Here is a 67,771-nt window from a genome sequence, read left to right as displayed (position 1 = left end):
GCGTGCTAAATATTGGTATATTTATATATTCCATATCTATATTTTTTCTTTTGTGCCGGGCTAGCGCAACGTTGCGCCAGCCCGGCTCATCAAAATTTGGATTTAACCGTTAAACCAATATCATGCAAATTCTAATTTTAGTCGTGCAAATTCATGCTAATTGCATGCTAAATATTGGTGATAAAATTTTCCAAAATTTTGAAATGGGCCGGGCCGGCGCAACACACGTATAGTTGTAGCCATTTTATCGCTCTGCTTAATTTTAATTTCGACAAATGCGTGGTATATACATGATTTATTTTATTTTTATTTATTCTCCGAGAAGATAATGGGCATTTCAATAAGCTTTTTAAAATAAACATGATTTTTGCCTAACTATATTCAGGAGATTGGCGACGAGAGAGAGAAGGGGGTAAAGCTTCCTAATATAATATTGTATATGTATCCCGATTTCTTATAGTCAAATTTAATATATACGTATGTTTATTTATATATATAAATAACAAATATGACGTATACTCTTCGGAAAACAAATATCCATCTAATATTTTCACTTTGTAATTGCTTATATAATAAAATGAACATGAAAATCGCGTCATTCAAATATGCTCCAATAACCTCATGTGATGTGGAAAAGAGTTTTAGTCAGTATAAATCTATTCTACGTTCAAATCGCCGGTCGTTCGTATTTGAAAATTTGAAACAACATATCATAGTAGCGTGTAATAATATAAACTAATATTTAATGTAATTATATAAACTTATATTTAATGTTATAATAGTAAATTATGAATTTAGATAAAAATATATATCTAGAAATAATAAAAATTTGTTTTTGCATATTTTTGCATATTTTGGTAAATAAAATGCATATTTTACAATTTGTTATTGCATATAAATCCTAGCCCTAGTAATAAGTATTACGAATTAAACACCGAATCTTCGTCGATATTAATTTAGATATTGTGCCGACTTCTTTCAAGTACAGTACAAAGTAGTAATTTTTGTCACAAGAATGCCATTTATAGTAATTAAATAATTACTATTTTACATACTTAATTTAAAAACAGTTAAAATTAATTTCGATTCGATAAAAAAAAATAGAACTATAAAATTAATTATGAAAGGTAAGTCAGCGATGAGGATGACGATTTTACCGCGAATGGAAATTGAATGTAAGCAATGAATGTGCTTACGAAAATTACTATGACGGTAATTTTAATTTCACATTGTAAATAACATGATATAATTGTTTGCCGTTTCGCAATTATAAGTTCTCTCCTGATGGCACACACCTTGTCGGTGTGAACGAGAGAGTAGACTTATAGCTATCTGATATCTTAGACCAGTGGAGTTTAAACTTTTTTTTTTGTGTACCACTTGTGTATATTATTAATTTGTCGAGTACCACTTATGTCTATTTCCATGTGACCATATTCAAACATAATTAAAAATATTCATTTATTTACTCTCCGTTCAATCATTCTGTGGCCTTTCTCGTACCGACATGTAGTCTTCCACGTACCACTAGTGGTACGCGTACCATAATTTGAGAACCTCTGTCTTATACCATTGCCTGACTCACATTGTTTCTGCGAGGGATGACGGAGACTAATTTATATATTATCTATGGATTTGACGTACAAAAACTCAAGCTACAATTCGTATTACAGGATAATTATTATACTATACATTTCTGTATATGATTAAATTTGACTCCCGCCTTGGACTCACCGAATACCGGTTACTCGGGTTTCCTATTATATTTGTGAACTATAATTTAATTGTTTTAAACGCTCGCTCTATTAAAAATAACTTAATGGTGTTTTAATCTCTAAAAAATAAAAATAAATTATTTTAGTGAACATAATTATTTTGGCAACTAAAAAAATATATTGTATTTAAAGAAATGAATGTTGCTTATGTAATAGGTAGCACTATATTGACGAGTGTTGAAATAATAATAAATAATTGTTAATATTTTATTGGTGTTGTGAGTGAAATGACTAGAAAGAGTTCTGTATATAATATATTATAATCGAACGTATCCTGACTGACTCACTGACTGACTGATGAACATAGAGCCTAAACTATGATAACTAGAGACTTTAACATTTTCATGGTAACTTCATACCACCAAGTAGGAGTGCACTAAGATAGGATTTTGCGAATTTTAAAGAGGTGCTAAAAATAAGATTTTGAGGTTAATGGTGGAAATAGAATTGGTTTTATTTATAAATGGTTGCCATTGGTAACTATGGTAGACCAGGTAAAATCATGCATCGTGTTTTTAATTTATCGCTTAATAAATAATAAATTATGTATAACTTAAAACAAATATAATATGAGAGTTAATTTATAAAATTCTTTATCTGTTTATTTGTTGCCTGTGTACTCAAAAACTGCATTCGACCAATTTTCACGAAAATTTCAGAAATTGTTTTTTGATCTATCTGCAGGAAAATTGTAATAGTTTGCTTGAAACAAGTTAAAAAATTCCAGGTTCCATGAACAATTGATGAATAAAATAGTTTTCAAATAAGTATATATATTAATAAATAGTAAATATATTTTAGTTAACTAGATAGTTAGCTAATGGTTCCTCAAATATGATTTAGTGGCCCAAGATTGGTACATTACATTTTATTGGAGTTTCAAATTAATACATTTTTCTTGCAACCCGGTATAAGAGGTATAACAAAATCTAGATATAATAATATCTAAGCAAGGGTACACTTTAAGTTTAATTTGTGTGTAATATTTATTAGACTATTTTCGACAGTTAAAATCCAAAAATTTAAGTCATCTGCAGCCGTATTAAATAGGTGTAAATACATAATCATACGATTAATAAAAGGTTGAACATTAATAATAAATAAATAAAATAATTACTGCTCACGAGTAATACTAAATAGTAATAAATAATAATAACAAACTAAAAGCATAAAGTATATACATTATTTGAAGGTGTGTAATGTGAACATAATTATTGTCATAAATGATGTTTATATACAGTTACGCATTTAAAAATCGTTTTATTGATCAAGTTCATCACGCGTGGTGGTGAATACAAATGGCTTGTTTATGTATGTCGTTCAGCGTTCTTAATGCTCAACATAATAATATTATTATATGATCTCCATAAAAATTTGTGGCATGTATATATACCTATTAAGTAGGTACACATAATGTATAATAAAACAATTAAATTCACATTAAAATTTAGTGTGCACGCGTAATACGTACGTCACGCGCGTGTGCAGGTTATTTCAAAAGAGAATTCAATCGGTATTAAGTCGACCCACGCGCATACCTATATAATTATTATTATTGTTATGTCATTACGATATTTAATGTTTTTCGTATAGCCGGTGGCAAGGTATATGTATGTATATCATTTTAATTATACAATATATATTATAACAATTAATATACTTTATCGTCGGTACAATTATGGCCGCGTGCAGCCAAAGTCGTATCGAATATTATAATGTATATTTACGGCCGTATAAAAAAGAAACCGATGACAAACGACAAAATGATAAGACTTTAACGCAAATAATGTGTTAAAATTACTCACCTGTATTAGTATACGATACGAGCTATTAAATCGTGCAGAGACGAAATCGGGTGCACGTCGGCTGGGCGAGTGTAGTATTCCTCCGGAAAACGTGCTGCTGGAAAAGCCGGCGGAAAATCGAAATCGTCGCGGACGCGTCAAATTTTTCCGCTAACCGAGCTGTACCGTAAAAGAACAAATGACGTACAATAATATATTACGACTGTCTAAGCGAAGCGTGCCTGCACATACAGCAGCGGAAACAGTATATCCACGCAGGGACGGTCTCCGCTATAAATCTGAGAAATTTCCCGCGGGGCGACGCTCTCTCATGTTGCGGGCGTATCCCATCGAGTGACCCCTCGCCCCCGCCATCGTATACCCACGGACAAACGATCCAATAACCGCGCGACTTGGTTTTATGGCCGCGCGCGCGGGAGGTCTCGTCCTCTGTGCGTCTATACTTATAATGTATATATATACATATTTTTTATTCGTGTATGGTGTATCTATCCATATCATTATGCTGGTGCAGGGTAGGCGGGCTGAAACGGTGAGTTTTCGGAGAGGCGATCCGAGAAAGGAGAAAATATATTATATTATTACTGTCGGATAATTTTTTTTTTTCCTAAAAAAAACTTGTAAGCTATAATTTATCGTGAAAACGTCCGAGACGTATATAAAAATATAAAATCCTCGGCACGCCGCCTCAGAATCCAAAAAAAAAAACGACATAAAATACGTAAACCGTGGCAGCTAAAGTATATATAGGTGCCTACAGTGTGTTTGTGTGCGGGCAATACCTATACCTCGTATAATACAATATGGTATAGATTATATGGGCGATAAAAACGTATTTAATGCACTTATTATTTGTATAGGAGATTTTTTATTATAATCATTATTATTATGTGGACACTTTTGAGGAGGACTTATACGCATTTACCTGTTTTGTAATCATCGGTAAAGATGATCTCTGAGTTTTATTTTTCAGCATTTGTGAATATGCCTATTCCCTTATTTTTTAAATCTTGATATTATCGACCAGCAGTTAAACATAATACTATAAAAATATATTTAATAAATATGTAGTTATGTATATTGTACATATTATACTTACATAATTATTCCAATAGAAATATGAAAGTTAGTGAAGTATGAAAGTATTATTTTGAGGCAATCATTAGTTATCAATGAATTTTAAAAAATATATTGAATAATGAGGATACTACAGACGTTTTTTGGTCTACTATTATTACTATTTTCCATGTCTATTGAGTTTGAAAGCTTGAATTATGCATTTAAAAACGATATAGAATACAGATAAGTGATGCCTCATCTGAGCTCGGCTTATCTTCAAAACCTGTTCAGAAAATGGTATTAAAAAATGATTACTTATTATAAAATATAAGGTATAGAAGCTTTCTTCTTGTATACATTTTGTTAAAGTTCGATTAGTTTAATTTTTTGTTACAATTTTGAATTACCTCAAAAATATTGAGTATTAAATTTGCAAAATAATCGCCATTATTTAATTCAAATATAACTTACATGATGTACATTTACCGTGCGTCTGTATGGAACTCATTGAACTTATTGAACATCGACAAGTTATTATACTACAAACGTTGTTAAAAATACACTATATAATATCATTATTAATATAATATTAATTATTATTATACATAAGTAATTATCTATTCAGGGACCGAAACCATATACGTTCGAATTTAATCAGAGAGATGAATGTACTGGTTTTATAATGTGTTTTTTTTTTGTCTGTCGTCATAATTTGGAGCACTTAAGACTTTAAAGCGAATTCCTAGTAGAACATTTGATCTAGTTGTTACTTTGGTCAACAGTAGAAAATTTTCAGTACTTTTCTTAATACCTAATTGGAAAAATTAAAAAAGAACAAAATGTATTAATAATACACTGCCAGTTTTCAGCAAAATCTACCTTTTGTTTTATGTTCTCGTTGAAAAAGGAATATAATCATTGAAATTTGAAATTTTCACCAATAATTCATGACTCATGCTAGTATTTCTATACACATAATATAATCGATATTTTTGTACCCAGTGGTGTTAATTTTTTTCTGTTTTATTGCATTATCTACATATCTTACTAAACTAATATATATTTATATTATTGTTATATTTTTAAAAAGTATCATAACATGTCATTTATCCCAATTATTGTCTCATTTGTTTTCTTACCAACTTGTATTGACATCGTATATAGTATTATCTAGCCATAATATTTCTTTATTGTTTAGTACAGTAATACATCCACTTAGTTAAATGTTGATTGTTAAATGGAAAATGTTATGGAAATATTGCTTACATATCGTACATTACATAAATTACATAATAATTATTTATCTTATATATATCTTCTCTATATCGTAATCGGGAATTATATATTGATTGATCACTAATCGGATATGAAATAAGACTAACTATCCAAAGATGATTTTATGAAAATACCAAACAACACTAAATTAACAACATTTTACAATATTTTATTGAAATATTTCAATTTTCAAGAATGATAAAAGTTTCAAATTGAAAATGTCGAATGTGAAATATTTCATACTCATAAGCACAACCCTAGTTGTTGTTGATCGATTCTTTGAGTTGGCCAAAACTGTTCGAATGTCAACGATGGCGGATGGATGCAGAACGCACACCGTTGATATTATGAATCTATTAAAAATGTGGATTCAGATAAGGATGCATGACTTTTTTTACATACCTACTCAGTCAATAAACAATATTATAATAACTACCTTTAAATATATTTTACTGCCGTATAATTATACCACAAGTGTACCTACCAAATTAATTCTTCATCACACAATATGACGTGTATAATGGATAATAATATTATGTACATTGCAATAGAACGAGGCTAAAATAGTGAAGTATAACTATATTATTTATAGTATTTTGTTTTATATTATTATATTAATGTATATTAATTTGTCTTCACCTATTTGTATTTATTCGCGATTAAATTCTAGAAAAAATAAATGTCCTTTAATTCAACTTAAAATAATATTGTCATCAGTGAAAGGCTTCTCCGAATTATGTTTTTAATGTTAAACCGTTCTGTAAATATCAATTACCTATGCTTATTTTTCCTCATTATAAATAGTGTAAATCAATTAAAAAATGATAAAAAAAAAAATAATATGATACAAATACTGTCACAGTATAGTCAGTATACACGTTTTGAAACTGTTTAAGAAATGTATAGTAAAAAATAAATAAATACTTACACGTGAATTTTTTTTTATCATATAGATATTTTTACGATATACGCCATAATACAGGTAGGTATGTATAAATACATTAAACTACAATATTTAAAGCATTATTTGACCAGAAATAACATTCTACGTTGTAAATCCATAAAATAAGTCTGTATTGAAGTATAATAAAATTTTAGTCTACCTTTCGCATACCTAAGACCTCAATGTACATTTCCTTATTGTCAGTCAACCCTTCCTTATTAGGTGTTTAAACATCGCTTTAAACGGTCACAGCAGGTAACCCAAAACACTTTCACTATTAAATATAGATTCTGTGATTTAACCGACATTTTTTTCTGCTTCAAACCAAAACATAACTTTTTTCCCTTTATAAATCGAAGTTTTTTTTTGTTTGAATATGTTTGTAAAGCCAGAACCGAATCCGTATCAAATTCGATTTTATAATCTGAACGAATTCTATTTTACATTAAATTTGTGCAGTGTACGGTGTCTGAAAAAATAACATAACATTATATTGAACCATCTAACATGAATGAATTTAAATATTCTAATATGAATAAAGAAAATGCATTTATGATTACATATAATAGAGCTCTCATTCAGTCAATTTTGGTTTTTAAAGCAATAGCTGTTCTTTTCTAGTCAAAATAACTGTTAATAATAGGCTTGCCCAAGGCCCAACCACTCAAGTATGATGGTATCAATTAAAAGTATTACCTTGCTATTAACATGTAAGGTGCATGCACGTATGGTTAGGTTTTAAAATTTGGAATGTTAATAGGTATATAAATATGCATTGAAATACTCTTTTTCTTTTCGAAAAAGTCCTGAATTAATCCAATACGTAATCTGGTTAAAAAATGTAATATGTTCCCTAAATTGGCTAACTGAATTTATACACAAATATTATATAGGAATACCCGAAAATATTGCACTTTACAGTCGACACCCACTTTAGTATAGATATGTTGTATACGAATATAAGCAGTTATATATATTTATGATTCATTTACATTATGAATATCTGTATAAACAAGACGACTATAATAATATTTAGAGTTACCTTTTTGTAATATTTATTATATTTTACTGAACATACATGGTCTCTAAAATATGACCACATTATATAATAATATAAGTAGATACCATGGAAATATTTTATAGTTCACAAAAAATCACCATACGAATATGTACACAAATTATACCAAGGATAACCCCAAGAGGGGAGTGAAGGAAGAATTGGTTCTCAACATCCTTCAGTGATCATTTTAATCCTAAATACATATTATATTATATAGGGAGTCTGGAGTGTATAATACCTGCGATTTTATTACGTACAGAGAAAATGTACTATCAATAATTCATCTCAAACTGCGCATATTGTTATACTCAAATCTGCTGTGAAAATGTAATTTTCTATGAAGTTGTTTGCCCACTCGATCGTTTAAACTTAATTTCGGTGTTTCTGAAACTATATTTATAATGTACAATAAATACCTATGTAATATCAAGTTTTACCTCTACCTAGCTAGATCCTGGGTTGTATAGTTACTGTAAGGTATGCCTATGCCATATATTATAATGCAGCTGTTTGTAAAGTTTGTACATATATATATATATTTTTTTGTATATAGAGGTACTACAGTATACCACGAATTCTTAGGTCTTTTCAATATTATACTATATATGGTGCACCACATTGTACGCATTTTGATACACCCAACGACAAACGTAATATATTATGTAGTAATAATAGGTTTATTTAAAACTGTATTATCATAATAATAATATATTATCGTTTATTCGTTTCCACCAACACACTGCAATTGCATGGCCGAATAATAAAAGTCCGTTTTGATTTATATGCAATCTGGACGCGTTCGGAGAGGGCCGCTCTCGCTTTGCCGCCACCATAAGAGTTATAACTTATAAGTTATAACCGTTTTCCCAAAGACTTCGCATTGGGCTCTTCGTCCTTACACTGCACAAATGCGCGCGCACCCCGAGTAATTTTTAACAGCCTCCGCATGCCTCCCCGATCTCCATTTTTTCTTGCCGTCGCATAAATCATCGAAACGACCGTTTGCTTGGTCTTTAATAATAAAGAACTCTGTCCGGGGGACAAAAATAATAATGAAAAAAAAAAACATAAAATAACTACGAAGAAGACTACTCGAGAGATATCCAGCCAGAGAAAAATGTCCGCCAAACGCAATGGGTGCGATATACCAGTATTTAGGTGAATATCTATGGGCTGCACCGAAAGAACGTAATATGCGACGTCATTGCAATCATTTTAACTCGATGTGCTTGTAGAGTTATAGTAATTATTAATTTATAATATATATCAAGCGGTTCTATACACAATATAATATTGGAATTTTAACTTTAACAAACAAATATATTACGGGTTTGTCATGATAAAAATTAAAAGGTACAAATGACAATTGTAAATGATGAGTCATAACTAATAAAGTAATACGTAATGGATACTGAAGCTAATATATTATATTGTTATTTTTCCTAAATTGTACTGATAAGACAAATCAAAACTAAATTTTAGACACACAGTTGCAGGCATAGAGATATTTGAGTAGACATTTTGAATTAAAGTTGATAATGTAAAGTTAAATGACATTTCAGGTTGAACCATTGGCGTTCGGTTTTTAAAATATTTTTGATTATTCTAAGATCTATTAGGTACGTATAATATTTCCATAAATATTTACGAATAAAATATTTGGTTTGAACTAATAACTTTTTTAATACCTTCATAAAATAATCAAAATTCTTAGTTCAATTTTATAAATTAATTTCCAATAATAACCTTTACGTAGGTAGTCTGTGCAGTTTCATAGTGAGATGTTAATACAGTAGTCGCCGCTTAATGTAATCACTTTGGTACGGGACATAACTGATAACATAATTCGATTGATAACACTAAGCGAAAGTTAAAAAAGTTATAAAAAATAATAAAACCTACGTTATATTTTATTATGTTGGTATAGATTTAAAAAAAATAAGTAAAATGTAAATAAATATATGTATAATATGTACCGATGCATACAAACTCGACACTGGTCGACGGGCAGCGACGGTACTATCTCAATGCTGTACGAACGAAAGGTAGATATAAATGTGATATCAATGTGTATACTGTATGGACATTTATATTTTCATTACAAATTTTATCTTTATTATGAGACATTTGACGACAAAATTGATTGTATGTTACAAAATTATGATTTTATGACATTAAACTGATAATATTGTGCGACGTATTGATTATTACGATAGCCGTCATAATTACACGTATAACTTATAAGTATATATCCGGCCCGTACTTCTTTTCTATAACAATAAACGTTTGATAACATTAAACGTGATTATAATAAGCGGCGACCACTGTATTTTTATGTTATTTTAATGTTCGCAATTTTTATAAAAAAAAATCTATAACATGTAAAAACTGTAAACGAAATGGACTAAAATAAATATTTTATACTTACACAATTATTTGGTTTTTTATTTAATTCTTAGTATTAAACGAAGAGATGATAATCAGCCATATTACATATTTACATTGGTACCTATTATACAGTTATACAATGTAGTATATTATGTTTAGGTAGTTCAATAAAAAGGTATTAATAGTTCTGAGTATAAACTGGAGACGGTTTAGTCTGTTAGCCTATATGGTATTATATATTTTATATATGTAATTTGATGTTAGTAAATTCCAAACCCTTATATATTTTCTTGTAATCTTTTATAATCATCAAGGGGATTAAAAATTAATAGGCTGAAAAATAATTTGAATGTCACATTTTTTATTATACTTAGTGGTCTGCGACTATTCGATGAACGTGAACCTTCAAAAACAACAGTCTGTCATCGCTTATCAACAGAGCTATTAGGAATTCAGGAGGCTACTATGGATTTCTTTCGTATCTTTCGTATATATAATATATTTATATTCCTACATCTGATTAATACATTGTAATATATAATATATACTTATTATCCACTTGTAATGAGTTGTTAAATAGTTGAGTATATTGGCAGATGGAAATATGTATTATGACTTCAAATTGTTTATTTTCACCCCCCATAGTTCCGTGTAAAAAAACTAGCTGGAAAATATAGTTTCGTCTCGTCAAAGATCCTCCTGTAGACTTTGTACCTTTATATTACTATTAATATTCCTATATAATAATATATTGTACCGACATGGAAGCGGCTCAACTCAGATTTAATTTTATCATAATAAATATTTTTTTTTCGAATTCAATAACAGAAAACGTTTGGAATTTTATGTGGCCAACACATGTGTGCGACGTGGCGTGATGTTATAAATCCGAAGACATTTTCAAATTTTTACGACCTTCCAAAGGATTAGGTTTTCCCGAACCGTCTTGTGCTACAATACTCATTGTTTTGAAATGCTGAACCGTTTTTACGACCATCCATGGCTGTAGTTTTTATACGCATCGCGTGCGTATATATATACTATATGTATACACTCTACGAGGGGAGCTTCTTAATACATCATATACAAATACACACATCCGAGGATATAATATATGAAATATAGTAAATATCATTCGTTTCTTTTTTTATTTCCAGCAAACGAAATCGTATATAAAAATATTTATAAAATATGGCTTAGAGAATTATGGAAAATATTTTCCCACCGTGACCGGTATTCTATGGGTTTGTTTTTCTTAACTACCGTGACTGCTAGAGGAAGACATGAGTCTACCTGTCCTGCATGCGTATGATGTATGATATATTGATATCACTTTATCCCAACAGCACAATCGATTTGAATCGCCTTACTGCACTGCCATATATTTTTATTTCATAGAACTTTCTTCGTCTTACAATGACCGACCTATATAAAGCTGAAAATCCATATTAAGTTTATTATTATAAATTATAAAAGAAACATTGCAACAGTTGTGTGCTTGTCGTGCGTTATTTTTAACCAGTTAATTAATAATTTATTTGTGAGAATATAATATATTATATTTTTTATAATACCGTCCGATATTCGAATGAGCGTATAGCTAGGGTACGTGGTATCTACTATCTATATTATAAATATTGATATTACATCATGTGTGTATTCTTAGACAAACCCCTTTAGGTATTTCGATCATTTAAATTACTATAAATTATAAACATTTAATATTTCTGAATGTATAATCGGTGATTGTGATAACAGCAAGACATCATATTTTTATTAAAAATATTTACAGTGATACGTCGAATCACCTTAGTTATTTATGCAATTTATGGTTGTGTTATAAAACTATGGCCGTGTAACTCAAAAACGAAGAACTGTAGATAGTCTGAATTTTCACTAAATATAAATGTAAGCATTTTCTGTACACACTACTAGACAATTAAAAATTTCAACAAATTGTCAAACTTTGTGAGGAATTTATTGGCATCTGACATTTTTTTTTAGGTTTTTTCTTTAAATATCGATGAAAAAGATACTTTATACACCAGTCACAAAAACAAACTGAAAGTATAGCTTTGCAATATGGTCAAGATGTTCACCAGCTGCATAAAATAATTTTTCACTATCGCGTTGATGCTTTTATCAATAACAATCCATAACATAATAATATAAAATAACAACCAATTAAATAGGTATGGAAACATACCAAAACGTTTATTTGTGTAAATCATAATATAGGATTATTGTAGTGTAACAATCTCATAATCTAGGCATAACTATTTTCAATCGATTTGGAGCATGATGGTGAGCGAATATCGACTGCGGAAGATGTATTCTGTATAATATACTGCTGCAAGTACAGCAATATTCGACATAATCAAATAGATATTATACACTAAGTTTATTAATATATAATTATAAATAAGGAAAGAACGTTATAACTTTTAGAATTTAATGAATTATTCGTATAGTGTTGGTTGTAACAATAATACAGTTATAATAGTATACTTTGACACTGCATGAAACAAAAATTATTTATAATATATTATGTTGCAAACACTAAATATATAGGTGCCTGTTATAGCAACAAGATTTTAAAAATCTTTATCTCGGGATCAATATTAATATATTATATAGTTTACTAGCTGTGGCTTGTGAGTGGATAAAATATCTAATATGGAAAATTTAGGACAATGTCAATACAATTATAAAATTGTTAGTATATTTTGTTCTCATAGTAGATTATGCAGCAGTTTTATCCAGTTATTTTAAAATAAGAAAATTCTGGAAAATTTGTTTGATCCAAATAATCTAATATATCTTTTATCTATACAAATAAATAACATAAAATATAAAAAAATATTTTCTATAAATAAAAAATAATTTAAGATGTGTAAATAATGTTAAAATTATTAACTATCATGTATTTATTGTATGTATATATATATTATATATATATATAGCTATTAATTATTAATTTATCATGGATATTGATTCATTTAAAAACATTTGAAATATATCAAAAAAGGTATTCACTTTGAATGTGAATTGTATATTGACAACAATAGATGCCTTGTTCTTTTAGCTAATTGTACGACATTTCGAAATAATTTTAATCACTTAACATAGTGTAACAATATATTATACTAAATACTATTTATAAATAACTACTCCAGAATGAAATTTTGCAAATTGTTGTACACGATAATAACCCTGATCAGTAATTAAGACTTTGTCACTTTGATTAAAGGATGTACAATTAATTGCATTATTATTATTACCTATTATAATGATTAATGCAGTATATTTTTCTTGAGGTATAGAAATATGAACACTATAATATTATATACTATATAGCATATAATATATACAAAGTCATAATCGGTGTGTGCATGTTCATCTTATTTATCTTATTTCATCAATCCTACACTACTTTGGTGACAGGTCGGAATTCCGAGTCCAGTTGTAAACTGTAACGTTGGTGTATATATAACTACACAATAATAATATTATGTATTCGACCCTCTGGGCAAGAGGGTTCGTAAATCGTTCGATTTTTATATGGAAGAAGAGAAGTAATCATACATAATTCACGAGATGCTATCACAGAGCCATTCGACTCTTATTAAATAAGGGGGAATTTTCGAAGGAAAAAAACGTCGTTTTTATTACCTACGTCGGACCGTTGTTGTCACTGCGGACCCATAAAACGTAACCACTGCCTTAATTCTAGAACGCGCCATCTTGTAATTAAACTCTTAACGACACATTAAATCAAAATAAGTTGATAATATAAAGCCGAGGCGCATATATTTATATATGTAATATATACCTACCTACACGGCTACACTAGAGGGATCTCCGGATCGTAACTGCACTTTTCATTATGTGTACACAAACTGAGAACTGAGGGTGTCGTACACATACGTATACATATTACATTATATTATAGTGTCGTATTTTATTCGTATATACATTATAATATTATATTATATTATATTCTAACTCCTTAGATGTATATATCTAAATAAAAATATGTACACATTCGACGTATACGAAACACTAAGTTACCGGTAAGTTACCGGTATTCAGTAAAGAGTATTAAATACTATTTTATTTGTATGTTTATAATATTAACGAGCATATTATAATAGATGTTGGTACTGCTCGATGAATATCCTAGTCATTCTTGAAATCAAGAAGCGGCGGTGGCCCGATGGCCGATATTTTTTTTTTTTTTGAGAATCCCGAGGTGAATCCGTGATGTGAGGGTCTGCGATGTGATTGCACGAGGGCCAGCGCTGTTACGTGATGACGTGACGTGAAGCGACGTGGCAAACCGTGCATGGCCTGGGGCCGCAATGCCCATGATCATTTTATTGAATATTATGCATGTGTATTTGCCTGGACGGGCCCTTGACAATCTGGCCCAAACCTTCTCTGAAGTTAAAAAAAAACTCGAATTAGTAATTACATTATTAATTATATAATTTTTTTTGTTGACAAAATTGATTTTGTCATTCGGCTGTAGTTATACGATTAATATTTAGTTCTTTTTTTTCTTTTTCGGTGGGCTCTGGGGTAATATCCAAATAAGTTCGCTTTTTAGTGGTTTTTTTTAATTATTCCATTAGAAAACATTACGAATCGACCTGTAAAAAACCTGTTCCTGCAGTCCTGTTGTATTGTTCTATTAGAAATATATAGTATAATAATATTGTTGTAGAAATATTTAAAAAAAATGTTGGTCAACCACGTCAGTGTTGACGTAAAAACATATCTGTAATCTGTGTAAACATAGTAATATTTAGCGTAGACATTTGATACATTCCTATTTATTTTCATTGGGTGCAACAATCAAAAATGCCAATTATAACTAGGTACCTATATAACCTACCCAGCCCGGTAGGAAGGTACCTAACGGCTAACTGGTTATTGTCTCTGAAATGTCTATTAGTTTCGGTTCGGTATTTTATCCAGTGAAATAATCAGATATTCAGATATAAAAAGATAAGTTTATCTAGGTACTTACAATAGTGTGAAATAACTTTTTAATATTGACATTTAAAATACAATTGATGGGCCCTCACATAGAAATTTTGCAGTTTTATTAATTACTTATGTTTTCATGCATGTCGATTTTCGCTTTCTATTGCTGCTTTTACTTGACATTATCATATTGTTCATACTTTGATATTAATGTACCTGAACTCTTCTTGGGGTTAAAACAACACCCGATTTTGTTTTAAAATAATATAATTGTAATTTAACATACCTACATGCTTCTATTTGGTCAATTACCAGTATGGCCGTACCTGTTATTTTTTTGTTTGAATTGGCTATAGGTAGTTACCCGAAAATTCAATAGGTACGTATTGAAGCTAATACACCGTAAGTAAACAAAATAAAATTATTATACTGGATACTGAATAGATGCCGATGTCGATGTCAACATTTGAAATCCGACCGTCCTATACGATAACTACGTATAATTAGCTATAACAGAATAAGATATTATTGGCCACTAGTCACTAGTTGATTCAATTGGTTGCAATAATCAATTATGTCAAAATCATAATTGGATGTAACTTTTTGATGTTTACTGTTGTAATTTGTTAGTACAAATGTACAATATTAATTCTGTAATGTGTACAGTGCACCTACTAATGCATCATACTGTAATATCCGCTTAAGTGTGCTCGTTTCCTTAACGTATACATCGCGGTTCCATGGTGTAATGGTTAGCACTCTGGACTTTGAATCCAGCGATCCGAGTTCAAATCTCGGTGGAACCTTACAATTTTTTTTCATTTTTTTTCTTTACGATTCTTAATGCTTGTTTTAATTTTAATTTATTTTAACGTTCTCTTCAATATCTGAATTAATATACCCATCATATTTACTATATAATATAAACTGAACAAATTAAATTATTATTTTTAAATACATAAAAAGAAACACACGTTGTCTATATTCTATATTTCTATAACAACAACTGTCAACAACATTTTATCTATTCATATACAATTAATCTTGGCCATAATAATAGCTCAGAGGTTATAACTTAATAAGTGTTAGTCGTTAGATAAACAACTATCTATATATTTAATTCTCGATCACGATGTAGATTGTAGAGATTATGATGTATATAAGATAGATAATTGCTATGTAATTAAATATATAAAATTACAAAGGCAATAATTTCATAACACTTTAAACTTAACATTTAACTTTTGGTAATTAATCATAAATTGTAATAATGATAAATAAGTATAAGATTTTTGACCAAGATATTATTATACTCGTTCGCACACGGCCGTCGCCCACACTCCCGCAGGGAGTTAACCATTTCCGCCAAAAAACGTTTCTGTCAAAATAATTTTGGAAACCAATGGTTTTAATTTTTAAGCAATATGTGTTATGGTGCCAATATATAAAATATAATAATGTAACATATAATAGCAATACAATTTGTAAATAATTGCAGAGAAAATAGGTATAACAATATTTACAGTTATAATTTCGTTAGTTGTTGATAATCATTGATAACGTAAGCATAAACTGTATCATAGTTTTTTATTATAATACAATTAGCACACAATAATTATCTGATAAATGTTAAATCCTTATATATTTCGATTCAGTGTCTGTTTTGTTTGTCAAACAGTACCGTTCTTACCGATACTTGTATTATAATATTTATACTTTTTGGGACATTTTTAAACATTTAAAAATAACAAATAGGTGTTTTTTTAAAACTCTAATTTAATTGGGCTAGAAAATTATATTCTATTTATTATTAACTAGACAATTCTAGTTAATAATAAATTATTCATAAAAAATAAAACACGCAATTTATAATTCACCGTATACACACTTGTGAAAATCAATATAATATATTATGTTATATAAATGCAATAATAAATTCGATTATTTGACTATTTGAACTGAACGATAATGATAATAATATAATAATTAGCTTTTATACTAACTATTATAACTTTAAGGTTATCTACTCGATCACCATACATTTATTATAATTAAACACTAAACATAAATAGGTAAATAATATTTTATTGGATATTATTTATATTATATTATTATATTATCACTATATGCACAAGCAGTGGCGTATTTTCAAATGTATTGTTGGGGGGGGGGGGTCTAAATATTAAGTACCCATAAGTTTATAATATAAAAAAAACACATACGAGTTATGATGTAATAATTATATTATGTTTATTTCACTACTATTATAATTAATGATTATCTACTATATAATCATATATTATGTTACGTCGTTATCGTCGTACTTGTCGTCGTCGGACCGCGACGACGCTACAAAAATAACCAAAAGTAAACCCAAGTTATTTATAGTTTATACAAATATTGTATATTTTTTTTTTATAATAGAAACATTAAAAATCCATAATATAAAATTAATATTCTCTTTCTTGGTACCTACGTACCAAGTTATTTATGACTTTTAAAATTTTTTTCTGGGGGNCCCCCCCCCTTAAATACGGCACTATGCACAAGCATGATATTATATTATTATAATATTATTTTTTTTTATTAGCATAGGCCATTGGGTGTGGGGAGTTTTTTGTATAGGTTTAGTAGGTTTGTATGTTGGTAGAATTGTAACACGTGTTTGTGTACGTGTGGCAAGGGATATGCATGTGTTGCTAAAACCCGAGTGGTCACCCACCCTGGAGCTAGCAACGTCGGTCGGTACGTACGGTGTACACTTAGAGCGTTTTCATAGATTGAGCGCACGATTGCGCCTCACCATTCACCAAGCCACAATATATTGCAGTTTTTATTTATTTGTTTATTATATAAAGAATTATAACGGGTAGAGTTACATTTACAACGGGAAGTTGGGAACATTTAATATCTACATGGCGACATTATACAGACGGAAAATTTACAAAAATATGAAAATGAATTATAAAATAGTTACACTCGCTTATAAACAGTATTCGCGGTGAATTGCTCATAATTTGGACATTTGATGTATAAGTAAGTACACCATAGTACCGCTTGGCGACAAATATTCAGGTCTAATTTGCGCTCAATAAAGAGGAGATAATAATATTATAAAGGCTGCTGAGGCCCTGAGGACAATAGTATAATACAAGATACTCATTACTCACCGATGATAGTTATTATAGTTCTAGTCTACATACAAATTAATAAAATAGAATAATCGGTCGTATTTTTAATTTATAGGTACCTACTATTGATTACAGATACAATCATAATACTATCTAATATTGATTAATAACTATAGTTACAATGAACATAGTACATTAAAATCATTATGTACCTACATTCAAATATATAGTATGGCAAGTTTAATCTATGCCTTGCAGTGTAATGAATACCTTTTGACTGGTGATACGATGAAAATTATAATTTATTAAAAATATTTTTAGAATTTACTATGGTTTTAATGATATTAAAATTGCACAAAAAATGATTTAAAACGTTTAACAAATAGATTAGTCCCAAAGGTCCTTCGTATGCTGTTTTAACTAGTGGGGAAAAGTTCTACAAAGTGTGTGCGTATGGCTAAACATAATCTACGATTATATACGTAAATAAGAAAATCTAAAAATAATCATGTGCTCTTATTTTATTTTTAATTTTCATTGAGTTCACAAAACTATATGAATACATTTTTAAAGTTAACAAAAATCATAGGTCCCACCGAGATTTGAACTCGGATCGCTGGATTCAAAGTCCAGAGTGCTAACCGTTACACCATGGGACCTCGGTGATTGATGATTACAAAACGTTATTATTTATTATACTTGTCATACGAAAAGGTAGGTTTAACTTAAAATGTTAACTCGACGTTTCACAGCTACGGCGTGTGTCGTGTCGTGTCGATAGAACCGTATTGTAATTCGACATTACTTTATTAGTACATTATATTTAGCAACCGAGCTGCAACCGAGTATATATCAAGAATTGACTACAGCTAAACGTTTAAACCAATATGGTTACCACTTACTAGTTGCAACCACCGTTACCACATCCTCGCACCATGATACGAGACGCACACGATTTAGCTGTGATTCCGGCGGCTTTATAATAGTTATAGGTACTGGTTAGGTAGTACCATTGTTTGTATGCACAGTGCATACAAGACACAAGTACACTTATTTAGGCCTAAAAAAAAATGTAAAATGTTGAGGGGGGACTAAATTTGTCGAACATTTTTATGTGTTTTCAAATCCCAATAATGAAAATTGTTAGCAAAATCAAAAATATTAACTCATGTCTATAAATAGCTAAGAACAAAATCTTATCATGTATGGTTAATCATCATATTTGGTGAAAGTTAAAAATATCTACGGTTATTAGTTTTTAAGTTACACCAAATAAACCAAATCGATTTTTCGGTAAACTGGTTATGTTTAAAAATCTCCGTTTTTCTATGTACGTTTCTCCAGCCCCCCTCCCACCAATTTCGAATTTTAACAATTTTTTTGGCTATATATTTAGTGTGCAGTTAGCGTGATTTGGCGTGACTAGTTTTGAAATTTGCTTGGTACCAACTACCAGGCCAAGTATAAAAATTAAAACCAGAGGGGGGGGGGCTGTATAGAAACGTTTCTACAGCTCCCCTCATCGGAATTTTGAACTTTAAGTTCTTTTTTTTAACGCCAATATTAAGCGTGCAATTGGCGTGAATTTGTGTGACCTATTTTGAAAGCGTAAACCGAAAACCCCAAGTACTAGGGGCGTTACCATTTTTCGCCATTTCTCCAGCCTTCCTCCTCAAACATACGAACTAATTTACGAAAAATATAAACTATATACATTTATAATTTATATGTACAGTAAAAATAACACCGGTTTTAGTGACATATTGGGTGTAAATGGTGTGATGACTAATGAATTTAGATTTAAGTTCCCTCCTATGATATTGTATGTACTATAATTTGTATTGATTATTATGACGTTTCTATGATGACTACAATACGGATATGATGACCGTTTCATTTGGTCATATTGGAAAAATCTTTTATTTGTACCTACCTTATGACTGTGGGAAACTTTTCTCGAAGGTAAATTTATAGCAACTGATGATACGATATGACAGATTTTTAAAACAATGTAAACTTAATTTTAAAATTATGAAACAACCTTTTTTTATTTGATTTTTTTTTTTAGAATTATAGAATTATTTTTTTTTGATTTAGTTATAAAATTATTTTAATAAGACGCATTGATTGTAATTTGAAATACAATATTATGTTAGGTAATAAATAAGATATACAATATAATTCATTCGGTTTCTACAGTATTAGTTGTTTATTTATTGTTTATATACTATGTATTTATTATTATATAATAATAATTCCGTTAAGAAAACAAAATCATTATAAATTTGAATTATCCATAAATGTAGGTATGTATTAACAATAATAATATACCTATAATAAATTAGTATTTTAAATATATTTTATTTATTTAGTATATATTATAGATAGATACATATGTGTGTGTGTGTATATATAGCTATGCAATTAAGACATAGATAAATATAATTATATATCATTCCATAAGTTTTATATTATTATACAATTGAATGTTACTTATTAAATGTAGTGTATATTAATTATTATAAAATCCAGTATAATATCTTAGTATTTAGCATTAATGGTCAGTTTGATATATTGCTTTTTATTTATTATTATTACGTATATTTGAGTAAATTAATTTCAATTATACTGCATAATTGTGTTTACGTTCAACAATATACGTTAGTATAACTTATTAATTGTAGATTATAATATACAGTTTATGTAAAAAAAAATTGCTATGTACCTATACTTATACCATCAATTTAATTTAATTCTTATAATGTTACACAACTTGTGTGATCAGTTAAATATTGAATGATCAATATAAGCTACTTGTAGTACTATAGAAGCTAACATACCTATCAATAGTAATCAGACTAATGTCTGATACACACGTTATCGATGAACAGTTATGTAGGTACCTATATTATAGTATATTACATTACATATTATTATAGCATATAAGCTACTCGTGGTGTAACTGAGTAGCTTTTTAATTACCTCTTCTGATATTAATTATAAAAATTATTGTAATATAGGTACTATCTGTAGGAGCATCACCATTATGCAATAAGAGCTTTTTCACACGAGACACTTTGTGGCCGACCACAAGAATCGTGCTACTGTTTACAAAAGTGTCTCATTGATTCACACGAGACACTTGCCGTACACTAGTGTCTGTTAATTATGTATTGTACGTGCATATTAATCGTACTCCCGACTAGTCGTAATCATGAAGGTGGAGGAGGCAATACTGTTGTATTCTCTTATTAAAAAAAAAAATAAACCAGCTAAAAGGACTGAAAGGATTTATTGGGTACATCCTATTGTTCAATCCAGAAATGAAAAAGGACATTTTACATGCTTGTTTACTGATTTACTTAAAAGTGAACAAAAATTTTTCAATTATTTTCGCATGTCCTCCAAGTCCTTTTTTGAATTGCATGATTTAATTAAAAGGAGTGTTAAAAAGGAAACAACAAATATGAGAAGGCCAATTTCTACGAAAGAAAGATTAGCTGTCACATTGAGGTAAGGACATTTTCAACAATTTTATTTTTATCAAATACTTTATTAATTTTAGTTTTTATCTAATTAATACATGAGCTCATGAAAATAAATAAAACTAATTATAATTTTAAACAACATGAGATTATAAAATAAAAAATAGTATTTTAACCGTTCTTATAAAAAAATGTGTGTATACTTTTACATCACTTACTAAGTAATAATATTTAAAATAAAACGTAGATTTAAAACAACTCGTTTAAACTGATCAAAAATACTTATTACGCACTTGTTAGTTGTCTGAGGATGTATAATCATTTATGTAACTAACCAAGTTTGAATTAATTGGTGGACTACTTTCTACGTCTAACGAGGAATTATTACTGTTGGTAGATGTAGATGAAGTATCCATTGCGTAGTTAATATTTTGATTATTGTATTGAACATCAGACATACGTTTAGTATAGTGATTCGGAAAGGCTTGTGTAAATGTTGAAAGTGGTTGTTGAGATGTAGCAGCTTGTTGGAGTCCAAATGGGTGTTGAGTAAAAGGTAATGTTTGATAACTATTTGGAGGATTTAACTGACAACGTGGATCAAAATCAATTCTTTGTGGTTGGAGTGCGAGGCTATGACTGATAACATTTATTATATTTGATTTCACTTGCATTTTCAAATGAGGGGGGACTTTTTTTAAATCACCCACTAAAGATAACAAAAATAGTCGATCTTGATCCTCCATTGCTTCTTTTTCCATTTGGTTTCTAAATTCTAAACTTCTGGCTATAGTTCCAAACAAATTTTCTTCAGATTCATTATGGTTTGATTTTGATTTTTTTTTTTGTCTCTGATTTCTGCGAGTTTGAGATTCTTCTGTCGACTCAAAAAAATGTTCACTATCTTGAGTATTTTGTTCTGTGCCCAATTCATCATTATCATCATCATCATCATCATCATCATGTGTAGGAGTGACATTAGATGTAGTTGGTCTATTTGTTGCACTTGATCCAAGAAATGATAACTGATTATAAAATACGTACGTTTTCCAAGATGATTGACCTGAGCCAGACTTAATATTTTTTCTTCGAGATTGCTCGCGTGCAAAACAATTCCTAAGACTTTTCCATTTTCTTTGTACTTCCTTTACTGTAATTAACAAAATAATAATAAATCTAATATTTATGGTTAATAGTAAAATTTTAGATTTTACAATGACGAGTGTTTTTTATGTTGGTTAAATTTTTTTTTCTAAGAGCTTAAGTTAAAATTTTAACGAAATATTTCAAAATCGTTAATTCACAAACAATTTTATAATTGATAATTCATTAAATTTTTGGTTTTTGTACATAAGGTAAAAAACTTCAACACAAAGTTATTCATAAGTTGTTTTTCAATTAACTATAAAAAAAACTTGAGCTTCAATTTAGAAAAAAAATGTATGAACATTTGAATTTTAAATTTGCATGATATTCCGTTAAATAACGATTTACTATCAAACGAATTTTGATTTTTGTTATTATTAAAAAAGTAACAGTTGAAGAAGCTTTACATTTTTACCATTTGTTTAAATTTACACTATGATTTAAATACTATATATAAGTTCTCAAGTAGCTATTAAATATAATTATTATTTTTTTAATGATTATTGTATAATTTCATACTATATTTTTTCTTATTAGATATCTTGCCACCGGATGTACACTTACTGAATTACACTACAATTATAGAATTGGAATTTCAACTTTAAGTGGAATAATTCAGGAAGCGTGTGAAGCAATTTGGAATAATCTCAAAGACATATATATGGCTGAACCAACCAATGACAAATGGTTAGACATTTCTGAACACTTTATGAATGTGACTAATTTTCCGAATTGTCTTGGCGCAATTGACGGGAAACACATCCGAATTGTTAAACCAGCTCATAGTGGATCCCAATACTACAACTATAAGCATTTTTTTTCAATGGTATTATTAGCTGTCTGTGATTCCAATTATTGCTTTACAGCAGTTGATATCGGTGATTATGGAAAAAACAGTGATTCTTCCATATTTAAAAATTCCAATTTTTTTAAAAAGCTGATAAAAAATGAATTGAATATACCAGATAATTCTATACTACCAGGTACTAGTGGACCAAAGCTGCCATATGTCATTGTTGGGGATGAGGCTTTTGGATTATCTCAACATATTATGCGCCCATATGCAGGGAAAAATTTAACAATAAAGAAAAGGGTATTTAATTACCGCTTGTCTCGGGCACGTCGCTTAATTGAATGTTCGTTTGGAATTCTCTCCAACAAATGGAGAATATTTCACAGGCCTTTAAACGTATCAGAAGACTTTGCTGAAGACATAATTAAAGCTTGCGTGATACTTCATAATTTTGTTCGTATACGAGATGAAAATACATTAACATTCGAAGATACATTATCATACCAAGGATTCACAAGTATGAATGAAATATTAGATAACACAGCTGGAAAAACACCAACTAGTATTCGTGACCATTTTGCTGATTATTTTATGGATGTAGGACAAGTACCATGGCAATTAGATAGTATTTAAAAATAATTCATATATATAGTTTCAATTGAAATTAACTATGACGTACTTTAATTTTATGTATGTAGTTTCTGTAATACTTAAATACTAATAATAATAAATAATACCTAATAATATACTATGATGAAAAAAAAAAAATATTTATATATAAAAATATACCTAAATACCTTTTTTTTCATATAAATGTATATTATTATAGGTATATAATATTTTTGTAATATTATAATGTTTAATAATATACTAATACTTCTTAATACATAAATTTGTTGTTTTATATTATGTAATAAGTAACTTACTCATTTCATTTTGTTCAATTGTTGGCATTTCGTCATATTTCTCGCAAAATATTCGGCACACGTCTATCCATGAATTTCGTTTTATGATCTTATTAGCATAATTAGTGCTTGCAATATCCCACAACTCTTTCCGTTTTTCATTCTCAACTATGAATTTGTCCGTATCAAGGATCATAATTATTGATCAATTTCAAAATATGTAATAAAATAATTACTGCCTCAATAAATTATTTATTAATTATTGTTTAAAATCGGTATAAATTGGCGGTCTCGTGTGTCTCGTCTGAACATATTCATAACAATGTGTAGATTATCGGTGGCTCAGACACAAACACAGTGTCCGGCTACTAGAAGGGAAGAGACACTTCGAAACGCCTGCGGGACACTGATTCCTTATCTGTGTCTCGTGTGAACGCTTCTATAAATATCAATATATTTTAAATCGCCCGATTCTTTTCAGACACTAGTCGCTGGCCACAAAGTGTCTCGTGTGAAACAGCTCTAAATAGTATTTTTGTCGTTGGGGGAGGGGGGGGGGCTGGAGAAATCACAAAAAAATGGTAACGCCCCTAGTACTTGGGGTTTTCGGTTTACGGATGAAAAAATTTTTAAAAAAAACATTGGTAAGTTAATGAATAAGCTTTTGGTACATTCACATGAAATCATGAAAATGTGTAAAAGCATCATGCGTTAACACATTTTGTTGATGAAAGAATTAATTGAAGCTTAAATTGAAAAGGTTTTATGAAAAGAGATTCATTCACAAAAAATCGAACTCGCTTGTCAATTATGTAAGAATGATTGTCTAAAAAATATCAACAATTATTCAAATTAAAATAAAAGTAAGATCAATAATATACTAAAAAAATAATATATATGAAAAAATTGACAAAATAAATTACAATTATAAATTATATTTTTGACTGTGAATATACACCAGTACTTAGGTTTACTTTGGTTTATGTATAACTGTACATTCAGTAAATTTGGAATTAAACTTATGAATATCAGTCTCTAATCAAAACCGTATATGGAATCTATAAAACCAGAAGTTCAAGCTCAAGTTCCCATTAATATGAGAATAACAGAAAATTGTATATTAAATATTTTTAAAATTTTATCTATCTATTTTTATATATTTTAATTTATTCGATAAAACATTTCAAAAAACAATAAGGTTCAAGTTCAAAATCAATTGAGTTTTTAACTATAAATTAATCAAAGTCTTTTACACTTCAAATATTTTGTCAGCCATTAAATTAAACTTTGATAAAAAATGAATGGATGGTCGCGTTTAAAATAATGTTAAAAACCACTAATATAAGGTTCTAGCGTACTGTTAAAAAAGGTACCACTGTTGTAACCAATAGTTCTAAAAGATTTAATTTCGTTGAAGCAAGTAGGTATAATATAATAAGTAAGTTAACAACAACAATATTGCCACGTACCTATTTATAAGACACTAATTGTTAATAAACTACATATTTATTTGTATATAATTAATTAATTTGTTTTAATTTGCTTTTTGTTTTAATTTTTGTTTTTTTTTTCTTAGTATATAAATTCATTTAACGCTAATGGCCTTAGTAATTTGTAAATTTCATGACCAATAAAAAATATATATATATATAATAAGTACAGCTGTACAGGTTAACTGTAACCAAACTTTTTAAATTGGACCTATCTTTTTATATTGAAACAAATAATTATGTTTTCCAAAAAACATTCATCGCGGCCCCATGGTGTAATGGTCAGCACTCTGGACTTTGAATCCAGCGATCCGAGTTCAAATCTCGGTGGGACCTATGATTTTTGTACACTAATATTGCATGAATATTTTATAATAATATACATTTTATAATTGTTAGACTTTATTCGTATTATCTTTGATATGTTAACATAAATAGGTAATGACGAGTTGCATGCATATTTAGTTAATTAAGGTTCTTCTTTCAGTTAAAAATTATTAATTAATAACTATGTAATAATATTTAATGATAGTTCAATAAAAAAATTAAATTAACTTTTACTGCATTACTGATTGATATTCCATTAATATTTTTTTAATTCGTCATATACTAAATAATGTTCATTGGGTGGTATAATCTTTTAAACTTCGGTTCTATTTTTCAAATTTCTAACAGTTTGACACAACTCAGGTATGTTTAAATTCTTAAATTTTTGTATACAACACGTACACAGTTGTACTCTATTGAATGTACCTTAAAGGCTTAAACTGCAAGGCTGGGCATTAACTTGTTGATAAGTTTAACTTAATAAGTTAATTTATTATGATTTTTATTAACTAAAGGAGTACAAAAAATAACTCTTAATCAACAGAGTAAATTTTACATTTAAACGAGTTAAGTTGATTTCAATTTCAATTATTATAATTTCATATTTTCGTACAACATATTTTAAAACCTATGATAATTACTTGTATTATGACCGTAGTACGCTTGTCGTCATACAAACTGATACACTACCTACTTCACTAGATATTTTCTTAATTTTACTTATTTTTAAAATTTTTTTTAATCAACTTAACTTGAATTAAAAAGTTGACATTAATGTTTGGTTAACATTTAACTAAATTTAATTAATAGAAAATTTTGTATTTACTTTTAATTATTAACTTTCTTTAGATTTTAATTTAACTTAACTTAACTGAGTTAGAAAATATCGTTAACTTGAACAGGCTTGGCTTAAAGTCGTATACTCCACAATCGGAAAATGAGTATCACGAAGCTGTTTGTGTCCGACCGATTCGAACGTATAATAAATGATTTTCATTTGACAGTACACATCAAAACACAGTGTAACGAGAATGATATCTAACATAACGAATAATATTGAAAACATGACTGGGAATAATACCTCGACGAATTAAAACATAAAATAGTGTGCGTTGTATGTTTTGTCACTTCGTCAGATACAATGAAATAGAGATGATTCAGGACGTTGGGCCGGTAATACCCAATTGTACCAAAGTAGTTTTTGACAGGTTTATAATCTCTGAATGCCAAGATAACGCTAACGTAAATGGTCGTCTCCACGAAAACTATCATTAGATATATACTATGTAGTCGTAAGCCACACTAAACGTTCTCGCCAACGACCCAGTATAATATGTGTGTACCGGTTGCTGAAAGATGTAAAATCGTGCGGCGTGATCGACAAACATTTCCATACATCATCGTCTAAGTGGCGGATGACTATCCAAACCTTGTAGATTAAGTAAAACGTGTTTTCTGATTTCCAAATATAATCTGTGCTAAAAAGTAAAAGGTATGTTGATCGACCAACAGACGTACGTTTTGCTAGCCCCCCCCCCCCCCCCTCCCCCGAAAATCTATTAACAAACTATGCAAATATTTAGCACGTAATTCGCACGAATTCGCAAGCTCATTTTGAGAATTCGCATGACCTTCAAAAAACTTTGTTTTACAAAATTAACATCTAAAATTGAAAATTTTCAACTTTTATAGCTAAGGGTTAAACATTTAAACAATGTTCCACGTAAGTAGGTTATTCTGTAATCAAAAAAATCTAAAAAAATATACGCACAATTTTTTTTTAGTTATTTTGTGTTCACGTTTCACGTACATGTCCCCAGCCCCACACAATAAACATTTTAAAATTTTTTCAACTTAACATTTAGCAGTCAATTAACAAAAATTTGCAAGGTAGTTTTCGAAATTTGCAAACCAATATTTCGTCTGTTATACGCATTTCCGAAATTTGCACATGACGCCAGCCCCACCCCACTTTGAGAATTACTTGGAAATTCTAAATCGTTTCTACGCCAATTTTTAGCATGTAATTACCTTGTGTTTTCTCGGCTATCGATTTGTATATTATAACTTATTTTCTAAAACTATATATTTTATAATTTATATTATAAATCCAAATAGTTTTTAAAATAGGTAATTTTTAATTATACGCCTTGTTAATACGATTTTTCAATTAGATTAAATTATTAAAATTGTATATATATTTTTCATGTTGATATGATGATATAAAAATTTAAATAACTTTTTATACCTTAGTTTGAACTTTTTAAAATTAATTTTATTACAAAGAAATAGCCTTTTCCTTACATGTAAATAAAACATGTTATCATTTACTATAAGATAAAACTTGTTTTGATCTGTTTTCAGTTACCAATTTTTTTAGTTTTTTAAATAGTTTTATCAAATATAGATTTTTTATTTAATATAGATTTTTTTATTTAATACAGATTTTTTATTGATTTCTTCAAACAAATTTGTTATTAGTATAATATCAACTATAGATTTTTTAAATTATGACTTTTTTATCAAATAGATTTTAATTCAATTTCCATTTTTTTTATAAATAACGAATTTTTTATCAAAAATAAATCTTTTTTAATGATTTTACATTTTGTAATAAGTTTTTTTATTGATTTTTTGTTGAACAGAATTTTTTTTAGATTTTAATTCAATAAAAATCGGTTTTATTTAAAATAAATAAAAATAGTCTATTTGTAAAAATAGTAATAAAAATCATGGTTGGTAAAATATTTAATGGACGTATTTTTTTTATCAAAATTCGATTTTTTTATTAATTTATCCAATATACAGATTTTTATTGAATTTTCACGAAACAGAAGTTTTTAAGATTTCAATGTTATAAAGATTTTTCATTAAATATATGTTATATCAAACATTTTTTATTTATATTTTAATTAAATATAAATTTTTAAACTATAGATCTTATAAATTGTGAATTTTTCATCAAACAGATTTGTATTCAATTTATATTTTTTACAAAAAATCTTAATTGAATTAAATTATTAAAAAAATTCTATTCATTAAAAAAATCAATAAAAAACTGTGATAAAAATCTAAAATATTAAAAAAATCTTTATTTGATAAAAAATATTTTTGGTAAGTTACTTTAAAAATATTAATAAAAAAGTGTTTGATAAAATGTGTTTATTATATAAAAATTCTTAGTTAAATTAAAATCATAAAAAAATTTATATTTAATAAAAAAAATCTAAATTTGATAAAACAATTTATATTCAAAAAATTCTGTATTCAATTAAAAATCTGTATAAAATAAAAAAATATATACTTGATAAAAAGATTTATATTTGAAAAAATCAATAAAAAATCTGTATTAAATAAAAAATCTTTATTGAATAAAAAATATAAACTTGATAAAAAAAATCTATATTAAATAAAAAGATCTATATTAATAAAAACTAAACATTTTATTAACTTACAATATCTAATATCTTGATGACATTTTGACAATCTTCCAATTATATTTGACTTCAAACATGTTTATGAACATGTTTTATGATAAAAAAAATACCATCATACTACGACATACGTATTCATATTAAGAAATGAAATATTTTTTGATTTGTATAACTACATACATTACAAAAAAACAAGGTTGTCTGAATAATATAATCATGAAAACGTTTATTAAATCTTAATTAATTTATAGATAGACTCTTAATAAAATATGTCATGAAAACCAACAGCAAGTAAAAAAAATAATGATCTAAGCGTATTATCTAGTAAGGTATGAATTTTTTAACAAAAGACAAAAGATAATGAGTGAAACTTATTGAACGTACTATAATAATCACCTGAATCTTGTAACAAAATATATATTAATAATGGCTTTGGGATGTAAGTTAAAAAAATATGCTCTGCTGTACAGTAGGTTACAAGTGAGTCACTGTATAATGGATGGTATTAAATTTTTATTTAATGATATAATATCATTGTATAAGAAAAACGATTCTGATATTTAGAAGTATATTTAATGATACTAAAGTGAATAAAGTAATTTATATATAACCTATTTACGTGGAATTTTGTTTTAAATTTTCAATCCTTAGCTACTAAAGTTGAACATTTTAGAAATTTTTAACTACAAAATTATTATTAAATTTAAAATGTGATAAATTTTGTCAAACTTTCAACTTTAAATTCTTATCAGGTTAAAATGTTGACATGAATCGCAAGTCGAAAATCACATTATTTCGGTACGGGGTGGGGTTGGTGACTTTTGCAAATTTCGGAAATGCGTATGACAGACGAAATATTGGTTTTGCAAATTTCGACGCAACTACCTTGCAAATCGTTGGTAATTGGCTGCTAAATGATGGTTCAAGAAAAATTTAAAAATGTGTTTTCGATGACATGGGTGGGGCTGGGGACATGTGTCTCCACCCAGACTTAGTTTTTTTAATTTTATAATTCAACTAAAGGCTTGCAAATTGTTGCTAATTGACTGCTAAATGTTAAGTTGAAAAAAATTTTAAAATGTTTATTATGGGTGGGGCTGGGGACATGTACGTCATTTGAACACAAAATAACTAAAAAAAAATTGTACGTATGTTTTTAGATTTTTTTGATTACAGAATAACCTACTTACGTGGAACCTTGTTTAAATGTTTAACCCTTAGCTATAAAAGTTGAAAATTTTAAAATTCGTGCGAATTACGTGCTAAATATTTGCATAGTTTGTTTATAGATTTTCGTTGGGGGGGGGGGCTGGCATAACCTGACCAACAGTACAGACCACTAAGGTTCATAATCACCGAGATGATACACAAGTAGAGCAAAACGAACGCCACGATAATGTGATAGATGTTTCGTACCAGAAATTTTACGGTTCTAGGATCTATCATTTGATATAAACCTATAAGTTTGGATAACCTCAAGTTGAAAACATTGTTCTCTTTATTCAGAATGTCTGTTGTCATAAATATATCTTTTGATCGTTTATTGACAAATAGTACGAGTCGCCTATAATTTATTGAATTATTGTAATAATTTTACATGCAATATCCAAACAAACCTTTAAAGAAAATTGTGTCATCCGCTTTACTATAAAAATATTATAAATTATTATCAAACTCTTGTTTGAACAATTTACATTAACGTGATTCAAAACACTTGCTATTATTGAACCTTTTCATCGTTTTTTGTTATACAAACAAAAAAAAAAAAATATTGTTTTTTATACAATTTAACATAAATTAGGTACTTGTAAAGTGTATCTATATGTTAGTGGTAATGTATCGTGTATGAAATACGTTATTTTATTAAATAACTAGTTATTCTATACAATGCCTAATTGTGCTCGTTAATATATAAATTACACAGTTTTGCTGCTTAATATATAGAATACCAGCTTGGTTTTCGCTAATGTATGACATTTCTGTTGTTAGGTAGACATGCCAACAAAAGTGCACCACAAAACGGAGCACATGTTTAAAAAATAATTTACTTTGTAACATCCGAAAAGTTCATGTACTAATAAATAAATTCTAAATCGTAAAAAAAATAACAATTTTATAATTGTAACTATAATTATAGAATAAGTTTATAATTCTATAATAAAAAAACTATTGATAACTATTGGTTTTTTATTTTTATTTGTATAATTTGTTTAAGATTTTAATAATTCTATTTCTGACTAACTAAATATAACTAAATCGATAGAAAAAATGTATCATTTCCTTTTAATTTGTAAACATTTGTAACCTCACTGTACCAAAATTATGTCCATTTTCAAAGAGAGGTTAGGTTCGACCTTAAACGATAAGTTTGATTGTTGAAAGATGAAACAGTAATATACCGTTTTTACTTCTGTATAATTTACCATAATATTTAATCAATAATAAAGTCATCATATTATATAAAATGAGCTTTTGATGTTTTTACTCAACTTTTTTTGGCCTTCTAAATGGGCTTCTGCAAAACCTAAGTTGGCCCTTTATATAAGACAACAAATTTCTTTATAAGTAATATAATTTATAGTTGGATACCTATAATGTCATTGTGTTTTTAACATATGCTGGCAATTTTTTTATTTTTGATGTTTATTTTAAATTTTACTGGCAAATAACAAAACAATACGAAAACCTCTCTTTAAAAATATATACAAAAACAAAATATATTACGACATAGATGTTTAACATGTACTGAACAGTGGATGGGTTATGTAACTAATAAGTAATTTTTTTAATTTTAATGAAATAACTAATTGTTGTGATCTATTTTTTGCTATAATTAGCAACGCCGAACTCCAAAAATCTTATTATTCGGAAGTTTTGTATTATCTACTACCACGGGATAAATAATTTTTTCCACTGGCATATCTAGTATTGGTCCCTCACTTTTAAATGTCCTAAAATCTATCGAATCAAATTGAACAGTGTACTAGGTTTTTGCGAATTATTTGCAGCACCAAAGAGTTGCTTGAAGTTGCCCCCCCCTCACATTGTTGTATTTACTTCAAACCTTCAACAATATTTTGAACCTATGCTAACCCAACCTAACCTGGAACCAGAAAAATTCGGAGGTGCACGCCTACATTATCGCGTATTAACCTATAACCTTGACTGATATTTTGCAACTAATTTGCAACACAATTTTAGAAATTTTTTTTACTATTTATAATTAAACACTTTTAGAGTTTAAATTATACAAGTAATATCAATAATATTAAACCGAGAGATGAAGACGAGTTCGGGTTTTTGACATTTTTAGAACACTCCCTGATGTTACTCCTTATTAATGTTTGTACTAATGCTAACGCAGTGCAAAACTTTCAAAATGTCTATTGGTATACCTAGTATAATTATTCAAGACCACGGGTCGAATATCGACTCACCGTATAAAGTCTTCAGCTATCATCTATTTATATTTTATTCCAAGTACATTTTGACTATGAGTTAGTTAATAACGATGATAGAATATGTAAATATTACTTCAATACCTAATGATTAAATATTAATAATCTAATAAATTCAATGTCTTCAAAAACCATAATACAATAATAATAGACCATTTTCCATTAGTATCATTTTTGTTGTACAATAATATTATATCTTTGAAATTAAACTTAACACATCTCATACAGTGGTCTACTCAACACCTAATACATACCAGAGCGGTACCAACTTGTCCAAGTTATTTTTGTTGCTTTTAAAAATGTATCTATTATTAAATAATTTTAATGTTAACCTTTTAGAGGCTTATTTATTATGGTACAGTCAAAACTCTTTATAACGAATCTGAAGGGACCAAGAGATTTCTTTCGTTATAGAGAGTTTTCGTAATAGAGAGGGTTTAAAAAAAAACAAAATTTTAATTATTTATGTATAAAGGTATGTACCTATGTAATATTATATATCAAACACATCATTATTTTTACATTATTTTATATATATTTACGTATTATATTAAATTATTATTATTATTATACATACTTATTAAATATAATTTAATTTTTATACTATACATATTTTAAACCTTATTTAAAATAGTCTGTCATCTTAGTTTGGACTTTTTTATTCGGCATTATTGCTGATTATTTTTATAGTTTATATATGTAATAGATACGATAACACGTAAATTGTATTATGAAACATAAAATATTGTTTCGTTATTGAGAGTGACTAATACGTTATAGAGAATGAATTGTCTAATGGGTTATATAGCAAACCAACCATTATTATGTAATGTTTACGTTATATAGAGTTTTTCGTTGTAAAGAGTTTCGTTATAAAGAGTTTTGACTGTATATTATATGAATAATAATAATTATAAGTGCATTTACATAATTCTTATATAGTTCAGTTATATAATAGTATTATGTATTTATTAATGCATCGTGTCAATATAATTTAATTAATACAATATTCGGATGGTTGTAAGTGTATCTAAAAAAATAAAAATGAAAAAACAGTGTGATGTAATATAGTTTTATAAATTTTGTATTAAATACCTACAATAAATTATAGTAAAAATGAATAGTTTGATAGTAAAATATCGTATTCTATTATTGTGAATAGACTTAATAATTATGTTTTTTCTACATGATGTAACTCATAATTAGTCATTCAAGGTAAAGATGCATGATAGTATACTAAATATTGTAATTTAACAAGTTGTATAAATCAGTACAGAGCGGGTAAGAACATTACGTGTTCTTTTTAATCGAACATAAGCTAATCATCTATCAACTTATCCGATAATATATTTATGCAGTTTATTTTATTATTATAGTTAATGACATTAACCTACAAACCTTGTATACTACTATTGTTTAATCTTCTGTTTTTGCTCAATCTAATACGAAAATACACAATTAATTTTTATGATTCGTGAATTTTTGATAGAACTAACGTATTTTGAACTAGTACTTACCTAAAGGGACTTTATTCATGTGTGCTTTGCAAAACAATTTGGGTGTTCTATACATCTCTTAAAAAAAAATATAAAAAATCACAGTTTAATTAAAAGTTAGCTCATTTTTTGAATATTTAGTCGAATTTAATTAACAATTATATTAATGAATCATAGATGTAGAACAGATATTATAATAAAATAATACATTTTATATAGGGTTTGAGATTTATAATTTATTGTTTTGTAACCAATTTCATAATTACCTACCAATCTGACTTTCATCTGCATAACCGGCAACAAATATCATCAGCGGATCTGAAAGGATTTGAATTAGATTCAAGTTATTATGTTTATTGTTACTTCATGCATTTTACATTTTACAATTGCATAGATCAATTATATGAAGTAATAAAATATATCCATGAATTATAAAGTCTATACATTTTAAACATGTCATTATTATATTATAGATTATTGGAAGTATTATACAACGTACTTGGTAGATTCGAAGTTCCTCTAATATAAAGTACAATATGAGATATTATTCACTGTGACATTAGCTGCAGATCATTATATAACATATTGTAAAACGTAATATATATAATAAAACAACAAGAAGGACTAGAAGGAGCATAAAAAACTTCTGGTATTTTTGGTATTTTAATAATTATACGGAGAGATGTATTGAATATCTGTATCGTTCTAATAATACTACATAGGAAAAACAATCCAATAACACGAACTAATTAGAAGTTCTCTGCTCTACATTAGGTGTCTAGGTCGCTGTAATGGATGGTATTAATTTTGAATTCAATGATATTATATCAATTTTATTCAATTTTCAATTTGATAAATATTGCCTAAATTCAACTTTAAATGCTTATCAAAAACAATGCTTATGTATTTTTAATTTTTTTTGAACTTTTATTGTGACAATATATCAAGACACTTGTATAAATTTTCATGTTTTTTGATCCAACCAATAAAACTGTATTGATATTTAAAAAAAAACAGTAATTCGTTTTTGAATTACAACAAAATTAGGAAATCGCTACAAGAGAAATTGAGTGAATATAAAATGTTATGAACATTTCAACTAAAAACTCTCATCAAAATTTAATTTGACTTTCCAGTAGAAATTAATTTTTTAATATAGGTATAAAGACTTATAAGGAATATTGTATTGCATTTTTAAATCTTAGATATAAAAAGAAAATTTTCTTGAATTTCTATCTAAACAGAATTTGCTAATTTTCGTGATTTTCACGAATTTTGTGTACATTCTAAGTTCAAGCCCTCATAAAAATTTATTGAGGATTTACGTTCAACTTTTTTTAATTCCCGCTAACAACAACTAACGATTAATCTTGTATTACATTTATAAGTCTTTTGGCGGAGTGAAAAATTGTTTATTGGCATTAGTTTAAAAAAAGGAAATAATAATCGAAAATTTCATATGCCTAAAAACAGTTAAACATAAATCAAAAAATTATATAAATTGTATGTTGTATAGAAAAGGCCATGTATCGGTGGACTTTTTTTTAAAGTTACTCTTAACTGGTTTTGCTACAAAATTTTCTTTTTTATTTCAATTTTTGTTTGTTTTTTTTCTGTCGGGTTTGAAAACTTTTGGGAATTTTAAGTTTGAACCTGTTTAAAACACCAACTTGATTCACTTTCCTGCCAAAAAAGTTGTTGTTGAAGAAAATCGAATGAATTTTCTTAAAGGTTATTTTTAAACCTTGATGACAGACACAAAACAAAAAAATAAACATTAAAACACACATCATTGTAAAATCAATACATTTATCTCTCCGCTCAGAATCTAAAATGAAAGACTATATTACATAAATCTAAACCATACACTTCTTGGGACCAATAACTATATATTATGACTTTACTCTATTCCACGAGAGAATAGACTATAATAGTTATTAACTGAAACATTATGAGTTGGTGATTAGTAAATGGTTAAAATCAAAATAAAGCTTTATTATATTCAAACATAGTATACTAGGTTTAGGTATATGTTTAGAATGATATGTTTAGAGCCGGGTGATATGAATCAAGACGAAGCAAATTATCAATTTCACAATCATCTAAATGTATGATGGTTTAAATTGCAACAATTTAAAGATGACTGCACTTGTTATCATTAATATATATTCAATTATATGAATAATGGTCGTATGTTTTTTTACTACGTATTGTAACACATTAAATCATTCATAAGCACAGTACCTATAAATATAATAAATAACTATTTTAACTTAACTATTTTGTTTACTTACTTAACGCTTGCATTTTTGTGGGAAAATCATCTTGTGGAACAAAGTGATTAACTGTAAAAATATACATTGTATTAATCATAAATATCAATTTTTAATTATTATTATGTTTAAATCTAATCAATTTCACAATCTCTTGTATCGTGTACGAATTGACGATGTATTAAAATATATAATACCGTTTAAATTATTAATTTAGTCTGAATATGTGAAGGTTATCCTTCAGTTTCTGGTCATTAATAGAATATCTGACCAAAATGACATCCACTCGATTCATGGAGTGTAAAAAATTCAATGGCTGCTACTCAATAAATCAATGATATTTAAATGAGATTCTAATTGAACAAATGGTCATTAAAATATAAGACTTAGTCAATTAATAGTCATAATTCAATAGCCCGTAGGACCTAGGAGTAATACAAATATAAATACAAGTCAGTGGCACAAAAATAGTTATAAATTGTTATTGCTATTTAGAATAATAGTCGACTATTGTTGTTAATACATATTATACAATATCTCAAAACCACAACCAATAATTCACTGTATATAGGTATTAAAAACATTTTCATGCACATCAAAAGTAAGAGGCTCAAAAACTGTAAATAAGATTCTCAAATCAGTTACAAAATCGAAATTAAACTATGGATCAATTCTATACATAATAGTTTAATATTTTATAAGAAAAAAATTAATTGTATCAACGACAGTGAATTAAGACCAGCTGTAGGAGCCTCCCGCAGTAGACAAATTTGTATTGTATAACCATAGCGGGTGGATCTATATCTGATATAAAAACGACTGAAATATCTATTAAATACATGGATAGAAAAATAAGGTCAAACATAACTACAATCAAAAAAAAAAAAAAAAATACAACAATGCAAAACTAATACATATTATAACTGCGTATAAAATTAAACAAAAGGAAGAAATGTTAATATATAATATATTTTGCATAATGGTGCAATAAGCTTTAATTAATAATACTGAGATATACTGAAGATCTGTATTGTGAAAATCACGGAGTATCTCTTATTTTAGTATATTTAATCATCTTATTTAAATTTCTGGGTAATTGTTCTTATATTAATACATATATTCATGATATAATAAATGTATATTTGTATTTGTATCACCGTACCGGTCGTTATTTAACTGCCCACGTTTATTGTTATCTGTACTCTCTAATATAGATTAACTTGAACTTCTATCTTTCATTCTCTACCGTTTTCCGTTCTTAATCAATATATGTCCACAAAGTGTGCAAAATTTAACTCAACTAGAAGACTTACATCGATGAAATTAGACAAAAAAAAAGACATTCTTGGACAACAAAATCTTGAAGACACTTTTGATACGATACGAATTAGGAATACCCAAAATCGGAAACGAGACTACATAAGTATAGTTGTTAGAGATTTGGAAAACAATTAACATTCACAATCCTGTCATAGAAGCCAGAGAGATAGCTGCGGAAAAGTTCAAATCGAATATAATTTTTGCAAAACTAAAAACAAAATAAATTAGAAATTAATTAATTCGCACCTCAAAAACAACAAAACCAAATAGAAATATGTTACCTAAATAATAATCCGTTGAAATAAAAGTATTATTTATAATCAAGCAATTTACTAGAGACAAAAGAAAACTATTCGCCAAGACAAGAACAGCTACCAAAGATAAGAAATATAACGCACATCTAAAAGAAAGTAAGTTTATATTTAACACTTTTAAAATGTTTTTATTATTTTAATGGATTCATTAAGTATGATAAGCAACATAACCAAAAAAGAAACAGTGTCACTATTAACTATGTTCCATTTTCATATTTTCACATTGCACAGTCTAAATACTAAGCACATTAATATAAGAAGCAATACGAATCACATATCTGACCTGGAGTCCATCAACGCAGCTCTGAGAGATGGTAATCACTATAGTAGAGAACTTGTAGCATTTGCATATTTGTTTAGCACCATCACAAAAATAGCAGAGTAAGAAACAAATACGTTTTATGCTGAAACAATAAGCTAGTTTTGAAATTTGATTTTGTATATAAATGTATATTTCAATTTTTTTTTGGTTTGCATATTTCTTCGATTCTATACTTTAAGATGCATATTTTAAATAGTTTATCATTTTACCAATATTTTTACCGTCCACGCTTTCATTTAATTCCATGCAGCCGACGGCGGCCTTAAGAATATTTATTAATTGTACGCCAAGTTCATTTCTCGGTGTCATTATAAATTTGTATCTATACTATTGAATTTGAAAAAAGATTAAAAATACAAAAAAAATGTTAAAATTATGTTTTATACATCAGAAAATTGCAATTATTTCCGCTACGCCACAGCGCATTTTCTAGATCATGATTGTAGCGCCACGGAAAAATAAATAATATAAATCCAAATTAATTTACTGCAGCCCACGGCCGTATGGCCTCCCACTAATGATATGGTGCGGTAGCCGGCGGTCTAAAAATTATCAATACCTAATTAGTTTTATACGGACGCCGGCGGCCGCATGGCAGTCAACGTATTAAAATATTTAATATACAACCAAAATAATGTTGAATTAAAAATTTTTTTTTTTTTTTTGAGATTCTTATGTTTTGATTTAAAGTAAAATATGATGTATTAAAAGACTGGATCACTTAGATAACGTGCAAATTAAAACATATAGATCAAACTAACTAAATCCTTCATTAAAAAACGAATAATCTCTGATTCTGGGATTTATGGATACAGACAATCGCGTGTATCAAATATTATAATATATAGAAAGTGAATGAGGCACCGAAATTTTAGTCGATGATGGATACATATGTATCACCTTGAAAATATTATTGGCCTTTAAAAAACCATTTGGCGATTGTGCAATACAAAAAAAAATGTAGAGGAAGAGTTCATATCTGATGGTGAAATATCTAAATACTGCAGTGACCATAATCATGTTCTGCAGGATACTTAAACAATATAAAATTGAAGCTGAAATACAAGTCAATAAAATGAAGGGAAAAGCCAGAAATACACGTGAATCTACACACTCAGTTCTTGGAACAATAAGCTAATAAATATCTCAGATATTCATATTTAAAGATTTTAAATCTTCGCGAAGCCATTAGTTAGTTTCAATTATTGTCGGTTTATTATCACAGTATTCAGTTTTTAATCTAAATAGTAAATTGCACACAAATTATCAAGATTTTTCTTATGTAGTCGAAGTCCATACGGTGGAACATTAGGATATGAACCTTGAGATCAAAGTTAAATTCTAATCACATTTATATTTTTGGTAATAATGTCTGCAGCTGGTCAACTACCAAGTGTCACCAGTCCCCACATTGAAAAGGACCATACAACGTTTTCGTCAAACTTAGTTATCACTTTATCAGCTTCGTCAAATCCAGGTGAGTATGATTTTAGTATTCCCGAAAAGCGATCTTAATTATGATTTACATATAATAATATTTCAATTCAACAAACATACATTTTGAACTAATGGAAAATAGTGAAAACTGGTTTGAGATGGAACTTTTTCTAGTGCTTCATTAATATTTTCCCAATTATACACTATCCACGGAATGCATTATTCAAATGTAATCAATTCTGTTTATGCTTTACTGCGTGCCAAAAGAAAGAAAACCTACAAAAGATTGTTTCGAGCAGTTTAATCGATTAATCCAAATGTTAACCAAGATGCTATAATGATTTATTACGAAAAAGCAGCAGTGAATGCAGTAAAATACTTTCAACTGCAAATATGATTTTTTTGTTTTGAAAACTTTTTTATAGTTTATTTGTAAAAGCATATAAATATTTTTTATAATTGACATAATTTTTAACTGCAAGTATGATTTTTTTTTAAATCAATAACTATTAGGTATTTTTTTATTAAACTGACAACATTTTTTTTTTTTTAAGACATTATTATTATTTCAATTACCTACCGAAAACTTTTTATAGTTTAGATGGTTATTTTAGATTTTTAGTGCTATTTTGCTTCAAAATAATTGTTTTTCTATAAGTTAATGACGCGAATATGTGCTGTTATTCCGTATTCGGTGTCGATTCTTCAGACGAGAGCGGTATCATGTATTCGTGTTTAATAGTTTTATTTATCAATTTTTTTTTTCTAACATATGTTTCAAACTTCCTGGGTACCTTTAAACTGTAGAGTTTATCTAGATATGTACATTATTTATATAATGACAGTAAATTGCGATTAAATACCAGTTGTCATTTTTTTTTAACACATGTATCAATAATAGGTATGGCAAAAAATACAGTGTGTATGGTTTATACGCTTACCCATATAGGCATTTTAAACAGACATATAATCGTTATAATACAAGGGCACTTGTGACATGTCCTAGAAAAATAATATGCCATGTTCACTGGTAAGTGGTTAACATATCCCCCTTTTAAAATAAATACAATGTAAATTCAAAACAAGTATAATCTTGACGGTGCCTCTCACTGGTATCGGTTCTGTCGGTTTTTGTTTATGTTCACAAATGCTTCTGTATTTTTATAAATATTTTATTGGATTGAAGGCAAAGCTTTTTGTTTGAAAATATTATAAACATTTTAATCGTTCTATATGCGCTTTGGATATTACCTGTAAAAATACTTCTACTTAAATATTAAAAATAGTTGGGTCGAGCATAATTATAAGTAAATGTCTATAATATTATTTATAGGATTAACATTACATATTTAATTCATCATCATCAAAAATTTAAATATTTTAAGCATTTATTTTTCATGAGAATTTATAATTATTATATTAATTTTGTTTATTTATTTACAATTTACATCATAGACATATTTATATAATATATAGATATAGTGAAATGTCTATGATTTAGAATAGCGCAAGCTAACTGTAACATGTTTTCGGTATATTTGGTATATCCTCATATATTAAAATATTAAATAATAGCTAATATAACAAAATTAACATGTATCTAACAAATAACTTTTTTCGTTTTTTTTTCAAATATGTAGCTTAGGTGGTTATTTTGGATTTTGATTGATTTTCTGCTACATTACAAATACTTTTCCATGGTTTATTGACACGAATATGAGCTGTTCTTGCGTATTCGGTGTCGATTCATCAGACGACCGCAGTATCATGTATTCGTGTTCAATAGTTTTATTTATCTGTTTTTTTTCTTACATTTTTTTCGAACTACTTAGGTACCTTTAAATTGTAGAGTTTAATTAGTTCTGTACATTGTTTATATAATGACAGTAAATTGCGAAAAACTTAAAAAATACCAGTTGTCGTTTTTTTTTTTTAATTGTGTATCAATAATAAATATGGAAAAAAACACGGTGCGTATGGCTTATGTATGTAAACGCCTGCCTATAATATAGTCATTTTAAACAGACGTATAATCGTTATGTAAAGCTTTTCACTCTTCATTTTCTTCAAACTTTTATTCTCCCCATCCAAATATTTTTGTCTTTGTAAAGGCAATCATTGAAGCACAGGCAAGTACGTACATTGCAATAAATAATACAGAACATGATAAATATATTTCAAATAGATCATATTAATTTTAACAAAAAAATTAACAATCAGTTCTATTATTAATAAATACAAATCTGGGGAGATTACCAGGAAAGAATTTTTTAAATGAGTGTGTTATTATTATGCTATAATAATTTAACTTGCAACTTGAATTAAAAAAAAAAATTTATTTGTATTTTATTATATCGACCATACTTTTAAATAACATAGTGCACATTTATCTCTAATCAAATAAGATAATAGTTGACTATGTTTTCTGGATTTACAACAATAAATTATTAGGCTATACCTACATATTTGGTGAAAATGGATATAGTAGAAGAACCGAATACGATAAACTGTATCTATGAAGTCGTAATCCTTTAATTGGATGTACTGTAGATAGCGATAATTCTCGAATAATAAATCAAATATGTTATAATAAGTAAGGCCAATTATTAACCTTATTCATTTCCAGTTAGCTCTGGGAACAAAGCAAATGGTAAGTAGAAATTGTTACTCAGATGGTAAATGGTTAAATATTCTAACAATACGACAACCATTTCCAATGTTGAATTTACACTACCAACTGAGCTCATTGTTAGCTGGAAAATTATGTATACTTTAGATTTATTAAATTATTATTTACCGATATCTTTGTTTTGATCAGCAAAGGTAAGTACTTTTTACCACTCCAGTTTCCATTGATCAAATATTCAATATTTTCTAAAAAAAAAGGGTTTGGTATTGTATTTAAGATATTATTATCCCGAAAATAGATTGTGATGAAGTAACACTGTGATAATTATTATATTATCATTACTACAAATATTATTTATGTTTCTTGTTTTTCTCTCTAATTCACATGAAGATGCAAGCCTGGGCAAGTTAATGGTAGTTTTTAACTGAGTTAATTTAACTTGATGGAAAAGATTTTAAAAATTTTTGAGCCAACAGTTAAAGAATTTTTTTTTAAACTCAGTTCAGTTAAAGGTTATATGAACATTTTCCCTTAACTTATTAACTTGAGTTAATTAATTTTTTTTTTTAATATCCTTATAAATAACCAGTTATATGATATCAAATAATAAAAATCATAAATATTATTGAACTTAGGCAATAGCCAAAAACCAAAAGAATGCAAAATACAGATATAAATACAACCTTTTGATTTATTAGTTATTTATTTATTTATTTATTTATTTATTTACCTACATATTATACATTTTTTTAAAAATGAAATAAAAATAACACGGTATTAAGAAGTATACTTCATTTTTAACTTTTTCAGAGAACTAAAACTATTAGAAGTCTTCAAGTCTTCAATTAGTATGGACTGAATGTGTTATGGAAATTAAAAATTGTATAATTAAATAGGTAATTTAGTCAACAATAAACGTACTTCACTGGGCCCTGGCACTGACATCATACTATCATAATAAATATTAATAATAATAATAACACAAAAACTGAAACCCAATATTAAGTATTCTACATTTAATATTGTAAATCTTGCGTACTAAGACAGCCGAGAACGAAAAGTGAACCCATGTAGGCTATGACTATTCTGTCTACAGACAATATTGGCTGTTTATAAATCATTATAAATCAATTATAAAACATTTGAAATATAAATATTAATATATATGAGCAATAACCTAATCGGTTTTAATTTAAAACTAACTTATTTATGAGGAAAATATTATATAATATATTCTTGAGAATTGTGCATTTGAGATTTCTGATTTGTATCTAAATTACTATATCAATATAAGTTGATATAGTAATTATAGATATAATAGTTGATCAGGTTGCTGAGTCAGTTATCGACTTACACCACGACTGATGACTGATACCTAGACAATCGAGTATCGACTAACACTTTTTCATACATTTTTATAAACGAAAAGGCACCTTACAAGTTACATACGACAGGAGACGGTTCAAATATCAATTTACACCAGTCCAGACGGATTGCTAGAAGCTGAAACATTTAACATTTCCCGCAAAGCACCGAGCCTTATCTCTAATCTTTATCACTTATCCTTATCACCTCCTCGAACTTTCGATTTAAACTTTTATTATTATTACAACACTGATTCCAAAATTGGTACCCACTTTCAGTAACTCAACGGGCCCCCGAGATTCACTTACAGCTATATAATATTTTTATTATTTTTATAGATGTATAATTCGGGTACACACAAATATATACATTAATCAAATATTGTATGGTGTATAGTAAATGCTAATACAAACATTCAGTGAAAATTTCATCTTTTTTAGAGTTACACTAAAAACCAAAATTGTTTTTTTCAAAAACTAGTTTTACTTAAAAATTCAAGTTTTTCCTTAATTTTATATTTGTTTTATCAATCGCGTTTGAAAACTATTTTGAATTTCAAATTTTGACCTCCCAAATGCTACTGCTGAAAAAATTCGAAGCACTTTTACTACCACAAACTGTGATGACAGGAACAAAAATAAATAAATAATTAATCACACATCAATGTAAAATCAAAACACTTATAATTGCTCTGCGCAGAATCTCAAATTAAAGATACATTTACATTATATATTTTATTAGGAATTAATAAAATTATTAAAATTTGATAGAATTCAGCAAAATCTCGAATACTTAAAAATTATTTTGTTTTTGAATATTTATAAATTATTTTCCACCATCCATTCAAGTGTTTCACACAAATTTACTCCTAAGGTTTTTGTTAATGTCGACAAATGCAGCTGTATTTTTAAAAATATTTTATTGTATCGACCGCAAAGCTTTTTGTTTGAAAATGTTTAAAACATAATAATCGTTCTATATGCACCTCAAATATTACTTGTAAAAATACTTAAATGTTAAAAATGTTTGGGTTGAGAAACATAATTATATGTGAATTCCTATATTATTTTTTGGATTAACATTACGTCTTTAGGCCACCATCGTCACATTTTTTAATATTTTGCTAATTTATTTTTCATGAGAATTTCAAGTTTTTAAATTAATTTAGTTCATTTATTTATAATTTATATCATAGACATATAGATATAATATAGATATAGTAAAATATTAAAATGTCTACGATTTAAAATACCGTAAACTATAACTGCATCATGTTTTAGGTATATTTTGTAAATCCTCGTATAATATATTAAATAACAGCTAATTTAACAAAAATAATGTGCGTTCAACATATAACTTTTTGTGTTTTTTTCAAATAGTTTAGTTTAGGTTTGTAAATTTAACATACAAATTATGTAATTGCTTACAATCGTTCCCCGGTTGTACTCAGTGCTGCATTAGTTAAATTTTTTAAAAATTTTCCTTCAAAGTTTAAAAGTCGTATTATCTTGCATTGAAATTGTGTGTAAAATATTTTCTTTAAGACCTTTTAATACATAAATACATAATTCTTCTTATTTCATTTTCTTGACAGTTTTCCCACACAAACCTTCAATTTCTGTCATAAGGCTTGAAGTGGATTCTGATTCCCCCTACCTCCTGTTTTCTAAGGCTGTTCTTAAAATAATTAATGTGTCCGATAGGCTATAGGTTGGTATTGATCCATAAAAGCTTCTTCTATTCCCTACCATTTCCAATTATCTTTCACCTTGTTGAAGTTTTCACTTCTACCATGTGGTCTTAAGCACACACATTTTTTGATTAAAATTATTACTTAAAGTTTATTGTTTCCTTCAAAAAAGACAATAACTATAATGAAAAAAATGTAAAAATTAATTCAATAATTATTAATTATTATCAATCTAATAAATTCAAAATTTTCATAATCATAATTCCATAATATTGGCAAACTGCTCAGTGTTATTAAAAAATATTGTTTAAAATACATCGTCAGTAGACGGACCATTTACCATTAGTATCATATTTCTTGTACAATAATATATCAATGAAATTAAACTTAACACATCCCACAGAGTATTCCATTTAATACCTAATACTGAGCTAAGATTTACTGACTTGTCCATGTTATTTTGACGTGTTTTAAAGTGTATCATTAACAAAATCATTTTACATTTTTAATGTTAACCTTTTCAGTTCTGTGTTGTCCGCCGTCGAGCACGCACGTTCACTGCGTTGCGCACTCAATTCTTATGTTTATATTTAATTATGTTCACGTGTTAGCACCATAATACGCAGACCCGCGCGTCTGGCCGTCTGTTATGTCCCGCGCTACTACACCGAAGTCGTCCAAACGGAACTTGTCGTCCTCCTCCTCGTCAAATTTCGGTTCAAATCTCAAAAAAAGCAAGTCTTATGTGACGTCAAATCGGTTTGCTCCCCTCTCCGTGGCTGATAACTTCCCCGAGGTTTTTAGTCCCCCTCCCGTCACAGATTCACCTTCGGCTCAACATAAACCTATTGCGCCACCATCAAACCACCTCGTCGGCGAAAAGGCTACGTTCGAGTTGATTCCCGGGTCATTAGATGGTACGTACGAGTTGATTCCCTATTGTTGTATATCAATTATCAATAGATTGCAAGAGTAAAGAGTTTACGACAGTATAAAGAGTTTGACCGTCACACACAACTCGCTCTTATATCCACCAAGACCACGCGTGAATTTACAAAAAAAAAAAAATTTAAGAGAAGAGATGTCACGTTATACTGGTAATCTCATTACCAGATACCAATTTATAAAAACAATGTGTTACAAATTTTTACCAAATTACTACATTTTTTTATATTTTTTTACCTAGTTACTACTAAATGTTTTTAATAATAATATAATTCAATAAATAATTAATAAATAAAAATTGATTGACATCATGAGTATTGAATTCAAAAACACTAAATAAGATTCTCAAATCAATGATAAAATCGTAATTAAACTATGGATCAATTCTGTACATGTTAGATTCCTATTTTAACGCGGAAGTAATGTGCAAGCAGTCCCCGTCGGTTCAAAACGGGAGAAAAAAAAAAAGGTTCCTATTTTATACAAAAACAATAATTAGTATCAACAACAGTGGATTGACTAGGTGTAGGAGACTCCGGTAGTAGACAAATTTGTATTTTATAGACATAGCTGATGAATCTATACTTGCAATACAAATGACTGAAATTTCTATTAAATACAAGTGACTAGAATAATGAGGTCAAACCTAACTCTTATTAAAAAAAAAAAAAAAAATACAACAATGCTATCCTATATTCATAACCTTTACATAATACAAAAGAACTCAACAGTTAATTTATGAAATTTTATTAATATACATAGACAATGCGACAATGCTGTTCTACTAAAAATAAAAACACTTAATGTTAAATAATTTAAAAAAACAGGTACTATTAATATCTATTAGTACTTCTTTAGGCGCGTTTAGCACTTTTTGTAGGTAATGAATTGAACTGAGCCGTGCTCGCTTGGCAGAATTAGTTAGGTTAGGTTAGGTGAGATTGTGTTGCTTAGAAGGTTAGGATGTGTGTGTGTGTTTTTTTTAAATGTATTAGTTTTTTTAGATATTTAGAAAATACATTTCATTCAAAAATATTCATTTATAATATTTCAGTTACCATAAACATATAGTTTCATTTTTAGAGTATGATGATGCATATGAAATCCCCTCAGAGCAAAATTCAATGAAATAATTTATACACAATTATAATTTAGTACATTGTTAAAGTTATTAATTTATCAATATAGAACTCAAAAAAATTTGTATTTCGTATTAATAATTTCGCCTTGTTGAAGTTTTCACTTCTGTCGAGTGGTCTTATGCACACACATTTTTTTATTATTCTTTTACTCCTATATATCCACGAATAAATAATTTGCACTTTTATATTTTATCTTCTTTTTCCGTGCTTTTTTTACGATTGTTAAATAATAAATTATTAAATTAAAGATTAAACTAAAATTTTACTAATATGAGGCAGTACCTCTGTAGTGAATTGTGCCAATATTATTAATATACCTATCAAAGAATCCAATGAAGTATAGTGACATTCAATTGTCAACAATACGAGTATAATACATAATAATAAAAATTTCAATTGAACTTATTAGTGTTAATTTGGATAGTTGACTTTCATTAATAATAGTGATGACAATTGCTCGGGCATCCCATAAGTCTTAGTCCTCACATCAGATACCTTTTAGTAATCCGTCACAAAAGACTTATGTTCGCCTGGGACCTTAAGACAGTAGAATCCAAGTATCCTAGTCTGTTATTGCCCACGCACACCTTAAAGCACTCACAGAATTTTCTCGACGAACCTATTCACCTCCCGTTGAGTGCTACATAATAAAAGTAATTTACATTGGTCGATGTGCGAAAGAAGTACGTGAAAAATTATTTTGGTGATCCGTGATGCATTGTTTCATTTTATGTGCTTGACCCGTTCATTTAATGTATACTTACAAAATTGTGCATCTATACTTTCTTGGTCTTCATAAATAGAATAAAGTTGACCTATAAAAAAAATATATTTAATTATACATATATCTCAGGTCTTAATTGTTTTAAATTTCGATCTAATCTCGTAAAGCCATTTATGAACACGATTGGAGCATAAATCTTATATTTCATATTTAATTACAAATTAAATAAAAGCCTGATGCAATGAACTGCTATATGACACTCAATACAATAGTAATTATTTAATGTTGTAGTTACGTTATTTAAACGATGTTCTTTCCAAACACTGAATTATATAGCATTATTATAGGCTATAGCCACTGTATATATGGTTGTCACATCTTCTTTATCTTTATAAGCTATATGGCTACATCGTAGTATAGTAAGGTATAGTAAGTTCCAAGTCCAACGACAATGATAAATTACACTTAGGTACACGAATGACGAAAAATGCCTACCTTTATAATAATTGCAATAATACAAAAACGTATATTTTAAAACGATTTCTCATAAAATGTATCTTATTTTTGGGTAAGAAGAACGAATGTTACTGTAAAATAAAATATGTTAAAATTATATATAGGTATAGACGATATCAACAAACCATTAACTCCGACTAAAACGTACGGAAGATCGAGAAATGAAATGACTAAGCTTATTTTTCCAAGCCCATCTTCTATTACAGATACCCCTAAAAGAAAAATTATTATAAATGACTTAATAGATATGCCAACACCAAATTCAAAAAGGTTGATTTACGCAGATGAAGATGACACACCAAGAAAAAAAAAGTTAAAATTAAAAATAGATCAACAAAAAATTAAACTACGTAATAAAAATATCCGAGTTTGTAAATTAAAACAACGTGTAACACGATTTAAAACTCGTAACACATTACGAAGTCTTATGTATTCGCATCAATTTCGATCAAAAAATGCAAGAGCAATCGTAACAATGCAACTTAGAAATAAGCAAATACCTTGGACACTAGAAGAAAAAAATCTGGCTTTGACTTTGTTCTACAAATCCCCAACAGCCTACAATTTTTTAAGGCTACAAAATATTAACTTACCAGCTCCATCGACCATTCGTCGTCGGATCGAACAGTCAACATTTTTACCTGGCTTAAGTGGAACATTTTTTAGTCACATTAAAAAAAAATTTGAACATAAAACAAACAATGAAAAAAGTTGCAGTATAAGTTTTGACGAAATGTATTTAAAAGAATTTTTAGAATATTCAAAAGACTATGACTTCATTGAAGGATTTGAAGATTTTGGACATTATGGTCGAACAAATAAAAGTGCGAATTGCGTAATGGTGTTTATGGCTCGAGGATTGTATTCGCCGTGGAAATTTCCAGTTGCTTACTTTTTGGCTCATTCTGGAGTAAAACAATAATTACTAAAATATATATTATAAAATCAATGGTAGTAGTTATAAAGTATAAAAATATACAATAGATAAACATGTAATTTTTATTGATGTAAATTATAATAATAAACACTTATAAAAAGTAAAAAAGTTATATTAGGTAGTCATTGATTTTTAACGCGAAAACTTAAATAATTAATTCAACTTATGAGTCAAGGTACCATTGTATCCAATTATATGTATGTTATGTTATATATATGAAATGTTGCAAACAAAACGCATATTCATTTTAAATAAAACAAATATAAAATATAAATTGATGTCAGGTATAGTGGCTAATGAGATAATTAATATCATTAAGTACCTTAAATATATTATAATGTATTGTATAATAAAAAGCTATAAATTATCTTATTTTAATTGGCAGGTATTCTAAATGTGACTTAAAATTTTTAATTTTGCAATTTTTGCTAATTTCGATGATGTTGCATAAAGTTTAATTTTTTTAATTATTTCACAAATTAAAAGTAGTGGCTTTACGTGGCGCGTTGGCTGCTACCATTCGCGAAATGCGACTGGGAGTAAGTAACTGCCACAGCTACTAGCCCTGGATGGGTGACCACCCGGGTTCATAGTAGTTAAAAACCTCGCCACACATACACGTATTTGCTATACCTACCGTAACAACCCAAAAAATCGTAAAAAACAACCTAAAGTACTAACCTTACCCCTACCACAGTTCATAACCCCTACAACAGCTAATGGCCTTAGTCGTAGTTAATTTATGTTTTACTCCTGAATGAGAAAAAAGTACGTGACTGGAAATTTCCATGGTGGAAACAATCCTCGAGCCATAAACACCATAACGCAATTTACGATTTTATTTGTCCGTCCATATGTCCAAAATCTTCAAAACCTTCAATAAAATCATAGGTTTTTGAATACTCTAAAAATTCTTTAATATATATTTCATCAAAACTTATACTGCACATTTTTTCTTTATTTGTCTTATGTTCGAATTTTTTTTTAATTTGATTAAAAAAAACGCCACTTAAGCCGAGTAAAAATTTTGACTGTCCGATCCAACGACGAATGATCGACGGAGCTGGTAAGTTAATATTTTGTAGCCTTAAAAAATTGTAGGCTGTTGGAGATTTGTAGAACAAAGTCAAAGCTAGATTTTTTCTTCAAGTGTCCAAGGTATTCGCTTATTTCTAAGTTGCATAGTTATTATTGCTCTAGCATTATTTGATGTAAATCGATGCGAAATATGCATAAGACTTTGTAATGTGTTACAAGTCTTAAATCGTGTTACACGTTGTTTTAATTTACAAGCTTGGACATTTTTATTACGTAATTTAATTTTTTGTTGATCTATTTTTAGTTTTAATTTTTTTTCCTTGATGTATCATTCTCATATACGTAAATTAACCTTTTGGAATTTGGAATTGGCATATCTATTAAGTCGTTTATTTTTTTCGTTTCGGGATGTCTATAATAGACGAAGGGCTTGTAAATATAAGCTCTGTCATTTCGCTTCTCGATATTTCATACGTTTTGGTTGGAGTTAATGGTTTGTCAATTTTGTCTACATCTTTTTCAACTATACCTATATATATAAGTAAAACATATTTTATTTTACATTCTTTCTTATCCAAAAATGAGGTACCCTGAAGATAAAAAAGAAAAACTCAAATTGCTTTTGATTTGTAAAATTTGCGTTTACAATACTCGACTAAACACATTTCACATATTTCATCAAAATACATTTCAATTTATTCTATTGTTATTTTCAATGCATTTTTTAAAACCGTTTTAAAATATTCGTTTTCGTATTATTAGAATAAATGATGATATAGGTATTTTTCGTAGTACGTGCAGTTAATGTACTTTATCATGGTCTTTGAACTTACCTATAATAAGATGTAGTTCATAAAGATAAAGAATATGTGACAACCACATATAATATTTAAAACCATTGATTATAAAATCAATGATATGACCCATAGTCTATAGTTGTTGACAGTTGGGAAATAGCGAACCAAGACAATATTAACCTTTTTCTAATGTATTTAATATGGTGTGAGTATACCGCATGTCCCAAAAAGCAGGGGCCACTTTACCACTCATTACCATCTACATATTTTTCAATTCTCTTTTCCGGACATTAAACTAGACTAATGGATAGTACATTTCTATGACTTACAATGTTTTTAACTCATGTATCTTGCGCATACGCAATAAAACTTACATCTTTTCAAATAGCAACCCGTAATTTAAATATCATATTCGGGTTCATTGATTTTTTTCAAGCCATTTTGATGTATCTGTTACGGGTAAAGTTCAAAATATGGTTAGTGTTCACATTATCCGGGTAATGTGTGCACTACCTGTACCTATTGGATAAAGTAAAAATACTATTTATAAAACGTTTATTTCCTACTTTACTCGGGTATTTTACACACTATCTACGATTAAGTGGGTAAAGTACTGTGGCGACTCTTGCCACAATACTTTTTTTCCGTTGACCACCTGCGACAGTTGGCACTCGGCCTCACGCCGACCGGCAAGCCGCGTCTCACAACGAAGCGCGACTTGCCGCCATCGGTCCGACACTCGACTTCTTTTCTCTCCCGACCGGCGGACTCAACGTTTCTGATCCGTGCACGTTCCCTTGCGTGCAGTCCCTCTGACTCTCCGACTCACTCGTCTCCGAAAGTCGACGACTTGCACTGGCAACAGCAACCGCGATCACGAACCGTCAACGACGGCTGCGAGACTTACACAAGTCATCCTACGTCTCTCTCGATCACCACGCGAAACCAACCTCACGACGTGAAGCTGTCGCCGACCTATTTGTGCCCACGTTACGATAAATGCTTAATATACACGTTTTCTATTTACCCTGTTCTAATAAATAATTTATTTCGCTTTTAAATTTTAATTAAGTAAATAGTAAAATTGTTCAAATATATAATTTATAGTTTAATAGTAATAATAATAAATAATTTTTTTTTGAATTAGTATAATTTGGTTTTTGCTACTAGAAAGACTTTGTATAATCTGTACCATTTTAAGTGTTTGATGCGTTGGTCATGTTGTACCGAAGTTAAAAGTTTACGATTATAGTTATACGAATACATTATCCATAGCACACCGGATAATGTATAAATTGATTGGATACTACATATTTAAGGTGGATAATGTATACATTACACTGTTCGTATAGACGAGGTTCACATTACCCGGGTAATATGTACACTAACCGTTTTTGTACTTCACCCGTAACATATCTATTTGTGTCCTAAATCCAAAATTGACTAAACTAGAGCTAAGTAGAATTTAAAAATTCAATTTAATTTTTTTTTTCAAGAGATTACAAGCGTGTGTAATTTTATTCTTTAAATCTTGGATGTTGATTGAAGGATCAGCACACACAATATTTTTCATGTGTCCCCACAAAAAAAATCTAACGGTGTTAGATCTGGTGACCTTGGGGGCCGCTCTACTGGTCCATGTGTTGCAATACATTTTTCACCAAATCTAACTCTCAAAAATTCTTGGAAAATTCTGGCATTATGAGCAGGTGCCCCGTCTTGCTGTTAATAAATGTTTCTAAGTATAATATTTAGGTATCTAGGTTAGGTTAGGTAAATCATCAAGGAGTAATTGCAAGTCATCACTCAAAAAATCTAAGTATCTTCTTCCCGTTAAAGTTCCGTCATAGAAATGGGGAGCAAGTAACTTACCACCAATCAAACCAACTCATACATTTGTACCCCAACATGTTTGGAAGTTTGTAGGAACAGCTCAGTGAGGATTTTCATTCGACCAATAATAATTATTTTGCTTATTTAATATTCAATTATTAGTAAATTTACTTTCATTAGTCCACAAAATATGATTAATTAATAAGATAATAATTCATAAATAGTAAATAGGTAATTAGTTTAATAATAATAATTTTGATTGTTTGTTTCGTGGTGTTTAGAAGAAAAAAATGAGTACATACAGTTAGAAAAAAAAAATTTAATTTAATTTTTTAATTTTTTTAATTCTACTTAGTTCTAGTTTAGGCAATTTTGGGTTTAGGACACAAATTGATGCATCAAAATGGCTTGAAAAAAAATCAACGAAACCGAATATGATATTCAAATTACGGGTTGTCATTTGATAAAATGTAAATTTTATTGGGTATGCGCAAGATACATGAATTAAAAAGATTGTAAGTCATAGAAATTTACGATCCATTAGTCTAGTTTAATGTCCCGAAAACAGAATTGGAAAATATGTACATGGTAATGAGTGGTAAAGTGGCCCCTACTTTTTGGGACATACAGTATGTTCTCTTATAAGTTTAGCGTTAGTAAAAAGTGATATTAAACGATTTTTTTATCACAGTATCTTATTTTTGAAAAATGCACATATGGTTCGAAAAAAATGTTTCAGGTATTTTGCATATTTTTTAAATTTATTAAAAATGAAATGATCAAAATTCTAACCTGAAGATGTAGATGGATTTTTATTTGAATTGAATTTGTAGGGAATCGCATTTGGTTTCAGTTTATTGTTTTTATAATTTCAAAAACAGTCTAGAGAAATATGCACCTGGCATACATAGTGGTTATACAACTGATTTTCGTCTAGTGGTAATAAACTTAAATTTCCTGTTGAAAATTATTCCAATATATTTCAAACACATTTATCAACGGATTAAAATATAATTTATATTTTACCGGAATTAATAATCCAAATTTCATGTCTTTCATCTTTTAGGATTCGAAACTTAGATAAATTATTGAATTTTGCAGTTGTCTTAGAACAATTAAAGTACCTACTGACATTTAGTGCCTGGCATTTTCTAAATGTGAACGATTCAATTAATTATACCAAAAAACATAGTTATTACAGTTCTTAAAAATTGTAGTAAGAAGTTTAAAAAAAGTCTAAATACTTCAAAATGAAATTGTGATTCACTGCTCAAATAACTCAATTTGTGTTACACAAACGACATAACAATATAATATTATTAGCCAGATAGTGGTACTAAGTCTTGTTTTATATAGTTTTAATATCGAATATTCCAATAAATACGATTAGATTATCTTTATCTTTATATATTATTAAAACGTGAGGCGATTTCTTGTGACAGTTATATCTGATGTTCTACCTTGCCAATTTTCACAATTTTTTTTTAAACGAAAGTACTCGGTGTGTAGATGAGCCATCGAAAGAGAAAAGTCCAAAAAGTTAATTATTTTAATAGTAATTAGAAGTATAAAGTTTGTCGTATTAAATATACTTATACAGTGTTGGGAATAGATAACTAATAATTTATCTAGATAAAGATAAAGATAACAGTACTAAATTTTATCTAGATATAGATAAAAATGAATAAATATTTATCTAGATAAATATCAGATAATTTCATGTTTAATTTTGCAAATATTCAGTGGTACAGGTATTAAAAAGAGAATTACATAATTTAAAACATTTAAAAAAACAGTACACCTAGTTTATTTTATAGATTAACTTCATAAGAATATATGAAGAGTCATTTTCTGACTTAATAAATAGTTAAATAAATAAGGTAACATTATTGAAAAAATAAAGTAAATATCATTTTTTAACTCATTTAAAACATTTTAAAAATTAGCACAAGATAATTTATTTTTTAAATAAACTCCATAGGAATATATGAAGAGGCATTCCCTGACTTGATAAATAATGGTTTAAGCCATATTTGATCTACAACATAAAATCATATCCAAAGTTCTATTGTTTGACCTATTACACCTGGGTGTCAAAAGTTGGATTGCCTCAACTGGTGCTGAAGATGGAATATAGTCCGGCCGCCGAGAGAAAGCTACTCGCTCGCGCATACAAATGATCGAGCTCCGCAGTATCGTACCTAAATTTCTCCCACTCTACCACCTAGCCGCCGCCCTAAATTCCCCTACTCAGTAAGCGGCGTCGGTAGGTGGCAGCAACTGCGCGACGGTGGCGACGACAGCGTCGGCGGCCAGAATTAACGGTGGCCAGCGTTTTAGAGGGTTTAATGGTGGGAATGCGCGAGAACGGAGGAATTTTGGTCGCCGCCCAGTAGCGTTCTCTCGGCGGCCGGACTATAGTAGTATTAAATTTTAGGAATACCCCTTTAATAATAGGGTATTGATTTAAAGTGTCTGCCTTTTTTGTTTGAACTTAGGAAAGATATTTCTAGTAGATTTGCATCATTTATAGTTTAACTTCAATTTCGAAGTATTTATTAGATGGTTAGTTGATTCTTCGGTTGATTGCGTACTTTAATCATTGTCTGTTTTTTGGATTTTTGATGGGCCAGCATTTAGAACTAGTACAAACCGTTTCATAATTAAAATAAACAAATAAACAAAATAAAAATAACAAGAAAATCGTAGTTCTTCAACAATTTTTCACCGATGAAGAATCAAAATAGTAAGTCACTGAGTTTGTTGTTAAGTGATAACTGAGAACGGTGAGTTCTGAATACTGGGAATAATATTAACAACTACCACTAATGGCAAATGAGTAATGATAACTATGTAGATATTATAAATATAAAATATATAAGTATGTAATATTATAATATATAAATATATTATGCTTGTGTGTCCGAATGTTGTTTTATTTTCGTTGGCTCAACACAATGAGTACCTATTGATAATTATTGATTGTTCACATTTTATACACAATTCTATGAAATGAGTATCAGCTAATGAAGACGACCATCGTCATACGGGCAGCAGGGATAGATGTTTTTAATTTTCTATTATTAGTTGCTCTCTCAAGTTACTAAGTAACATGACATATTTTTAATTTTATACTTTTAGACCGTTTCAATATTTACGATGTGAAATTCCAGTTTTCTAATAAACAATCTTATTGGAATGCCTGATATGATAATACATTTGTTTCCCGTGTAATAGGTATACGGTATACAGAAAATTACGTAAATATAAATAACATAACAATTTTTTTGGAAGTTCACAAATAAATTATCTAGATATGTACTCATAGATAACTAGAATTCTATCTAGATAAAGATAAATATAACTTGGCTAAAATTTATCTAGATAAGATAAAAGATAAATAATTTTTATCTAGATAACTTATCTAGATATTTCCCAACACTGTACCTATATATAGGCGGCGGCCCTAGGGTGTCCATAGCTACCTGTAACCTGGCCTTTTTATATCGATGTGTAGATATGAATTGTTCCAAAAAGTTGATCAATAAAAATTATCTTGCACATATAATACAACTACAGAGCAGTGCTGTAATATTGTGTCTTCGTCCGTTTTTTTTGTACCTATCGTTTATTTGTGTTTCTTATGACAGTTATACATCTTATTTTTTCTAACGCAAGTGTTCGGAGCCATCAAAAGAGTAACGTCCAAAAAAATAATTGTTTAAATAGTTATTAGAAGTGTAAAGTTAACGACAAGTTTTACCAGTTGTCTCACTTGGATCTTGATAGCTTACAATACAAAACTGTATAAAATATTCTCCGATTTGGCCGAATTTTAAAATTCTTAAACTATTTAGAAATAGGCGAGTACACCAAAATGAAATTGAATTTTACAAGTTTTTTTTTATTGAACTTAAGCCTGGTGACTAGGTCCATTAGCTGTTGTAGGGGTTATGAACTGTGGCAGGGGGTAAGGTTGGTTGGTTGGTTGGTTTTTGTTTTGTTTTTTTTACGATTGTTACGATAGATAGTAAACACGTGTATGTGTGGCAAGGTTTTTAACTACTATGAACCCGGGTGGTCACCCATCCGTGAATAAGTAGCTGTGGCCGTTACTTACTCCCAGTCGGATTCCGCGACTGGCAGCAGCCAACGCGAAACGCCAAGCCACTTACAAGTTTTTGTTACATATTGGAAATTGCAAATACCCACTAATAAATCCTTATTCGGACGAATATTCAATTGAAATAAAACCATCGTTATTATCAAGTGATATAATAAAAGACGTTTTTGAAAATATTATTTTTAGTTTAGAAAATATGTCTACTTTTTCACAATTTGCTATTCTTAAACCTAAAAATGAACATATTGTGATGAGAAGAATAATGCAATTGTCACTATGTTGCCAGGGCCAGAAAAAAGGTATTTAAGTTTAAGTATAGTGTCAAAAGAATGTGACGATTTTTTGTTTCATATAGAATTTTTAGATAGTTTATATTTAAGTGGCTTACCTACAATACAGTTTGGTACTAAAGAAAAGTGCTATTTTAATACCCTTGAGAATTTTAAATGTAATCTCCAATCTAATGAATGGCACAAGATTTATATTACGAAATATGTACGATCATTCTTTAGACTTGGAATCTATAACTGGTCCCTTGACTGGTCAGCGTATTTTATAGCCTAGAATTGATTTAACCCCGACAGTTTCTACTCTTCCCTTTTCATTTACCAGATGTCAATTTTCGAATAGCTTTTGCACAGGGTATAACATTGGATAAAGTAGGCTTCTATTTACCCCAACCTGTGTTTAGTCATGGACCATTGTCAACTTTGTGTTGCCATGTCCAGAGTTAGGTCTTTCGAAAAGTTAAAAATACAAATAATACCAAACAACAAAAAAGATACAATGAATATAGTTAGTAAAGAAATTCCATAATAATAATACAGAAATTCGTTGAAATTCATTTGTTTATAGTGTTTATTCATTTCTTTTGATTTGGGTGAAGTATGTATAGTTTTCCCATTCATAAAATAAAAATATATCTTGCGTATACCTATCTATAGTATCTATGGACTATAAATGTAATTATATAAAGCTTAAAAAATTAAATTGTTTTCCATTTTATGTTTTTTATTAATTGCATACTATTCTAACGATGTATACATGAAACATCCTTTATATTTATTTATATATACACAATTATTATTCAACTATTTGATTTTTTTTTACCGTAACCCGGCAACGACGTGTAATTTAGCTAGTAATATTATGAACAATTGAAATTTGAAAGTTTAAAACTGGTGTCCAAATAACGAAAATTATGGCATAGTTTATTATTGGTTATTTGGTCACTCTACTCTGTGGCGGTTCCTACCCTACACTTCCCTCTATAGTCTATACCAGTCTATGATGGGGCTAACACCTCTGCTGCCAGAGGACGCCGAAAGCGCTCCATAGCGGCTGCCAAAAATTAACTGTTGCCGATTTATATTCTGGCGTGGCTTATCTGTTTATTATAAAATCAATGGTTATAGGTACTTAACGAATTATTTTTCAATTGAAATAATAAAATCGAAGATATCTATGTACCTATAAGAGCCCGCCAGTATTCACTCATCAACGCCCGGATCAAACTGCTGGATCAAGAGACTTGACATTTTTGTACAGAGGTTCCTTAAGAAATGTAGGTGTGCAATAAGAAAGATATTTATAAAAATTAGACCTCAAAGGGGGTAAAAGAGGGTTTTTTTATATAGCTATATAATACACTGCCAACGGGATGATGGGACAGCTATAAAACACATAGTTCGACGGACAAAAAATTATGGTAGCATGTCGCTATTCAAACCCACAGGTTATATAATTATCTAGATAAGTCATAATTATGGTTATGAATATGTAAACAATAGTACTTGAAAGTTCTCATGATTCACATAAAAATAATACATCGAAGATCACAGTTATTTCCCTTGCATTTCATAAAAGTCAATTCACCCTGATTAGTTACTCTTTATAATAAAACACTATGCATGTCTAGATAACAACGCAAATTTGAAACTAGTGGACGTACATTTTGATATATTATGCGTTAGTATAAGACGGAGAATACACATGTGGACGGTCTCTTAGGAGAATGCTAACCACGCTTTTGTCGTCTCCATCTTACCAACTTACGACATAGCAAATTTTCGTTTACTAGTTTGAATAGTGTGGACGAGTTAAAATAAAATAGTCAACTTGCCCAGCCTTGATATTGTGAAGTAAAATAAAAACTACTTACTATAGCATGTTTCCGCACGTTGAAATCCTAAATAATTTTTGGTATTGAAATAAAGTTTTGTAATGAAATGTGACTATGCCCAACTGTATTTTTAATTTATAATTGAATGGTAAGTAAAACATGTGTTACGTATTTTAAAAAATAAGACGATTTTACTATAATTAACATTTAAGAAAACTGATGACCATCGTACACTGTACATTTGTACAATATACCTAATGTGTCACGAAAGAACAAACATATTTTTTTATTATGAACATAGTTATTAATTAACATAGAATTATTTGTTTAGAGTTTAAGTATCGATATTATAGATTTATAAGAATTTTTAAAAGTAAAATATTCTAACCTTAAAGTTGTATAGCGGGTACATTAAAATTAAGAACACAAATTGAGTGCCTGCTGCTTTTATTATTTTGTTATATATAGTTACATACGTTTGTAAGACTTGGTACTAGGTATGTAATACTTTGATATATCTACCAGTTATTTGTATAATACCAACGTATATCAAACAAATAAAATACATATGATATTGGTACTAATGACGTATTGTCATAACTCATAACTCATATCTAATAGCTGCCAATGTAAATATTAAATTAAGGATGGAGAAAAATAAGCATAATATTATTGGGCATTCTAAAAGATTCTGAAGTATTTTTTTCTTAGAAATATAACGTTATAGGAAAACACATTATATGTACTACAGTGAATTGTGTTGATAACTATTTTATTAAAATAACACTAATTCAATGAATTTAAATTAACATTTTTTTGTGTTTAATGCCTTAGTATTAAAATGCGATGTGTCATAAAATGTAATAAAAAATATGTACTCACTTTTCTTCGGGGTCAATGCAATTATATTTTCAATCATATACAACATCAAAAATATAGCCAAAATAATATCATGCTTAACCATGTTTGTAGATACTGACGAAAAATTAATGTTAATGACGTCGTGACACTGAATTTGAAACTGTATATATAAGAATGATATTAAAAGTTGTCCAACAACGATATTTATAGTGTTAACCTGCAAATAAGGTGAAGAAAATATGTGTATCCAGTGCAACTGGGTAAACCAATTGGGGAAATAGTAGTTGCCAATATTTTATTAATGTTTGTTAGTTATTTAATATATTATATGTTTTACCTACTTAATTGTTATTTTGAATTTTTAATAGTTATTAATTATTAACATAATTTTTATTATTATAAATCGAATCACTTAGTAAAGACTTAGTAAAGTTAAATATTTTATATAAATTAACATTAATTTATTTAAAATACCTGCTCGAGTATTTATTGAAATAAATCTAATTTTAAAACTCATAAATACGTAAACGCTCTCAGACACATTTTTGGGAATGGCTAATCCGTGTACGCTGTTGCTTGGCTTGGAAAGTCGTTTAGTCCATTTAGGTAACGTACAACGTATTATTATTATATTATTACTATGTATTGTTTGAATCAAAAAAATATTTATTTTGATTATATTCAATTTTAATTTTATATAATATGATTCCATGAAAATTGTACCATCTTTGACACATAAAAAAATGAATAGTAAACTTATTTTTTATGTGAGTTTTATGTGAGCCCAATTGTTTTCGACACTTGAGATATTGTGCATTCATGTTCTTTTTTTTCTATAAATGCCAATAAAAGTTTAAAATGTAATACAAGGATCATCGAATAATTGTATATTCTGAAATATTTAAAAACTATTTTGCTGTTAGGAATTTATAAATAATTTACCACCACCCATTAAAGTGTGTCACACAAATTTTCGACCAAAGCTTTTAAAAATGTTGACAAGAGGTACATTATTTGTAATAATATTTTTTTATATCGACGACAAAGCTTGTTCATTATAATTTTTTCTTAAGTTTATTAACACGAATAAGAGCTGTTATTCCGTATTCGGTATGGATTCGTAAAGCGATAGCAGAACTTTATGTACCTATTTAATTTTTTTTCCATTTTTTTTTTTAAACTTCTTATATATTTCAAACGTAGAGTTTACCTAGTTTGGTAGGTAGGTTATATAATGACAGTAAATTGCGAAGAACTTAAAAAATACCAGTTGTTATTTTTTTTTATCACTTGAGTCAATAATAAGTATAGAAAAAACTCTGTAAATTTCCTCTGTAAGCCCGAATCTATAATCATTTTAAACAGACGTATAATCGTTTTAGTACGTGGCCTAAAAAAATATGCTAAGTTCACTAATGAACATGGACCACAATAAATTAAAGTACTATAATATTAATGCAAAATAAGTAATCCTGACTGCGATGCTAGGTGGTTTCAGTTCTATTGCCCCTTAGAAAATCTTGGAGCGAAAAACCGTTTCTCCTACGACTATTCACTCTGTTGTCAGTGATCGGCTACTGCTTATTATTTTATGACGATTTAATGAAAATTTTCACTTTTACCTTTAGTTCTTTCCGATTTATCTTTGTGTAACACCTTTTTTGCTCTATTTATGTAGTTAGTTTCCTTGCCGTATATATATATATATTTTTTTTTTGCGATTGTAAGCTTAGCCGATTTTGTGTAAACTATCCCGACCGTAGACTCTCTAGTTCTACCCCAATATTACCTGACCGGAAAATGTTAAGTCTCCCGGGTCTACAATAGTTCAGTACTACTAAGCTAGGGGAGCATAGGGCGTTATTCGTATCCAGTGTTGGGAATAGATAACTAAATTTCTATCTAGATAAAGATAAAGATAAAGAATAAATATTTTATCTAGATAAAGATAGAGATAAATAAATTTAATTTTTATCTAGATAAAGATAATTAAACAACCATTTTATCTAGATAAAATTAAGATAAATTGTATAATATGAAAATTTATATTTTTTCGCAATAGATATTTAACTAATATTATTCTATCTCGACCATTCGTTAATTTTGTTTATTTAGAATTACACGATGTTACGATGGATAGGGGGAACGGGGAAAGAGTGCTGTCACCAATCAATATAACCGTAACGTGTGTTACTGAGTTAGTGTGTGTCACGGACTAAGATATAATATATATATAATATATATCTTAGTCCGTGGTGTGTGTTAAATTAGTATCTATTTATGATATTTATAAATAGTACTCAGATAATAATACTGAAATAAACACAAATAAGTATCTAATCGACAAACCCATCGGCCATCATTATTGTTAAATTAGTCTATAGTAATATTTGTATATATACGATATACCATTAGCAATAAATTAATATTAAATAATAAATAATAACGAATAAAAATTTTAAAAATTCAATTGTAATTAAAACCAAAAAGTATGTCCTCGAATAATTTATCTATATATCTAGATACGTAAATTGTTTATCTAAGATAATTTCTTAAGATAATTGTCAACAGTTTATTTTTATTTATCTAGATAAGATAAAGATAATTTTATTATTTATCTAGATAAATTATCTAGATAATCCCAACACTGTTCGTATCACCCAATTGAAAAGTGTTTGCATAAACGAGTTAAAAAGTTAAAGTTAAGGTAAACGTTAGCTAAGGTAGTTTTAACTTTTCAAATTAACTTTTTTAAATTTAATTAGCAATAACTTAATTTTTAATTTAACTTATTTCAATTGATGTATACTTAATAAATAACGATTTGCTTTTAATCAAATTCAAGTTTTTTATAAATAATGAAATAATAAATATAATACAATTATTATTGATGATGCATATTACATAACCATTTACTAGGAAAGGAAATTAAAAATATGGTAAGTTGTATTTATTTCTTGTTCCATTATCCCGGAATACTGAAAACTAAAAAAAGGATAATATGACCTAAAAATGGCTTAAACTATTAAAAATGTCAAAATATGAAAAAAAAATGCAAAATTAAAGTTGCATAAATGGATTCGTAGTTACATAATTCGAATTATGACTTACAATGCTAAGTGTCACAATTACAAAAAAAATGCACATTATTATATTTATACATTTTTTATTTTCAGTCCGCGATACGTTTTATCTTTTGTTTCCATGGCAATTTTTTTCGTAGCGATTTCGTAACGCTTTATTAACTGTAACGTAACGGTTTTCGCTTTTATGTGCCAAAGCAAAAACATAAAAAATCCCAGTTTCCTACACGACCCACTTATTTTGAATGTAGTAGGTACCGCTTTTCGTGGACACTTTTTGGTGGACACTTTTACGTGATGGTTTTTTATTTTAATGTGCCAAAGTAAAGACATAAAATGTCAAAAACGAGCCTTCCTACAAATTCACAGCTCGATTTTATAGCTTTTTCGTTATTTTTCTATCCATTTCTTCAGATAATATCGAAACAACGTACTTTCCCGAATTACAAACTATACACTGAATGTTATAGCACCATTGTTCGTTGATCAATGGCATGATCGCTCGATTCCGGAGGAATGGAATAAATTTTACCGGGACCAAGCCGGTAATAAATAAATTGGTTTTATCACTCTTTTCATCTACTATATATTTTAATAACGGTTGATTCGAGGTATATTGTAGATTTGCAAAATTTATTACGATTTTACATTTACAATATTATTGCGAAGTCTTCCCCGGCGAATACGGAATAACTCTGACCTCGAAACTACGACAACCATTATAACATCATACAACAAATCGGTAATCCGACGAACTGTCGGTTCCAGTTGAAATGTTTTGAAACGTTATCAATTTGTGCGACGCAGTCTACCTACAACGATAATCAATTTTTGTGATCGATTTATTGTTTGGATGCCAAGTGAGCATAGGCTACAGCATGATGCCAGATATATTTACGTAATTACTTAAAGCAAATATAAATCATAGATTACACAATATAATTAATAATAATAAAAATCATTAAAACAAAAAACCAGCCCTTATCGAACAGTATTAATATTTAAATTTATATTTTTTCCCTCTGTAATGATAACAAATTGTTTTTTAAATATTGTGATACGTTATTTCGAATTCGATATCCATCCTTCAGGCGACAGCAGTATCGTGCATTCATGTTCAATATTTGTACAAGTAGTTTTTTTTTCGTACATTTCTTTCAAACTTCCTATAACTTTTGACTGTAGAGTTTATCTAGTTATTTACGTTGGTTATATCATGAAAATTAATTGAGAAAACTCAAAAAAATACCAATTGTTATTTTTATTTAGTCACCTGAGTCAATAATAAATATGGAATAAAACACGGTTCATTTGCTATAAATGCCTCCCAATAATATAGACATTTTAAACTATAATATTTATAATAAGGGGCCCTTAAAAATATGTCATTTTCACTGGTTAACATGTAAAACATTTAAAAAAATACAATTTTAATGCAAAACTAGTAATCTTGACAGTGTCATTCGTTGGTTCCAGTTCTTTCACAATTTGTTAGTGTTTTTTTATTGCCTTTACATATTTGCTTAGTAAAAATAATCGTTGCATAAAATGATTTAATTTTTTTTATGTATGACCTTCTAAATCTAAGTACAAAACTAAAAACCGTAAATTGAACACAATACACTGTAATGGAAAAAAGAAAATCTTAACATTGGCGATCGCTGGTTTCAGTGTTGTCGTCCCTTAGAGAACATAGGAGCGATTAACCGTTTCTTCCACGACTTTTCACCCCGTGGTCGCTCTTCGACTCTTATTGTTTTTCGACCATTTCTTAAAAATGTTAAAAGCATTTTTCGTTTTTTTTCAATCCAATTCTTCTCTTTATAGCACTGCCTATACTCTCTTCGCTCTTTTTTTGTCTGTATAAACACGCGGATCAGTGATTTTTAAGCCAATTCAAATTGTAAAGCTTCAAATCATGTTTAGAAACCGAACCTACTAGGCTATATTTGGTCGAGCCGTACAATGTACATATATACTGTTTTTTTATTTTTTTTTTCATTCAATTGATGTTGCTGAATAGTGTTTTGTCACTTTTAAGTTTTAACTAAACCTTTTAATTTTTAAATATTAAATAAATCACATAAGTTTTGAAACTATATGAGATAATATAGGTATATAGAACAGAACTTTCAATCGACGGACGACCATACGACCATGATCGAGGTCATCCGTATGTGCTACCATTATGAGCCGCCTTTATTGTTTGTTAAATATCTAATGACCTAAATAGCTTTCTGTGGCTCTGTATGCCATAATATTCGTTGAAATCTTCGATGTTCCTCGGCTACCCAAAATTGACTACAGATGTTTGTAATATACGAGGATCATACGAAATTATGCATTTGAAAGCGAATAAGTATACACAGACACGTAGCTAAGGGGGGGGGGCAGGGTGTGCCTGGCACACCAAAGGTATTCAGAGGGGCCTATTATTATACGGTGGCTTTTAATTTTTATCACATTTTTAATATTGTCTAAATACTACACAAATAAAACCAAATATATCGGGTTTTAATTAGAATCTAAAGTAACTAAATTCAATCCATGTCCATTTCTGGAATAAAATATGTATATTGTATTACATTTAAAATCCATTGCTACCAAGAATCGTTGATAATTTATTTTTATAAGTCATAATATCATCAACGATTGATTAAAAAATAATTGCTATTTAAAGCCCAATACTGGCACCATACTAGTATACTAGCTTCTTTTATAATTATATATTATCGAATATTTAAAAACTATTTTGTTGTTAGAATTTATAAATAATTTACCACCACCCATTAAAGTGTGTCACACAAATTTTCGACCAAAGCTTTTGAAAATGTTGACAAGAGGTACTTTATTTGTAATAATATTTTTTTTTTTTTTTTATATTAAGCCTCAACAACAAAGGTTATTGGCATTAAAACATTAAGGCATTAATATTTTTTAACAAAAATATGAGACATTAATAATAATATATACTGTTGTGTGCGTAATCTCAAAGGCTCCAAAAGCCGTAAGCTTTAGAGACAAATCAATAAGTACCAAATTGAACTATAGAATTATGTTTATTCAGCAGAAAATATAGTAATAGTACAATAGCGTGTGCGCGTGTGACGAGAAGTTGCTCAGGTCTCCGTGGCTATGATACATCTGCCCAGGCTGTCCCACGGGCTCCCTTATAAGTGGTGGCGGCTCCTTTGATGTAGCGGCACGTGCAGCTTGTATGTGTTCGTGTTTTCGGTTGTTGTTGCCGATTCTTAGAATAGCGACTCGTGTCCACGATTTCTAGTCGTGTACCTGTCCAGTGATTTATTACATGGATAGGTGCAGATAGTACATATTCTATA

At 28.5% G+C, this 67,771-nt stretch overlaps 3 protein-coding genes and 3 non-coding genes across 6 annotated transcripts; 4 read left to right on the top strand and 2 right to left on the bottom strand.

Moving 5' to 3' along the window:
* The first annotated feature begins 16,028 nt into the window (after positions 1–16,028).
* Positions 16,029–16,100, top strand: Trnaq-uug. The gene has a single exon. It is a non-coding gene; the product is annotated as a tRNA-Gln (tRNA).
* A 2,912-nt stretch (positions 16,101–19,012) lies between these two features.
* Trnaq-uug lies at positions 19,013–19,084 on the bottom strand. Its single transcript has one exon. It is a non-coding gene; the product is annotated as a tRNA-Gln (tRNA).
* Positions 19,085–21,486: 2,402 nt separating this feature from the next.
* Positions 21,487–24,607, top strand: LOC111039477 (protein ALP1-like). The gene is made up of 2 exons (XM_022323019.1): positions 21,487–21,938; positions 23,594–24,607. The coding sequence occupies exons 1-2, from the start codon at positions 21,640–21,642 to the stop codon at positions 24,480–24,482; spliced, it is 1,188 nt and encodes a 395-aa protein (XP_022178711.1). The 5' UTR covers positions 21,487–21,639; the 3' UTR covers positions 24,483–24,607.
* On the bottom strand, positions 22,085–25,116 carry LOC111039478. The gene is made up of 2 exons (XM_022323020.1): positions 24,776–25,116; positions 22,085–23,060 (listed from the first exon to the last, which is right to left on the bottom strand). The coding sequence occupies exons 1-2, from the start codon at positions 24,948–24,950 to the stop codon at positions 22,207–22,209; spliced, it is 1,029 nt and encodes a 342-aa protein (XP_022178712.1). The 5' UTR covers positions 24,951–25,116; the 3' UTR covers positions 22,085–22,206.
* A 1,392-nt stretch (positions 25,117–26,508) lies between these two features.
* Trnaq-uug lies at positions 26,509–26,580 on the top strand. The gene has a single exon. It is a non-coding gene; the product is annotated as a tRNA-Gln (tRNA).
* A 23,531-nt stretch (positions 26,581–50,111) lies between these two features.
* Positions 50,112–50,558, top strand: LOC111039475. The gene has a single exon (XM_022323017.1). The coding sequence runs from the start codon at positions 50,112–50,114 to the stop codon at positions 50,556–50,558; it is 447 nt and encodes a 148-aa protein (XP_022178709.1).
* Positions 50,559–67,771: the final 17,213 nt, after the last annotated feature.

This window comes from Myzus persicae, unplaced genomic scaffold (genome assembly GCF_001856785.1).
Source record: "Myzus persicae strain clone G006 unplaced genomic scaffold, MPER_G0061.0, whole genome shotgun sequence".
NCBI lineage: Eukaryota > Metazoa > Arthropoda > Insecta > Hemiptera > Aphididae > Myzus > Myzus persicae.
The sequence above is the reverse complement of the archived record's forward strand: the minus strand, read 5'-3'. Positions and strand labels throughout refer to the sequence as shown.

Coding starts and splice junctions, on each gene's coding strand:
- LOC111039477 (XM_022323019.1), top strand. CDS start 21,640: ATGAAGGTGGAGGAGGCAATACTGTTGTATTCTCTTATTAAAAAAAAA. Junction 21,939..23,593: donor AGATTAGCTGTCACATTGAG/GTAAGGACATTT, acceptor TTTTCTTATTAG/ATATCTTGCCACCGGATGTA.
- LOC111039478 (XM_022323020.1), bottom strand. CDS start 24,950: ATGATCCTTGATACGGACAAATTCATAGTTGAGAATGAAAAACGGAAA. Junction 23,061..24,775: donor AATTGAACAAAATGAAATGA/GTAAGTTACTTA, acceptor TGTTAATTACAG/TAAAGGAAGTACAAAGAAAA.
- LOC111039475 (XM_022323017.1), top strand. CDS start 50,112: ATGCAACTTAGAAATAAGCAAATACCTTGGACACTAGAAGAAAAAAAT.